We start from the raw sequence: 72,089 nt of genomic DNA on the forward strand, positions 1-72,089 counted from the left end.
GTAATTGGCCGAAGATGTTGAGCCCTTTCTTTTACACATGTTAAGGAGAGAGGTGGCTCCCTCCTGTAAAAGAGTATGATCGGCGGGGCTCACTAGAGTCCGTCGGATCATACTGAGAGGACCCAAGTGTGTAACGCCAGAACGTCCAGGTTATAGAATCTGACAAAAGTGGATGGCGAGGACCAGCCGGCCGCCTTACAGATGTCTTTGATAGAGACACCACTAGACCAGGCCCACGAGGAGGCCATACCTCTAGTGGAGTGGGCTCGTACTCCTATGGGGCAATTGAGGCCCATAGATGAGTAGCATAGAGCAATAGCGTCGACTATCCAAAGCGAGAGTCATTGCTTTGTGACCGGAAGCCCCTTGGTGCGAAGCAGACGAAGAACTGTTCAAACTGCCGAAATGGCTGTGACCGCTCGATGTAGGTCCTCAATGCCCTAACTGGCTATAGTAAATCCAACTCTTGCTCGTCCGCCGAGGGAGGTAGCGCAGAGAGGGAAACGACCTGTGCTCTGAAAGGAGTCAAGAGCACTTTAGGGACATAGCAATGCCTGGGTTTCAGGATGACGTTTGAGTCGTTAGGCATGCTGGGCTCACATAGAAGGCCTGCAGGTAGCCTACACACTTAACTGATGCTAGAGCAAAGGGGGGCCCGAGCTGCACACCAGTCGACGAAGACCAACCATTTCTGGGCATAGAGGCGTCTAGTAGACGGGGCTCTTGCCTGAGAAATGGTATTCAGCACGTCCCCTGGGAGGTTTACAGGCTCCCATCGAGGGACCAAAGGTGCAGAGCCCAGATCTCTGGCCGGGGGTTCCAGATTGTCCTGTTCACCTGAGAGAGGAGGTCCCGTCTCAGAGGGATCGGCCACGGGGCTTTCGTCGAAAGCCTGCCCCACTCTGGAGGACCAAGGTTGGTACCTCCAGAGTGGGGCCACCAGGAGAACTCTGTGATTGTCTTCCCTGATTCGTCTGATGACCTGAGGGATCAGAGCGATCGGGGGAAAAGTATAAAGAATAAGGCTGGTCCAGCTGTGGGCCAGCACATCTCTGTCCTTCGAAAACAAGATTGGGCAATGAGAGTTGTATTCTGAGGCGAAGAGGTCGACCTCTGCCCTCCCGAAGATCTCCCAGATTCTGAGAATCATCTGGGGATGGAGCATCCACTCGTCTGAGGGGACATTTGCAGAAGGCCAAGCTACAAAACCGGGGAGGCGGAAGCAATCAGTCGTAGCATCCTCTGGAAAAACTTCAGAGGGAGACGGGTTCTGATCCTAAATAGAGCCGTGAGCTGCTGAATGGCCAGAGCGCGCTCTCGCGAGACTGTGGCCCTCATAAGGATTGAGTCGAAAACTGCACCCAGGAACGAGATACGTTGGCTGGGGAGCAGTGAGCTCTTGGCAAAATTGACCCTGAGTCCTAGGCACTCCAAGTGGCTGAGGAGCACGGATCTGTGATGTGCTAGCTCGTCCTGTTACTGGGCCAATGTGAGCCAGTCGTCAAGGTAATTCAAGACATGGATTCCCATCTGTCTCAGAGGGAAAAGCACCACGTACATGCACTTCATAAAAGTGTGAGGAGCTAGGGACAGCCCGAAGGGAAGGACTGTATATTGGTAAGCCACTCCCTCGAATGTGAATCTCAAGAATTGTCTGTGATGGGGGGCTATCTGGATATGAAAGTATGTGTCTTTCAGGTCCAGTGAGAAGAACCAGTCCCCAAGGCAAATCTGCAAGAGGATCTGCTTCAATGTTAACATCCTGAACTTTTGTCTCATGAGGAAGTGGTTCAGGAGTCTGAGGTCTAGGATGGGTCTAAGACCGGCATCCTTTTTGGGGACGAGGAAATATCGGCTGTAAAAACCCGATTCGCTCTCTGAGGGGGGAACTATTTCTATGGCTCCTTTTCCTAACAGAGTCGTCCTTTTGGCGTGAAGGACATGAGCATCGGTTTTACCAAAGTGGGAACCACTCCACTGAAGTGCGGGGGTCTTCGGCCAAACTGCAGCGAGTAACCTAGATTTATTATCCCCAACACCCAGCTTGACACTCCGGGGATGGCCTGCCAAGCCTCGGCTCGCATGACAAGGGGTTGGATTAGGTCGGTTGACAGAGTCACTGTGCCGCTGTGTTGGGACCTGTGCACCGACCAATGTGGAAGAGGAAATTTACTCTCTTTTTGAAAATGTATGTTTTTTAATTTTTCGCCATGAGAAATCAATGTGATTTAATGGTGTCTTTCATGCAGGCAGGGGGTAATGTGTTCTAGGGGCAAGTCATCTAGTTTCATAAGGTGATTCTGGTATGTATAAAAATGTCCTTTTTGCACACACATAGTTTATTAAAACATTTCAAGTATTCCAGCTATTTGTAATCCTAATAGAAACTGTTTCGTGCTGAAGTACCAATTAGGTAATACCAATTTTACCAATTAGGTAAAATTGACAATGCCTTTAGCCACATGCATTCTGTTGTTTTAATAATAGCCCATTCTTTACTTGGACAAAAATAAAAAATATATACATTACATAATATATAAATACATCACGCTACAGCAAAATGACATCGAACGGCTTTTGTTAGCTTTGGCTAACAGCCACGTAATGGTTCTGTATAAACTTAGCATTGATGGCTGAACTGGAAGACATATTCACTTATGCGATATATAAAAATATATATTTTAAACATATATATGGTAATATTATGATCCAACACTCATTTTCCCTTTGCTTAACAATGGTTTATTTAAATAAACCAATAAAATAAATAGGTAACAGAGCCTGTTTAGCACGCTACAGCTGCTATGGTATCAACAAGAGAATCCAAACAAGCCCTCTTTTATTAAATAAAAACATTGCATGAACACAATATCGGTCAATAAAGAAAGATAATGATTCAGTAACCATTAAGCACTTGACAGAGATCAATTTGGTATATATACGACACACACAATTTCCTGAGAACGGCTAAAATCAGCATCTGACCTGGCTAACAACATATGGGGACTGAAACTGAATCGCTTATGGTACCATTAAAGGGCTTTTGTCGCATTTATTCCCTTAATTGTGGTTTTGGTGTTTATAGAATGATAAATAAAGAGCTCGTGGGCTGATAAACAGATAAATTAGGTGTATTTTTGGGTTTGTTCTGTCATGACGGCGGGGTCCGTGCTGCCCCATCGCAAGGGTCATTTAAGCACAGGCCACTGCATGTGCACAGCAACATTTACCTGTTTATAAATAACCTCACACGGATGCCACATTATGTCTTTATGATCATGCATTTTTATGTACGTGTATATTATTTTCGGATTGTGTATTTTCATGCACGGACAGTGATTTTGTTTACCTGTTTTTTGAGATTCCTGACTCAGATTGCGCCCACAGAGGAGTAAGAGAGAGCTATAGTGTCAACAATCCATCGTGAAAGACGCTGTTTTGAGACCGGAGACCCTTTGGTGCGGCCACCAAAACAAACGAATAGCTTGAATGGCGATCCGTCAGATAAGCCTGGAAGGCATGGAGGGCTCGTGTCACTGCCAGCATTTCGAGGCAGTTGATGTGTAGGTGGCTTTCCTCGTGTGTCCACGAGCCGAAGACCGGAATGCCCTTGCACAGAGCGCCCCAACCCGAGTTGGACTGTCGAAAGTACCATTCTTCGTGACACCGCCTGTAGGGGTACTCCAAGAGTGAACCAAGTGGGGTTCATCCAGGGTTTCAGGGCTGCCAGACAGGCCTGACTGACCTTGAGACGCAGGCGACCCTGACGCCAAGCGTAGGGAGGGACCCGAACTTTCAACCAATACTGCAGAGGCCGCATGCGAAGCAGGCCAAGCTGGAGAACTGGGAAGGCGGAAGCCATGAGCCCTAGCAACCTCTGGAACAGCTTCAGAGGGAGGTAGGCTTTGTTCTTGACGGAAGCCGCGAGCTGCTGAATGGCCAGAACGCGTTCTGGCGAGACTACTGCCGTCATACGGACAGAGTCGAAGACTGCGCCCAGGAACGAGATACGTTGAGTGGGAAGCAGTGAGCTCTTGGCTGGGTTGACCCTGAGACCCAGGCACTGTAGGTGGCTGAGAAGCACAGATCTGTGGTGCTCTAGTTCTGTACGCGAGCTGGCTAGGATGAGCCAGTCGTCGAGGTAGTTCAAAACGCGTATTCCCATCTGTCTCAGAGGGGAAAGAGCCGCGTTCATGCACTTCGTAAAGGTGCGAGGAGCCAGGGAGAGCCCGAAAGGGAGGACCGTATATTGGTAGGCCACACCCTCGAACGCGAATTTCAAGAATTGCCTGTGATGGGAGGCTATCTGGATGTGAAGTAAGCATCCTTCAGATCCAGCGAACAGAACCAGTCCTCGTGGCAAATCTGCGCGAGGATCTGCTTCAGTGTCAGGACTTTGAACTTTCGCATGAGGGAAAGGTTCAACAACCTGAGGTCCAGAATGGGCCTGAGACCGCTGTCTTTCTTCGGCACCAAGAAGTAGCGGCTGTAGAAGCCCGACTCGCTCTCTGGGAAGGGAACTATTTCTATAGCCCCTTTTCTCAACAGAGTTAAAACCTCGGTTCGGAGGACATGAGCGTCGTCCGCTTGTACCGAAGTCTGAATAACCCCGCCAAACCGCGGAGGTCTTCTGGCAAACTGGAGCGGGTAGCCCTGGCTTATGACCCTTAGAATCCAGTTTGACACGCTGGGGATGGCTTTCCAAGCCTCGGCACGGGTGGCGAGAGGGAGAATAACATCGGATGACGGCCCGCTTAAGAGGGGGTCGGACACCGAGGTGGGTGGAAGAGGAAATTTGCTCTTTTGTGGAGTGTTTAAAAAATGGGTCGCCATGAAAACAGAGGTTGGCAAGGGCTTTTGGGGCGGTCCGGCCGCGGCGAGACATGCCCCAATCCTCTTCCTTCTCAGATCAGGATGACTTTGGAGTCGCCGGGTCCAGCGCAATCCTGGGCCAGGGGGGCCCTGGCATCTGGGGAAGGACGAGCGCTTGGAAGGGCGCGGGCGCTGGCGGTGCTCTTTGGGCGGCGCTGCTTGGGAAGCAGAGGGGGCAGGCTTGGTCTGCTGAGCCGGCGCCGGCCTGGGGCGGCTGGAAGCAGACGCAGAGCTAGAGCGTTTCGGCAGAAAGTGTCTCATCGCCTGAGAAGACTTCTGAGCTGCGGTAAAACGCTCTGTGAAACCCTCCACTGCTGGTCCAAAGAGTTGGTGGCGCTGTGGAGGTCCCTGAAGGCAGGCGCATCAATGCCGGACTCGTCCAGGGAGCGGAGGAGTTTGGCCTGGAACACTTGGAAGATGGCCATAGAATGAAGTGCTGAAGCGGCTTGGCCCACAGAGGTGTAGGCTCTTCCTGCCAGGGCGGAGGTGATCCTGCAGGGTTTGGACAGGAGGGCTCTCTTGGTTTTCCATCCCACAGCCGCAGGAGGGCAGAGATGAGCGGCCACTGCTTCGTCCAGGGGCGGTAGGTGCTCGTAGCCCTTTTCCTCTGAGCCGTCCACAGTGGTGAGGGCTGAGCGGTGGGTAGTGTGCAGGCGGGCAGAGTAGGGGGCGTGCCATGATTTTGTCAGCTCCTCGTGAACTTCTGGGAAGAACTGGGCGGAGCGCTGGTAAGGGGCCTGGCGATGGCCTGGGAGAAACCACTCGTCCAAGCGGCTCCATTATGGCTCCTCTGGTGGGGCCCATTCGAGGTCCAAGTCCTCCACGGCATTGGACAGGACACGGAAGAGCTCGGCGTCCATGCCCGTGCCGTGGTCGATGGGCTCCAGGGAAGGTGGGGGGCGGGGTCGTCCGACTCGCCAACCCACACTTCGGGTTCAGAGGCCGCCATTGACATAGAGTCGAAGAGTGGCTCTTCGTCCAATCCGACAAAGGAGACGAGGTCGCTCGCATCTGCTGAGGGATGCTGGTCCGGGCGGGAGAATGAGACGGGGGATTGCTCTCTGTTGGGAGAGGGCGAGGCACGTGGGCGCTGGGCTGACGTGGGCTCGCCCATCTCCATGCGCTGAACCGTTCTGCCCCGCGGTCTCTTCCTCGCCGGCTCGCGAGGAGAGGGGGACGGGAGGGCGCGAACGGCGGGGTCATTCTCCCTGAAGAAGGCCCGGGAGCGCAGAGACGCCAGACTCGTGCACTCACAGTGCGGGCATGAGCCGCCGGCAAGTGCGTCATCCGCGTGGGACTTGCCCAGGCATCCAACGCACTCGCCGTGCCCGTCTCCTTCGTGCAGAGGGGCTCTGCACGTAGCACAGTGGTGTGGCATTTAAAAATACCGGGCGCCGTGAGAGGCTCTTAAACGGCGAGGGCCGGGCTCGAGGCGGTGAAAACCACTGGAAAGTGCTCTGAGAAAGCGGTTGTAAAACCGGGGGGAGATGCTCTTAGGACACGCCGGATGGCGGCAGGAGACGCGCTGGGTAGCGGCCGGTCGCAGGAAGCGGGAGGCAGCGGCTTGTCGACAGCGCGAAGGTGGCAGTCGGCGAGGGCGCGGGCGCGGGCGCGGGCACTGTCTGGATCCGGCGAGTCAGCTGGGTCCGCTGCAGGGCCTCTTCAACAGCGGCAGAGCATCTTCTTAGGCGGCGAGCTTCTTTCTTGGCGAGCAGGCTTCGGCAAGGATCAGCGAAGAGAAGTAGAGTCGTCGCTGAAGGAGAAAGGACAGATGGCCTATGGCGAAACACTCGCTTATATAGCACATTACCCCGCCCCTTTCGTCTGGAAATTTTGCGTGCTCTGTCGCCATAGGCCGCGCAGCTAAGCCGCGCCGTCATTGGTTCACTCATAGACAAGTTGTTGAACCAATGACGGCGCGGCTTAGCTGAGCGGCTTATGGCGACAGAGCGCGCAAACTTTCCCGATGCAGTTACACTGCGTTTTTGAAAAGGCTTCAGTAGCGGGGAAAAAGGGAGACTTTTCCCCCATACGCAGTACGAGTGAAGTATCGAAAGGGAACAGCCAGTTTCTTTTCCTAAATGCTTTAGAAATGTTGTTGCCATTTTATACGTTATCTACAAAAAATATTCTTGTATTTACAGACATCTCAGATAATAATAAATAATCTCAGATTTTAATCAATAGATTGGCAACCAATATGAAAGGCAAGTACATCATAGTCAAACTGTTAATCATTATTGTGAATCTGTTTGACTGCTGCGTGGTGTAATGACTGAGACAAATCAGACACAATTATTTGTTAGTTCACCAATAGTTTTAAGCTCACTCTGGGATTTGACTGTCCCCATCCCCCGGGAAGTTTTCAGTTACAAGTTTATTGCGCTGAGGAATGTGGTTGCCGCATGGAGAGCAGAGAAGAGACACAGAAAATCTGCATCTTCCCTGCATTTTCCACACAGAACACAGACTCTTTGGCATTTATGTATAGACAGACTGTGCTATAAATGAATCCTTTCCGGGAAATGGTATCCATTATTACTGTTGTTGTATTGTACTCATTGTATTTACATGTTTGATGATTGTTAAATGTTATGACCTGCACGGTAACTTCAATTATGCCATGTTTGGTGTCTATGCATTTGTGTCGAGCAGATTTAAATGTCTGTGTATGCGGTATGTCCATACCTGCACAACACATAAGTGTTATAAGGATCTTTAATAGTACTTCTTCAAAGCTCAACCAGTTTAATCTTGCTCAGTCATAAAAGCCCCACCAAGGGGAGGTGTGTGTCACCCGGAAATACAACGACCTCATTGGCCCCCATCATTCCTAAGAGGTTGGCTTTGACCAGAGGTTAAAAACGATTGAACAGGGCCACTCCTTCTCTTTTTCTCCTTGCTTCTGAACGACCGAATCGATCTCCTTGCGGCCGGCCTAGGCCAGGCCTGCAAGGCCTGTAGGCCTCGGCCTACAAACGAGCCATGTGCTCCTCATCCAACATGGAAAAAACTGGCAATAATTTCGGACTGAATCACCCAAGATCTCTCCTCAGATGGCAGAGCCGATGCTCCTCAGCCTAAGGGCATCTTGCAAGTATCGTACATTTTAACACTAAACAGCGAGTTAGTATTAATTTTTAAGACTTACCTTGCTATTGCTGAAGAAACTGATGATTCCTTTCCAGATTGCCTTTGACATTTCATGTAGCTCTAGTAACAGCATCTCTTCCGGTTCAACACTATCATTACTCATTCTGACTTGCGTGTGTGTGTGTGTGTGTGTGACCCTTTATGTATGTTATGTTATGTGTTTGTTAGTTTAGTTATGTGTTTGTGAGTTAGTTAATAAAGATTGTGCACAATACACGTTTGGTTCTGACTCTGTCTGCTAATGAATTGCCTCTTAAGTGATAGATCCGGACTATGTGCTCTGAGTAGTACAGTACAATAAGAAATATTATTTTTCCATAACTTGGAAATTGACATTTCTTAGAATTAATAAACAATCAACACTGAGCGTTCACTGGACGAACAGGTTAACTGATTGTAATGTTAATTTTAATGTAGCTACGTCCAGTTAATCTGATTAACGGATTTGCATATTCATAATTAATCATAATTAATAATCATAATGAGTTATGAATAATTATTAATATTTCCCCTTTGAGTTAATTTTCACTACAGTGGATAGACAGATGCAAATGCATGGATACATAAATATTTCACTGATGCTTGAACTTCATTCTACAGAATTCTACATTTGACACTTTAAAAAGTATAAATAAAGAGTAAAATAGGTAAAAAAAAAAAAAAAAAAAAGCAAAATAAATATAGAGATCATAAAACTAATCCATATGAATTAAGCAGTTTAAGACATGATCACTTTATATTCACAAACAAACTTTAATCAACACACATTAGGTGTGGTTAATGGAAGCTCAAGCATGTTCACTTGATGTACGAAAATCAACAAGGTTCATTCTTGTGTGTTTCGCAGCAAGTTTGAGCTTCGGCAAGAACCAATGAGGTTTGTTCTTGTGTCAAGCAAGTAGGGTTGAGCTTCGGTTTGTTCACTAATCAATGTTTATATGTGAATAAATGCCTTAATATAATCTTTTCATCATATAAAGTGATTATGTTTCTTCAGAAAAATTGAAGTAAACCATTCAATTCATATGGATTAGTTTTACGATCTCTTTATTAACTTTTTGAAACATCAAAGAGGTAGTTGCGTAGCTGTCAATGAAGGAACAAATTTCTCATATTTAATTTTGAAAGATCTTCATTTGTTTTCCAAAGATAAACGAAAGTCTTATGGGTTTGGAACAACAATGAGGGTGAGTAAATAACAGAATTTTCATTTTTGGGTGAACTAACCCTTTGAGAGTTATGCACAATTTTCTACTGCACATATATTTATTATTACTTCTTATCAAGCCTATGTTGTCATGATTCTGCTTTACTTTATGTCTCTGAAATGTCATTTGATTGTGGAAAGGTTACTACTTAACTAAAATAAATACTGCATTTTTTCCCTTAAAAATAACTAATGTTTGTACAAATAACTGTTTCAACATTGTCAGGAAGCAGCTGAACTGATTTTTGATTTATTCATAATTGATTTAAAAACTCCCACAATATGTATAACACTTGACTGATAACATTAAAAACAGATTTTTTTGCAGTTCTCTTTAATGGCATACAAATTACATGCCTCATTTATGGTTGTTTCTATTTTATGACAAGCATTACATCCAGCTGTCATTTGCATAGTTGTGCATGTGAAGCTATTAAAAACAAAACTATTCCATTATATTTGGATATACATTGAGCTGCGTAATCCCATTGTAATGTTGGATCTAGACTTGAGTTCACTTTATTATAACTAGCAGTTTTTAAATGTGTTTTTGGCTACAATTTGTCGATGTCATGAAAATGTAGAAACCAATGTTCCATTGATCAAACAATGGAATACGGACCCAGATTTTACCTGTTTTTTTACTAAAAATCCCAGATTAAGAGCTATGCTCAAAAAAGTTAAACTATTATGTTCTTCTGTTTAATTGGCAAAGATTTGGGCAACGACTGTAGGAACATTTTACTATTATATCAAGAGGCCCCTGAATACCACCAATATTTATTGCGATTACAAACTACTGTCATTTTATGCATATTTTGCAAACTGCTTAAAATTGTTTTATACCTTTTACGCATGTGTCAAAACTCAGCTAGCAAAAAGCATCCCAAAATCTCTAGCTAGTAAAGAAGGATACTGCATCATTCGATTATGTTAAAGGTTTTTGTGCTACAGTAGTTTAGCATAAAAGTAATACTTAGGCATACAATATAAGTGTATGTTTTTTGTTTTCTTAAGCCTATAAAGGCAAACACAGACCTTTAAAAAGGAAGACAAACAATATGCAAACACTTGTTTTTACTTATTAGCACGCTTGCATTTATGTCTACAACAAGAGAAATTAAGTGTTCTCTTCTGAACAACTAAATAAAGGTATAATCATAAAAAATTAAGAAAGAAAAGAATGAATGAAGTAGAAGAAAATGGTGGCCACAATTCAGATTATGTAGCACCCATACACCATGTAAGCTGATATATGTGTGACTGTGTGTGTGTGTAGATGGAATAAATTCACATGGAGATCAGGTGGATGGTCACTCAGGGTTGCTTTACTGTATCTGTGACGAGAAGACTGGGAAAACAGGACCAAATGGCTTATCAGCAAACAGCATATAGCACATCGATGTCGCATTTAACGTCAGCAGGACGAGCTATGAGATTCTGATTATATACATTTTAACTCAGTGATCGTGAACATATAGTGGGAAAAATTCTAAATAAAGCATACATCCATGAAAATAAAATATAAATCACGAATACAGACAATTCACATTAATACAGTGAAAATATAAACTCAAGTAACCATCATTTTACATATTTTATATAAATGAAAAGAGGAGAGAAGAACGCAGCCCTTAGATGGCGCAGTTACACAGCAAAGAGCACGTGCGAGACGATACAGCACATGTGCTAAAAGCTAACATTCAGCTGGGGCTAATATTTTAACACAACATGACAAAACTCGATTAAAACACATACCTGGGAAAACAGGACCAAATGGCTTATCAGCAAACAGCATATAGCACATCGATGTCGCATTTAACGTCTTAAATGAAATAAACAGTAGTTTGGAGATTACATTCAGGCCAATTAACACACTCTTCATCATATAGTCACAAATAATACATATTTGACTCGATTACACAACCAGGAGTTGAAAGACAAAACAAGTAAACTTTTGTGAGGTTTATAATTCAAACTTGGGCCTGAAAATGATCCAAATGTAATTATTAAGACAGAGCAAACATTTATGCGACTTACCAGCAGGACGAGCTATGAGATTCTGATTATAGAGCTCCGCCCCGCAATATCATGTGCACTAACGCAAGTGACGTCACAGCCAATGGCGAGTTTCCCAATTTATGCTGAATTTAACTAACATTATTTTTAAACACCGTTACATATGTACCACATACTGTGTGAACATATAAGAGCTTCAGAATGAAAAAGACATTTCTCTCTCTCTGTGAGTGTGTGTGTGTGTGTGTGTGTGTGTGTGTGTGTGTGAGAGAGAGAGAGAGAGAGAAACTGGCAAATGAAATTATGTAGAGAATTGGGAATGAGATGTCTAGAAAGATGTCTAGTGCATTGATGAAGATAGTATAACACATTCATAATAGCAGATATTTTGTGCATAAGATTAGGGCGTGTACGTCAGCAACCCACTTACACTGACTGCATAAGAGGAAGTGTTTTGTAGCTCTTTGGAGCACTTTAATCTGAGAGAAGAGCACAGAAACATTGTGACGAGCAGCAGGAAGAGGAAAGCAGTGCTTCAGATCCAAGCCTGAAGATACACCTGATATTTCCTAGAGACGTATACGCAGACAAAGGATAAGGTAAGCTTTCTGTGTTTGTACATTCTGATCCACAGAATTCCCAGATTATTTGCTGTCATAGAGTGGTGTATTTACCTTCTCCTCAGCAAGAAATAAAATGAGAAAGACCCACATGATATTGTTCCAATCTGTTCATTGCTGTTGAGTAAGAAGCTATTAGAGGGTACCAGGGTATGCCAACCATTCACCATAGAGTGGGCTGTGAGGGTGCATAGCAGGCATTGATGTGGTGCACTGAATTTGAGAATAATTCACCCCACCCAGGTAGGCATGGTTATCATCTGGACTATTAAGCCTAGGGAGGTGTGACAGTGACCAGAATAAGTTAGCCTTGAGATAACTTAGCCTAGAGTGGGGATATTAAATGTATATTTGAAGCTCAAAAGAAGGGGAATTACTGCAAGGAGGTGAGTATTCTAGATAGTTACATGTTTGAGGTTGAAAACACCCAGAGGGGTAATGCAGCACACATGACACTTGAAGTTTGATTAAGTAACTTAAAAAAAAATGTGAACATGTATAAATAACATTAATAACATAATCAAGCTCAAATGTTCTACACACAAATATAAAAGGAAAATCCGGAGATGCACATAGACAAAACAAAAGGTCATACTGTGTCTCAGTTAATTTACCTAACAGACCTGAATCCTTTACCTTTGTCTTTGAAGCCTAGTCTTTTGATTTAGATTTTTATCTCTATTTGGCTAGCAGGGCAAATAGAACATCGTTCTCCTTTGCTTTTACTTCATGTGATTTTTACTTTAATTTTCCATGAAATCTTTTAATCCTTGCTTAGCACAGTTTCATTTGATATCGGAATGTTTTATAAACAAGTCCACACCCAAAAGCCAAGTCTGTACATGCAGATCTAACATCAGAACACACCATTTAACAAACAACGGTTAAGCCTAGTCCCATACAAAAATGAGTGTTTGAGCTGTTTTAACCCTTGTAAATGTACAAACAAACAAAAAATGTAAAATTCACTTTAAAAAAGCTCCACATTTCTATGGACAATTTGCCAGTTTAGTGTAGAATTTTTGCCATCTGTTGGAAAAGAGAGCTTTAAAAGTACAAAAGTAGTTTTAAAGTACCCCCAATCCCCCAGTTGGATTCATATCACTTAACAGTGGGGTACATGTGCTTGATCCGAGTGCATGTTTTTTTATCCCTCCAGGACTTTCCATTGATATCACAATGACTAGTCAAGGTAAAAACGTTTCTCAAATAATAATACTAATAAAAAAGATTGTTTGATTTACAATCAGTGATTGAGGAAATATGAGAGAATTCATTTCATTCATAGGTACTAAAAGAAAGCGCGATCACGAATCGTCTGACTTGAGTATAGAGTCACCACTGACTTCAGGCAAGTAAAACATGAATCTGTCTACACTTAATCTGGATCTACTAGAGTAACTAATCATTTGGTTGCCTAGAAGGTCTGCACACATTTCTTTATTTAATGTGTGCTTTAAATAATCCCCATTGTGATTTTCTTCTTCATTGTGCAGATATGGAGATCATGTTGAAGGCAAAGCAAATCATGACAAGAGTCACTGACAACTTAGTTCACACAATCATTATGCACAAAGACATCATTTCAAAGATTAAAGAAATGAATAATGTAAGCAGGAAGAAGGCAACCATTGGGATTTTTTGGAAAATCAGGTGAAGGGAAGAGTTCCCTATTAAGTGCAGTCTTGGGGAAAAAGGATCTTCTGCCGTCTGGTTGTTTTGGTGCCTGTACAGCCGTTGTTACTCAGGTGGAAGCCAATCTGACTGACTCCAACTACATAGCAGAGATTGAATTCTTCTCTAAAGAGGTTTCCTCATTTTTATTCATTTTACTATGCTTTTAGTTCTTTATAAATATGTAAATAAATCAGACTGGAAGGAAATAAAGCCTTGTTTTTTATATTGTACCTTTAAAGGAGTGGGAGAAAGAGATGGAATATCTTTTCAGAGTTTTGTCGAATGAAACTCAGGACAGGGATGATGGAACGGAAATTGCTGTAGAAAAGATCAATGCGCTGTTTGGAGCTGATGCAGATAAGAAAACATTAGAAGAGCTCAAGAAAGATGACAAATTTGCTGAGATTGAAACCCTTTTGTCTAACACTAAGAAAACAATCTCAAACACTGATGTAAGTTAATAGACTAAATATGTTTGCATAAGGAAATATAACTGCATACTCACAACTGCACATTTATTGCCAAGGTTTCACCTTTTGTCAAGGTATAATTCCCTACCTACAAGATGGAGAACAACATACCAATCATCATACACGGGTGAGAGTAATGACATCCAAATCATCACCCAATAATCAGATAATTAACGATTATATACTCTAACAAAAGTCTATATATCTATAGTGAAAATATCTATAGTCTATATGTATCACTCCACATCCACACAAAACCAGACCTTTCCCAATCCTTTTTTCCCCTTGTCTCAAGAGATGTCTGCGTACACACAAAACCACAGAAACTGACTCAAAACAGTATACATGCCAGATCAGTATGTGGAGTAAAAGAATTTGTGAAGCGTCTCTCTCTTAACAGAGCAAGTTGTTTAGAAATAAGAATCTTACTGATATATATATATATATATATATACATTTACATTTACATTTAATTTAGTCATTTACCAGATGCTTTTCTCCAAAGCAACTTACAAATGAGAATAGCAATAGTAAATGCAAGTGCCATGAGAACAACAGTTCCAGTTATGAAGTCCAGTTAAGACAAAGTGCAAAGATTTTTTTTTTTTTTTTTAATATAAATAAATATATAGAGAGAATAGAAATTAAGGTAAATTAAGTAGTATTATTACTGGGTCTTTGAAAAAGACCAAAAAGATGTGTCTTTAGCAGTTTTTTTGAAAATGGCTAAAGACTCAGTTGCTCGGATAGAGCTAGGCAGGTCATTCCACCAGCCAGGAACAGACAAGGAAAAGGTCAGTGAGAGTAATTTTGTGTCTCTTTGGGATGGCACAACAAGGCGCCATTCACTTGCAGAACACAAGCTTCTGGAGGGCGCATATGTCTTGAGTAGTGAGTTTAGGTATAGTGGTGCAGAGCCAGTGGTTGTTCTGTAGGCAAACATCAGAGCCTTGAATTTGATGCGAGCGGCTATTGGCAACAAGTGAAAACTGATGAAGAAAGGTGTGATGTGCGCTCTCTTCGGCTCATTGTTGAAAGACCACTCTTGCTGCTGCATTCTGGATCAGTTGTAGAGGCTTGATAGTGCATGCTGGAGGCCTGCCAAGAGAGCATTACAATAGTCCAGTCTAGATAGAACAAGAGCTTGGACAAGGATTTGTGTGGAATGCTCTGATAGGAAGGGTCTAATCTTCCTGATGTTGGCAAATGCAAGGTTAGGCAAGGTAAATCTACAGGACCGAGCCATTGTAGCAATATGATCTGTGAAGCTTAAACTATCATCCATCACAACTTCAAGGCTCCTGGCTGTCCTGGAAGGAGTTATGGTTGACAAACCTTATCGAATGGATAGGTTGTGATAAAGCATTGGGTTGGCACCGACCACATACAGTGCATCTTTGCAAAGTTGAGTTGGAGGTGGTGGTCCTTCATCCCAACAGAAATGGCTGTCAGGCAGGCTGCGATGTGAGCAGCAACCATCGGATCATCTGTTTGGAATGAGAGGTAGAGTTGTGTGTCATCAGCATAGCAGTGATAGGAAAAATGTTCCTGATGACAGATCCTAGTGATATAGATAGAGAAGAGAAGTGGTCCAAGCACTGAGCCCTGAGGTACCCCAATGGCAAGATGATGCAACTTAGACACCTCACCCCTCCAAGATACCCTGAAGGACCTACCTGAGAGGTAAGACTTGAACCACTGGAGTGCAGTTCCTGAGATTCTCTGCTATTTTACTACTAAGTATAGCTACAAAACAGGCAGAAATCAGAAAGATAATTAACTAATACTCTGGCATATTTTGCAATCCGATGCAATACTTCATTTATCTTATAACATCTCATGTCATTTATCTCATCTGTGGTAAATCATATGTAGAAAAAAACACAAACAAACAAAAAACAAAAACAAAAACAAAAAACATGCATTTTAGAACATTGTAGCACAAAAAGATGCAGAAGTATGAATTACCCTCTTGCGGCACATTTTGCTGCGTTTTACTATTACTTCATTAGCTATGTTATATAAGAATCGAGAGAATACTTTCACCAAGGAGAGGAGGTGATCTAGATCAGGGGTTCTCAACCTTTTGCAAGCTGGGCCCCCCCAAAGCTGGTTCATTGCAGTTGGTTATTATTATTATTATTATTATTATTTATTATTATTATTATTATTATTATTATTATTATCATCAGTAGGCCTATCATTACTAGGCTATTGCTATAATTGGGAATTGGCACCAGACCTCTGATATTAATTTATGCTTTATTATTGTTATTATTACTAGGCCTAATAGTAGGCATCATCTGCATTTTTTACAGAAGCTTGCAGGTAGGTGATGTTAATGTGAGACCTGGGCCTGCTTTGCCTTGCAAAAATCCTCAATTCTTGGCTCAATGTTTGATAAACATAGCCTCAAATCATCCTCGATTTGTGCACGATTGCGGTATTTCGTTTTGAGTGCAGTCATTTTTGAGAATCCTGCCTCACACAAATATGTCGATGCGAAAGGAAGGAGAATCTTCAAGGCAACGTCACAGAGTTGAGGGTATTCCTGCATCAATGCTGCCCAGAATGACGAAAGAGGGCAGGAGCTAAAGAGTTCCTTCAGTCTACTGTCACTCTTCAGCTCAATAAGCTGTTCCTGCATATCAATTGATAGCTCGTTTGCTGTGTGTTACATGTCATGTCTCTGTCTGCCCCTGTGACCTAGTTTCCATGTTCTGTTAATTAGTTCATTTGATTCACCTGTGCCTTGTTAATTATCCTGTCACCTAGTTTAGTTCCTTTGTTAGTCCCTTGTATATATACCCTGTGTTTCTAGTCTTGTGTTGTCTGGTATCGTTTGTGTTCGTACTATGTTGGTGTATGCTCCTGTGGATTCCTGTTTATCTCCTAGTAAAGACTTATTGTGACTCTATCTCCTCGTCGTGTGATTAGTATACCTGCAACCGTAACACTGTGTACACAAACGGATCTCGAACCCACGCAAAAGAGCGATAATCCTCTTTAAAGTATGTCGCAAATTGTTTTCTCATTGGACAGGAGAGGGGCTCACGGCAGCACCCACTGCTCGTTGAGCACAGTAGGCTTAACTGCAGAGTGATTCATGCTTTCGAGTCTCCAAACACCACAAAAGTGGATTTGTCGCTTTTGACAAAAAGTCACCAGGAGGATGATTTGTTTATTACGGAAGAGGATTAGGGCCAAGCAATAATAAAAAAAATAAAACCATCTCGAGATTAAAGTTGTTAAATTTTGAGAAAAAACTTGTTAAATTTCAAGAAAAAAGTCGAGATAAAATGTTGAGAATAAACTCGTTAAATTACGAGAAAAAAACTCATTAAAATTCAAGAAAACAGTCGAGATAAAATGTTGAGAATAAACTCGTTAAATTTCGAGAAAAAAAGTCTAAATAAAATGTTGAGAATAAACTCATTAAATTATGAGAATAAAGTCATTAAATTACGATATATATATATATCAGGGGCGTTTCCTCTGAGTAGGCAAGGGAGGCAGTGCCTCCTCAAAAAAAATAGGATGAGAAAATAATCCATATTACATATAAAACAACACAAATATTACAAATTATGACATTAAAAAGAGCGCAAGTCACGCGTATTTCTTAAGGAACACTGCCCAACAGCGACACCCGTAGGTAAAGTTACACAGAGAAGTCATGCCTCCCTTTCCTCTCATAGGAATCCATAGAAAATCATCAGAACCAGTGGGTTTTGTGGGGGGTAATTGAGAATGAATGGGGGAAAGTCACGTGAGAGGAGGCAATGTCTCCATCGCGCTATGATTGGATGTAATTGGTTATGATTGGATATGATTGGTTTGTGCGATAAATCCCGCCTCTTGTTGACGTGCGCTTTCCGCGCGTAGGTTTGACTGAACAAATAATGGCGTCAATCGGAATACTAACTGAAAAGTAAGTAAACAGATCACCCAGTTAGATATCACCGCTTTATGTCACGTCAAAATCAAACTTGAAATGGACTGAAAGCATGATGACTGCGGGGGTTTTTAGTGCAATCAGCTTGGTGAAATTAAAAATAGAATTCGTGTCTGTGACAGATGGTGTTTACAGAGCATGACTGATCCAAAATATTCTAGGTTGACAATTAAAAAGAAAAACCGTAATAAACAAATAAAATATATTGTTTAAATTATTATTGCCTTTAGTTATTATTTTGGAATGAATAAAGTAATGCTTAAAACACGGTTTTGATCAATAGAACATTACATTGTTAATGTAAAATTACAAAATAGAATTGTATTTGGTTTCTTTTTTTTTTTCTTTTTTTGATATACTGTAAAGTAATGTTCATTTAACAAGGAAGATGTGTCAACTTTAAGAGTAATGCACATGAATTTACAATGATTCATAAAAAAAAGTGCCTCCTCATTTCAGAACACCACTGCATGCCACTGATATATATATATATATATATATATATATATATATATATATATATATATATATATATATATCACGTTTATAACATATAACATTTGAATACAGTTCAGCAACATACATCACACGACCTTGCGATTGAAAATGTGACACTGATATGACAGTTCAACAAACAAGTTAATAATATTAAGTCACTTACATTTTAGACAAATAATGACTGTTTTGGTCTATTTTAGCAGCAAAAATAGATCCGATGAATCCAAACAAAGATCACAACATAGCGCATCTCACAGCAACACTCAATCGTGTTTTGAATGATTCAGTGTTTTGAACAAATCGTTTGAGTCAAAGATTCAATGACCCATTCACAAACATCTGTCTCATTCTTGATGAATCGGCCGTTTGAACGAATCGTGAATGAACGACTCAATGACTCGCTTAAAGGATTAGTCCACTTTTAAATAAACTTTTCCTGATAATTTACTCACCCCCATGTCATCCAAGATGTCCATGTCTTTCTTTCTTCAGTCGAAAAGAAATTAAAGTTTTTGATGAAAACATTCCAGGATTTTTCTCCATATAGTGGACTTCAATGGGCACCAAACAGCTGAAGGTCAAAATTAGTTTCACTGCAGCTTCAAATTGTTCAACATGATCCCAGATGTGAAATAAAGGTCTGCTGGAATTCTAATAGAGGAGAAGAAGAAGAGAGCTAGTTAAAGATGAGCATTTCTGGTTAAAACTTATATAATTTTCAATTTTTTTTCAGAAAATGAGTGATGGTTTCACTAGATAAGTTGAACAATTTGAAGCTGCAGTGAAACTAATTTTGACCTTCAACTGTTTGGTGCCCATTGAAGTCTACTATAAGGAGAATAATCCTGAAATGTTTTCATCAAAAAACTTGAATTTCTTTTCGACTGAAGAAAGAAAGACATGGACATCTTGGATGACATGTGGGTGAGTAAATTATCAGGAAAAGTTTATTTAAAAGTGGACTAATTCTTTAATAAAACCGCTTATCACCTGCATTTGCGCTCACTATCGACAAACCAATCAAATTTGTTCAAAACTTTTTTTTTTAAATCAGTCCAAACACATTTTAATTTTTATTGAGGAGTTATGTATGTACAAAACTATAACTTTTTATGACAGTAGTTTAGTGATTAAAATTCTACTGAAACGGGAGGCCTTTTGGATACATAAATTAACTTCGGTTCCGCATGGTTTAAATGTAGATTTTGATTTAAGTAAATTTTTGGAAATGGGATGACCTAATTTGATATGAATTGGATTTAAACTCTTCTGCCTTTTATATAGACTTCTGTTAGAGTGTATAATCGTTAATTATCTGATTATTGGATGATGATTTAGATGTCATTACTCTCACCATTGTATGATGATCTTTTCTATTTATGTTGTTCTCCATCTTGTGGGGAATTATACCTTGACAAAGGCCACTTGTGCCGAAACATTGACATGGTGTTCCACACACGTAAGACCTTTATTCATCTTCAGAACACAGGTTCTGAAGGTTTTTGACGAAAACATTCCAGGATTATTCTCCTTATAGTGGACTTCAATGGAGCCCAAACGGTTGAAGGTCAAAATGATAGTTTCAGTGAAGCTTCAAAGGTCTTTAAACGATACCAGACGAGGAATAAGTTTCTTATCTAGTGAAACCATTGCTCATTTTCTAAAAAAAAAAAAAAAAAAAAAAAATTGTTTTAACCATAAATGCTCATCTTGAACCAGCTCTCTTCTTCTTCTCTTTTAGAATTCCAGCAGTGTAGACACTGCTAAGTATATTACTGCCCTCTACAGGACAAAGTTTGAACTAATTGTTATGTACTTGCACAAGCATATTGTATATGACAATTTAGTTCAAACTTTGACTAATGGTTCCCTTTTTGATAAAATCAGATGGCTCAGTAAGGCCTGCATTGAGAGCAAGTTAATTTAGTCTTTCAAATGCCCAGAAAGATACTAAGGGCTTGACATTAACACCCGCCAAATGCGGGTAGATTTCAGCTGTGGCGGGTAAGACAGCCACTCCCTCTAGCCACTTTGGCGGGTTGAATATAATTTCAGCCTACAGTCAAATGAAATGTAGCTAAACTCGTCGTAGCACAAAATTACAATCCGATCACAATTCGCTGAATAAGACACAAGACTGTAAAGGACACAACAAAAGCGCTCTCTCGCGTGCGCTCTCTCTCTCTCTCTCTCTCTGTCGCGCGCGCGGTCAGTTCTCCTTGCGCCGGAACAGTCAAATACACGCACACACAGATATCAAAATGTCCATCGTGTGGACATCGATCCATCTCGCGTGGATACAGTTGGTTATGGCTTAAGTGGACGTAAACAGGTGGGTAATAATTAACCCACTGTATCTGAAAAGTTTAGGCTATTTAATTTACTATTGTATTTGTAATTTGCTTCTTTGTTCTTTTTATATAGTCAAAATATAAAACAATATAGCAAAAATAACTTATACAATTATAAAATTTATCATATTATGTTCATATTACTCACCTGTACATACCAGCTGATATACCATGTAGGCATAGTCTTGATTTAGGTGGTCAATCTGAAAGTTTGAAAGGGTTTAAAATCTTCCAAATCAAGTAAAATGACTCAAAATCAAGTAATTTTAGCATGCCAAAGTCAACTTTAATCATATAAATGTAATTTCCCAACAGCAAAATTGTGGCCAGTGAAAATGCTGAGTGGCTAGTAACTTTGGAAAACCACTAGCCACATTGGCTGGTGAGCAAAAAAGTTAATGTCAAGCCCTGCTAAGAACATATTTAAAACAGTTCATGTGACTACCATGGTTCAACCTTGTGTTATGAAGCGACAAGAACACTTTATATAAACAAAATAATGACTTTATTCAACAATATATAGCACTTGTCACTGAACTAAATGCTGCTTCAAGAAGCTTCAAAGCTTTACAAATCTTTTGTTTTGAATCAGTGGTTCGGAGTGTGTATCAAACTATCTCAAACTGCCAAAGCCTTGTGATTTCAGTAAACAAGGCTTCGTTACGTTATAAGTGTTTTGAAATTTCAATGGTTCACTTGACTTTAGCAGTGCTCCGAAAAACAGATTAGAAACAAAAGAATCGTAAAGCTTAGAAGCTTCATAAAGCAGTGTTTAGTTCAGTGATGAATGCTAGATATTGCTGAATAAAGTTATTTAGTTTTTTTGGCACACAAAAAGTATTCTTGTCACTTTAATGTTAATTAAGGTTGATCCATTGTCGTCACATGAACTGTTTTAAATATGTTTTAGTACCTTTCTGGGCATTTGAAAGGCTAAGCTCTCAATGCAGGCCTCACAAGTCATCGGATTTTAACAAAAATATCTTAAATTGTGTTCTGAAGAAGAACGAAGGTCTTATGGTTTGGAATGACATGAGGGTGAGTAATTAAAGACAGAATTTTCATTTCTGGATGAACTAACCCTGTAAGTTTTTCTTTTCTCATAAGGTATATATTTCCTTTGCTGTTCTTTTGAACACTAAATATATTTAACACATGATAGTTCATAACATTAAATGTAAAATTAATTTGTACATGAATATCCTTAACATCCTTATCCTTATTTTCTCAACAGGTCTTACAATTTGCCAATGATGTTGCATCTTATATTCAACACAGTGAGTCCAGTCCTGGTGGCTGGTACTGGCCGCTTGTGAAGAGTGTGACGATCAAGATTCCAGATTGTCATGAACTCCTTGCACACATTGTGCTTGTTGATATTCCTGGAACTGGAGACTGCAACAAGTCAAGAGATGACAAGTGGAAATCTGTACGTATATTACTGCATTCTTTTCCAATTAACCTTTTGCTAAGTGTACATAGAGTATGCAGAAAGTTAAAATGCATAATTGAGCTGTTTTAACTGAAAGCAAATAGCAAAATATTGACTTAAAATATGTCAGTGCCATTGTTTTGTCTCAAGATGCACACCAGTAATGTTTCTTTTATAGGCATATTTATAAAAACTTCTTAAATATCCTAATTGATCTAAGGCCTAATCCTGGCTTAATCTAAGCCCTGTCTGTGAAACCAGCCCATAGGTCTTTGTACCATTAAAACATGTTTGCAAGTTTAATGTCCTCTGCATTATAAACAAAGCATATATTAAATCATCAAATGGCATCATATAGGCTCTGCCTATTGGTGTTCAGTCATTTAACAGCTGACACATGCTTACACCGGATGCGAGCATCACGTCAAAAGCAAATAGAACCCATTATAATCACTGACACCAGTCCTGTCTACATTGGATACAGTATACAGATGCACATTCAGTATACACATGCACTTGAGTCTGTTGACAAAAGGGACAAATGGAAGAGTAAAGTAACCCTCGCTTTGACACGTCCACTTTAAACAGCTCATTTGCATCTCTGTACAGTATTCAGAGGGATCCCAGTGTTGGAAACAAGTGGATGATTTATTTTAATGACATTGCGGTTTGCTTTGGAGTATGTTTGTTCAGAGCATTTTCTTTTGTAAATGAGGCACAGTGTAATTGAGAGTTTGCAAAGAAACTTTTGTTAAAAAGATGAAGCAGCCAACTGTATTGTATCTGACAGCAGCTGCATCACAAACTGCAAGTAAATGATTTCATAATGCTTTGTTATTTTTTTTATGAATGTTCCCAAAACACTTACTCATATGCAATAGCGAGTTGGTGTTGATACCATTTCCTATGCAAAGACTTGGTTAAAGTCTTTTTACATTTTTTTTTCCCTTTAAGGTGTGTTTGTTTACTGACACGCCTTAAAGGAAAAAAAAATGTAACTCAAATATTATTGTGGTAATTTATAAAGTAATGTGTTACTTTACATCAAAAAAGTAATTTAATTATGTAATGCATGTAATGCATTACCCCAACACTATATACATATAAACACAATATATTATACTACTAAAACCATCTAAATATTTCCAATCTTGTAGAAACTAAGAGAGTGCTCTTTTGTGTGGATTGTAAGTGCTATTAATCGAGTAAGCACTGACAAAGACCCCTGGGGGATTTTAAAGCACTGCATCGAAGAACTGGGACCAGGAGGAGAGTGCAAACACATCAACTTCATCTGTACGAAGACGGATGATATCAATCCACGAGCCTACATAAGGTTAGAATTAGAATATCTTTCCCACTGAAGTACCGTGATTATTATTGGCAGAAATGTGTTTAGACAAGTTGAAGCTAAACTCTATATTTTTATATATATTTATATATATATATATATATATATATATATATATATATATATATATATTTTTTTTTTTTTTTTTTTTTTTTTTTTTTTTTTTTAGATCTACTCGGCTTCCTATAGATGAAATGTCAGGAGACAAGGTTTGGAAAATCTTGAACTGTATATCCTTAATATAAGTTTTCCTTGAAAGTTTGAAAGTTTGTATTGAAATATTTTTTATTCAGATTAAGTAAAACAAATACCTTTATAAAGTCATGAAAATAAACTCACTTTACATTGAGTACTTACATACAGCTTGTATAATCAACTATTGAATTAAATTTCACACTGGTATTATATTATACATTACATTAATATACTGATGTTTTTATTCTTATAAGGATCAGAAAAAAGTGTGTATACTTCATAGAAATGAATATGCCAAGACAAGAGTTAAGGAAAAGTTTGAAAATTCCGAAATCAAGGTATTTTCTTACATTTTTGACATATACCATATATACATATATTAGGATTTTCTTATCAAAGCGATAAAAGGTTGTGTTGCAAAAATGAGTACACCCTCCTGAAAGTTACTAAATAGAACTAAATACAATTTTTACTGGTGTAAGTTTAAGGCAATTTTTTGATCAACCAGTCCAACCAAAACATTTAAAGAGAAGTAATTTATGTAAGGGATAATGTACATCCAGTATAAACTCAGACTGGGTGATCATCTGTCACCACTAGTCTGTCTAATGTCATCTTAGGCTACGTCTACACGAAGCCGGAACTTAACATATCCAATCCTCGTCTCAAGAAATATCTGCATCCACATGAAACCACTGAAACGACTCAAAACGATGTAGTATACATGCCAGACCAGTATGTGGTGCTGTAATTCTGCCACAGAGATGCACTTAAAATGAATAAGACTTGGAGCATGTGCATAAACCGTGCGCACTGTATACAAACTATATTAAAGCTTAGAAATAATGCTTTATTTTGGCTCAGTAGCTTCTGCAGCACGAACATAAGCATCTAGAGTCTGCTATTGTTGTTGTTGTTTTGTGCTGTTAGCGGCGTCTGACTAGGGTCGACACGTGGGGTGATTACATCATCATTTCAAAAAATATACGGATAGGCTGTACACACGAAAACGCAAAGACGGTGTTTTCAGATTTATCCACTCTGGGACCCGGTTTCAAAAAATAGCGGTTTCATCTTTCGAAAACGCCGGATCCGTGTGGACAAAACATCTATCTGATACAAAATTTGTGCATATTCACAAAAACGCCTCTCCGTGTGGACGGGGCCTTAGTTTCACTTTCATGGACCTTTAGTTTGTATTTCATTAGTTCCTGTTTTCCTCTGTTCAGTTTTCCTTCTACTTCTTGGTTGTCATGGTCACTAATATGATTTGACATCATGTTTTAGCTGTGTTACCCTCATTATCGTCTGTATATCAGTTCATGTGTTTTCAGTGTTCTTTGTCCGGTCTCGTTTCATGTGACGTGTGTATACCCTGCTGCCTGTTTGGGTTAAGTCTGTTTGGATTATTCTATTTAACTGTGTTTGGAACTTTATTCATCTTCATCCTGATTTACCTACCTACACACACCTGTTACAGAAGACCAGACTGAAAAAAGATTTAGCAGCGCAGCGATTGCCCAGAAGGGTACCATCACCATGGAGTTCTGCCGTCTCGCAGTTCTCTCCTCCTATGACAATGAGACTTTCAGAACACTTTACTGGATCTGGGACAACTTCTACCACCCTGTTCCAGACACCCGAGGACTTTGCTGTAGGGATGCTGTCCTCAAGTGTCTGGAAAGCGTGTACCCCCAGTCCAGTATTCAGCCGGACCCAGAGCCCAGCCCATCACCACCCAGATCGATGTTGCCTGAGCCCCCCGTAGACTGGAAGCTTCCACCTGCCACGACGAGTAAACCTGAACCGGAGGAGGGGAAGACAGAGCACCCTATCACCCCGGAGCCGAAGTGTGATCTGGCAACAGAGTCCATTGCCGTGGGAGTCCTCATCGAGTTGGGGATGGAGGGGATGGAAGTGAGCCCCGCCCAGCCCCCCGCCACTGAGAGTGAGTCCCCGCTGGACCTTATGTACATTTTTGATTTTGTAACGTGTAGAGAGAGAAATTCCCTGTGCCCCTTCATCTCTTCGGAAATTCCATTTTTAGCCTTGTTAACCTCGCCCAGCCTCCCTCTCCCAACACCACTTCAAACTGCCATCAACTATTCTCTGTTTTTTGTGGGATTTTGTTCAGTTCTCCAGGTTCCTCACCAGTCCTCAGTCAGTTTGTCCACCTGGTCATCCTCATTCCCCATCGGTCCCACTGTGCAACTTCTACCTCCTTTCGGTGGCATGGCTACACTGTGGACCATCTGTGAACCTCCTCCGCCTGGGTGTCATGAGCCTGGGGCTTTGCCTTCAGCCTCGGAGTGCGCTGGTCCACCTTGACCAGCTGTCCAGACTCCTATGCCTTTGCTCCTCACCCCCTCAACTCCAGCATGGACCATCGGCCCCTCTGTCTCACCGGGCTACCTTGGCACTTCGGCTCCACCTGGGTCAGTCCACGATACCACGATACCAGATGACACAATTAAATAGCTGTACACAAAATATTGATTTGACTGACTTTTAATGTTTTATTAGCCCACCAAATGCAAAGCTTCCACAAGGAAAAAATGTTCCTAGCAAGCGTAGGAACTACTTCAGTTACCCGGATGAGCCTGTGTTATGTTTTCGGTTGTTCTCAGGGAATAACATACCGCTGGATGGCATGATCAGAATTAAAGGGATATGTGGCAGTGTAAGTAAATTGAGGGAATTCAACTATCTAGATGACCAACTACGCCACCCCGGGGGCCTACTACCGGGGATCGCCCTTCACAGTGAAATACCTTAGACTCACAGGTCCGGTTTGGCTGACTCAGATATCAGATGACAAGGTTTCAAGTTCAACAATGATCTTTATTTGACATAAGAAATTCCACTTTAATTCAATAAAACAGTCACTCTCACACAAGTTACCAGATTCAGAATTGGGGGTTGGCCACGCTAATCCAAGGGAACCAGCAATCACATGTGTACACTCACTCCACAGCACGCCACACCTCACTGTGATTCACTGCGTTCAGGAGAAAAAGACCCACCACCACAGCAACGAGAGACACTGGTCCTCTGCAGCGGACTGCCCCAATTCTGAAGAAAACAAAACACACTAAAACAACCACTGACAAGGTTGATTTAAAAACAATAAAAAAAACAAACATGCATTACAACTTCAACCAATATGCAAGTTCACCAGGTCAATCCTACCAAACTGGTCAAGGGACTGCGTCCAGTCCCTAAGATAACCAAGTGGATATCTGGTTAGAAACAGGTAGCCAACAATATGATCACAAACAAAACAAAGAAAAACACATATACAACTAACTTGCATCAACAAGAACAAAACAAAAATAAATAAATCAATTTAAATCAACCACAAAAGACAAAATATGTATAAATCTCAAACTCAGAAACACATCAGAAGAAAACATAAAACAAAATAACTAAACCAAAAACAATCCACTTAGAAACGAACAAACAAAGAAAAACAGAAAGGCTTGGTGACCGTTAAGTGGCCAGTGACCGGTTTCACACCACTTTAAAACGTTAAATTTCAGTTTGTTACTCACGCAAGTTCAATTGATAAAAGCCAAACCAAACCTCAGTCCATCCGATTCAGCAGGTGTTGAATGCTGCAAATACAAACGATTAATAATAGTCACGATGTAACACGACACGGCGTGAAACTAGTGTACAGCACGGAGAAACCAGTCCAGTTCAATGAGAGAACCATAGGCTGCGATCCAGTCGTCCTTACTTCACGGGAACGAAGCAACGATCGCGGTGACGACAAGGTCCAATTACACAGTATAGTAGAGGCAGAGCGACACAGTCAACACAACAGGAAACCATACAGCAATGGAAACAGATTTAGACGAGACAGAAAGCCCACTGTAATGTCACTTGCATGTTGGTCCGCACCTTAAACGTAAAATACACAACATAAGGGTTAACCAGCAGGCTGCTAATAATCATACTGTTATATGCTCAAAACAAAACATACCTGCAATGCGGCTCACGTGGCACACAACTGTTGCGTGCTAAACGCATTATAGAAACAGACGGCATCCAACAAAGCTCCTCAGTCCACCCTTTAACAGAAAAAAAAAACCTCCCATGAAACCCTGTATAATAAACCCACAAACAGACCGTAATCACTGCCAACAGCTCCTACCTCAAACATCCACACGCCCTGCCGGAAGTAAGATGACTCGCTACCTGAGACAGAGAAGACGCACACACATAGCGCCCCTACGGGGGCATTTATACACCACCAAATGAGTGTAATTAAAGGGGCACACCTCTTATTTGTAGTTTCTGTCAAAAGTAGACAGAACTGCTACAGATAGTTCACCCAAAAATGAAAATTTGATGTTTATCTGCTTACCCCCAGCGCATCCAAGATGTAGGTGTCTTTGTTTCTTCAGTAGAACACAATTGATGATTTTTAACTCCAACCGCTGCCGTCTGTCAGTGGTATAATGCAAATCAGCGGGAACTTGGACTATAAGAGTAAATAAAACTTGCTTAGACAAGTCCAAATTAAACCCTGCGGCTCGTGACGACACATTGATGTCCTTAGACACGAAATGATCGGTTTGTGCGAGAAACCAAACAGTATTTATATCATTTTTTACCTCTAATACACCACTATGTCCAACGGCATTCATCACTCGATTCGTGAGGTCTGATCACGCTCTGATTGAAGTATATGCACGAGACATCACTGCCGTTGTCAGAGCGTGATCAGACCTCACGAATCGAGTGATGAATGCAGTTGGACATAGTGGTTTCGTTTCGTGTCACCCCGGACATCAATGTGTCGTCACGAGCCGCAGGGTTTAATTTGGATTTGTCTGTCGTGTTTTATTTACTCTTAGTCCAAGTTCCCACTGATTTGCATTATACCACTGACAGACGGCAGCGGTTGGAGTTAAAAATCATCAATTGTGTTCTACTGAAGAAACAAAGACACCTACATCTTGGATGCGCTGGGGGTAAGCAGATACACATCAAATTTTCAGTTTTGGGTGAACTATCCCTTTAAGTATTCCTCAGAGCCATGTAATAATGTCTTAGAGCCAGCAAAAGCTATGAAAAGAGTAACTGTTTATCTCACAGAGTAAGATACAGAAGTGACATGCATGGTTGTTGTTCTCACTGGAGCTACCCACTGTAGTCAAAGTACAATAAAGTCAATTAGAATTTTCCAAGGCCCATATTTGCAAAATATAGACTTCTGGGAATCCATACTCTGGTCCAATGAGACCAAGTCAATCATTTTGGATCTAACAGCATCCAAACTGCTCTGGTGTTGCTAGAGGAGGAGGAGTAAAGTGAGAAGTGCCTGATTCCCACATTGAAGTTCAGTAGTAGTAAAGCTTTTTTATAAGGATGTATGAGTGCTGAAAGTGTGAGGAAGTTGTGCTTTATCAATGCTGTCATAAATTCAAACACCACTGTGTGATGTAAAACTTGAAACAGAAGATGCTACCCTTTCCTCATTTTTTCAACATGACAATGATGGAGCATACTCCCAAGGTGAAAAACCTTCTGTGGACAATTATTTCATCCACTCTTAAAGGATTAGTTCACTTTTAAATAAACTTTTGCTGATAAATTACTGCCTAATTTCTTCCTCTGTGTATTCTGGTTCAAAAAAGTAGGGCAGGGCGAAAAATTCCATCTCATCTTCTCCTCGAAGTTCAAAATCATCCGACATTGTATATATGACATTGAATATTACTAATGTCACATACTATTTAGGATGTATAGTATGCACATTGAGACGCAGGCTTAGTATTTGCACGTTCAACTTGTAAACACTGACTCAGTACTTCCACCTACGTCAAGTGTGACCTTCTCAACGTAATTGTGTATTACGTGACGTCATGAACGCGCATCGCAGAACAGAGCAAGGCGAGCATTTGTGCTTATAAAACTTAAAAGTTTTTTTTGTTTTTTTTTTAAATGACCGATCGTTTCGCTAGATAAGACTGTTAGGTATCGTTTAACCCTTTCGCACGTAAGTTTCAAATATTCTGGCTGACCCCCCAGCGTGAGTTTTTTTAAGGTGACCGTTATTTAGAACGTATCACTTTATGGTTTCCATGGTGACGCGTCATTGCTTGTTACGTGACACACTGCAGCGCTGTATGAATGATTTTCTGCTTTCATTTAATTTTTCCTTTTTTATTCAAAATATTCACAAATTTGTTAACTATAGCATGAAATATCTAATATTCCGATTGCCAAATATGTGCAAGTGGATGTGTTTTGCTGTTTAAACACCTACATAACGATCGTGTTAGTTGAGCCATATGAGCGATGGGCGCCGCCATGTTAGTTTGCGCTGCACAGAGAATCGGATCTGTTGGATTTACAACCCGTGAATTTATCCACTTCTCCCCAAAATACATGAAAGTAAGTGTGCCGGGGAACTGGGGAAGAATAGAGTAAGCTTTTAAGTTACTTTCACAATGTGTATATGATATGAATTAAACGTGTTGTCAAGTTATAATGGAAAGGGTTGTTATTTCCGCTACTATATACATCATTGTGTATTTTACAAACTCTAAATATATTGTTTTGTTAGTACTCATGTGTATTTAAATGTCTGAAACCTGAAATGAACATTATTTGGTTGAAAACACTGCATAAATGTGATGTATGAAAAGCGCTTGAACTGAACATTCTAATCACACCGGTGTGATCGTACGCTCCTGGGGCCAGCCAAGACTGATCACACCGGTGTGATCGTACACGTCAAAGGGTTAAAGTCCTTTGAAGCTGCACTGAAACTGTCATTTGGACCTTGAACCGTTTGGTGCCTATTGAAGTCCATTATATGGAGAAAAATCCTGGAATGTTTTCATCAAAAACCTTAATTTCTTTTCGACTGAAGAAAGAAAGACATGAACATCTTGGATCACATGGGGGTGAGTAATTTATCAGCAAAAGTTTATTTAAAAGTGAACTAATCCTTTAATTCTCTTGAGCGCCTGTGGGAGATTCTGCAGAGATGAGCTGAGCAACAAAAAGACCAAGGCATTTAAGGAGCTCATCATCCAGGAGATAACAGGACAGATGTGACAATTTGTCATGAATTTGTACACTCTGTGCCAAGAAGGGTCAGAGCAGTATACTTAAAATTATGGAGGACATACAAAGTACTAGAATATTATACATTTGTTGAATTAAATCTAGGGTGTACTCATTTCTGCAATCATTTATTTAAACAAAATTGGCTAATTTACTTTTTTTTTTATTTTATTTTTTTACGCATATTAATGACATATATTTATCTGTTTTTGTTAAGTGTATGTTTAATACATTTAAATTTTGCCATCTTTCTATGAATTGTTTTAGTGATCATTAAGAAAATATATCTTTTGTATTTGTTCAGAGGTGTGTACTCATTTCTGATGTGCATTGTATATATTATACAGTCGTATTATTATTATTTTAATTTTTATTTTTAGAAAAGATTCAGCACTGATGATAATTTCCTTAATGTCTTCACTGTAAGTTCCAATGCCGCCTTCGACCACAATTTAAATATGGAACCTAGTGAAACAGGTAAACTATACTGTTTACCTAACTACCATATTATTCATTATCCAAAATATCCATACATTAACTGAAATGCAAAAATGTTGTAGGCCTACTCACAACATCTAAAGTTATTTTCCAAGCAATGCAGTCAAAGGACTGACCAAAATCACACCCTTCTGTAGAAATCCCAAAGCTGCAGGATGAACTTAGGATTCTTAACAAGAACATTAACAGTGAACTGACCAGAGATTATGTCAGTGAAGCAAAGGGAGTTTTGTCTTTGATCCAAAGTGTCCAGCTGGATACAGACAAGAAAATGGTATGAGTCTGAATTGCTGATATTTAACATGCATGTCTTCAGAATGCTGCCAATATACATTATCCTGTAATTCACTGCTGTTGTGTGGATGTTTCAGGTTGAGACAAAAGTCAAAGTCTACAGGGAATTAGAGAAGAATCTAATGAAGGCACTGAAGGAATTGGACAGTCGTTTTGACACCATTTATAGTGATCTGGAGCAGCGTCTCTCAAAGGGAGTGGAGGAATCAGTGCAATTATGTGTTGATTCCACAAAAGCAATGATATCCCCTGTAAATGTGATTTTAATGCAGTTTTTTAGTGCAAAATGAATCACAATTTTTTTTTAATGGCATTGGTATTTATGTTTTTTTTCAGAATCTGGATAGAAGAGGATTCCACAAAATCCTTGAAGCTTTGTGCAAGAACAGCGGATACTACTGGTCAAAAAACTGGGATTTAATCCTAGATCTGAACAGGCAGTTGGCCAAACACTTGCTAAAATATATTGATGAATATTTCAATCTGATTTTCCCGTAAGTTCTATTTTATTATTCCATTTAACCTGTCACCCCCCATATTGAGCTTAGATGTGAAAATTTGGAACTTAAATGGATGCAAGTCATGAATACTTTGGGATACAAACCTAAGGTTGCTCTCTCTTAAAGGTGCTAAAGAGGATGTTTTGTTTTATACATTTTTGCAATATTACTTGAAATTGTCTTTACTAACTGATAAAAGACTATTTATTAGGTGCACTGAAAGGAATAATATTAATATACATCATCTGTGCACGAGGTAGGGCCTTAAAAACATCAGCCAATCATTTACGCGATCATCGCGTAAACGATTGGCCCTCTGGCTTGTCAATCACTGCCGTGACGTTCCTTGTGAGAGACGTGTGTGGCTGCACGCTCCAGTAACTTTCCACACTCCACAGGCGCTGCATGCAGTGTTTTTGTCAGGAGACAGGAGTAACAACTGCAGATTATGAGTTACCTGCGGTGAGTCCGACATAATGAATCCACTAACACAACACAGCGAATGCCGGTGGTAAACAAACATTTGTGTTCTAATACTCGTGCACGAGTTTTGGGAGGCGTTCCCTCGAAATGAGCTGTGAAGGAGGGGGGTTGTTCTTATGCATGCGCTCATTTCAAAAACTCACTAACAGTCTTTGGTTTCTCAGTCGACGAAAAGATCCTCTTTAGCACCTTTAAGAAGACACAGATTCAACAGATTATTGGATAAGTGAAGAGCATTGTTTTTCCTGAATATTATCATGATTGCAAATGTGATATTGATTTATACAACACTTAATATTGAGTGAGTTATTGAACACAAAACTGAATAGCAAATATTGTTCTTTTTGTTCTGTTTTGCTAATGAGCCACAGCAGAACAGTGCATCTCAGAGCAACACAGCGATGCTTCTTTACTGAATGAATTTGAATGAATCAGTTGAGGGAATGATTAACTGCTGACATGCTGTCAATTCCAGATTAATATGAGGCCAAAAGCTGTGTTTCACACAGCGTTAGACAGAACCAAATATATAATTGGGTTTATACTGGTTATCTGGTAATTCTTGTATTACATTATATCATTACAACAATATAAACTGTTTTAAATGAATCTCTGTTTTGTTTTCTCTTGGCTTCAGTGTGACTGGAACAACAGGGAAGTCAGTGCAAGAACAGATTGACAAGTTCAGTATCATCCAGAGTGACTCTGCTTACCCTGGATCTCCCATATTACATCACATTCAGAACTTCATCAAAATAGAGGTGAGTTCAGTTGTCCTCTTGTGGGCAATCAGTGGTCTTAAAGGATTAATTCACTTTAAAATTAAAATTACACCAAGCTTTACTCACCCTCAAGCCATCCTAGGTGTATATGACTTCTTTCTGATGAACACAATTAGAGTTATATTAATAAATATCCTGACACATCCAAGCTTTATAATGGCAGTGAGCGATACCAATGAGTATGAAACTGATGAAAGTGCATGCATCCATCATAAATGTACTCCACACAACTCTGGGAGGTTAATAATAGCCTTCTGAAGCCTCATTAAGTGATGCGTTGCTTTTGTGTAAGAAAAATATACATATTTAACAAGGTATAAAGTAAAATATCTAGCTTTCACAAGACCACCTATTCAGCTTATGAAAAAAAGTGTAACTTACGCAAAGTCAAGATATTTATTAATATAACTCTGATTGTGTTCATCAGAAAGAAGAAAGTCATATACACCTAGGATGGCTTGAGGGGGAGTAAAGCTATGAACTAAAAAGTGAACTAATCCTTAAATGCGACCCTGGGTCTCTCTTTGTCTTTACTTCCTCTGAAGTCAATGTCCTTAATCCTCATTACTGACATAAGCAGGGACATTGATTTAAAAAAAAAAAAAAAAAAAAAAAAAAGCCACTCTGTGTTTTGACTCTTTTCTGACTTTGTGTTTTTGCCCTATTTTGAAAGGAAACTAACCTGAAGGCATGGCTCAAAAGAATCGTTGTTGATACAAAGAAGCACATCTACTCATCAATCCAAATAACCATTGAGAAGGAAATGTCTTCTTGCTATGATCGTAAGCTAGTATTGAATGTTACAATTAAATCACTATTTATATTAATAGTCTCCTATATGGGCTTGCAAAACAATTATTTTAATCACTAGCTCATTGTATATAAAGTAAAAGAGAGCAATTTGAAACAATCACTACTATTAAATCACTATTTATATTAATAGTCTCCTATATGGGCTTGCAAAACAATTATTTTAATCACTAGCTCATTGTATATAAAGTAAAAGAGAGCAATTTGAAACAATCACTACTAGAAACAGTAGAAGCCATGATGGAAAAGAGCAACGGAAACAAGCTATGTGAATAGTTGGAGCACATCAACATTTTTACTGTTCTCGTCACAAAAAAATTTCAAATCAAAAATTAGATTTTTTATCACAGTTTTTTAATGTTAAAGGAAAAATATTTCATTGAATGTTTTTTTTTTTTTTTTTTTTTTTAATTAAAAAATAAAAAATTATTGAGTGGTGGAACTATGACACATTTCTATAGGCCAAAACCCAGAAGAGAGTTAGCATTTTAGCACATCCGGCACCATTGTCCCAAAGTCAATGAGTTTTTTGAATAGGTTATTGATTAAGTGGCTGAAATAAGGTCCGTGGTTAACACAGGCTCAATATACTTTCACGTTTTATTCTACAAGATAAAAGACATCGTAATTAACCTACCCATGATTTTTTAAAGATGTTACATGTCCTGGAAAAGATGATTGCTAATAAGTGGCTAAATCGGACTACAGAGGCTGTCAGGGAGATTAAACGTCATCACACCAAACAGGTACAGCGTAGTTATGCTTATTATTGCCGTCTTACAAACAATTCTAGTTCAAACTTTAAGGAAAATGTTTTAGATAAAGAATAAAAGAGTTGTTGGAGGCTTAGTGGTGACGTTGAAATCGTGGGACCTTGGTGAAGTTCGTTTAAAGCCTACCTTTAGTTTTTTGCTTCTGGTGACTGCATTTAGGCTTCAAAAGCCTTAAAGTCTTCATTTCCCCTTAAATTTTTCACTCTTTGTTATATTGCAGCCATTTGCTAAAATCATTTAAGTTAATTTTTTTCCTCATTAATGTACACACAGCACCCCATATTAACAGAAAAACACAGAATTGTTGACATTTTTGCAGATTTATTAAAAAAGAAAAACTGAAATATCACATGGTCCTAAGTATTCAGACCCTTTGCTGTGACACTCATATATTTAACTCAGGTGCTGTCCATTTCATCTGATCATCCTTGAGATGGCTCTACACCTTCATTTGAGTCCAGCTGTGTTTGATTATACTGACTGGACTTGATTAGGAAAGCCACACACCTGTCTATATAAGACCTTACAGCTCACAGTGCATGTCAGAGCAAATGAGAATCATGAGGTCAAAGGAACTGCCTGAAGAGCTCAGAGACAGAATTGTGGCAAGGTACAGATCTGGCCAAGGTTACAAAAAAAATTCTGCTGCACTTAACGTTCCTAAGAGCACAGTGGCCTCCATAATCCTTAAATGGAAGACGTTTGGGACGACCAGAACCCTTCCTAGAGCTGGCCGTCCGACCAAACTGAGCTATCAGGGGAGAAGAGCCTTGGTGAGAGAGGTAAAGTAGAACCCAAAGATCACTGTGGCTGAGCTCCAGAGATGCAGTCGGGAGATGGGAGAAAGTTGTAGAAAGTCAACCATCACTGCAGCCCTCCACCAGTCGGGGCTTTATGGCAGAGTGGCCCAACGGAAGCCTCTCCTCAGTGCAAGACACATGAAAGCCCGCATGGAGTTTGCCAAGATGGTGAGAAATAAGATTCTCTGGAATCTTACAACGAGACACAAACCTTACAACAAGACACAAACCTGGAATCTTACAATGAGAACAACGAGACACAAACCTTTACATTCAATCACATTTTTGCTCCCATTTATTTTCACACATTGATCACACAGTGCATACAAAGTTTAGTCCCAAAGTGCGCACAACTGGAGGAATACACGTTTACCTTAGATTTTTTTAGATAGAAAAGAAGCAGGGCCGTACGCAGGGTTTCATAATTACTGAGGTCACAAAATGTGTTATGCTAGGGGGGTTCGGGGGCATGCTCCCCCGAGAAAATCTTGATTTCCTTGGTGTACATATATGCATTTTAAGACGTTTAAAATCCAACAAATTGGTTAACAATAGCTTTAAAACCATGTCAACAAATACATACATGCACAGTTTTGAGGCAGCTTTAATCACGTTTGGTAATTTCATGACTTCATTTACAACAGAATAACGATGGTGCATGCCCATAGTTTCTTTTGCGCTTTAGTTAAGCTATACTGCCCTACAAAGGCAAAGTGCAGTAACTACGCAAACACTGAAACTGAGAAAAACGCCTTTAAAGTTTTTAGTGGTAACGCATTCATGTAATGCCTTCTTAGGAAGACATTTTTTATAGATAAAAACCATGAACACTGATGTGACCTTTGACCCCCAAAATGTAGATACTGCACTCTGCCTTTGGATGACCTTAAACAACTAAAACACTATTGCAAAAGCAAAGTGCAGTATCTACAAACTAAATGTTTTCATCCAACTTTATTGTTGTGTTTCTTACTACATTTTGATTGTTTTTAATAACTTTAATATTTTGAATGTTGTGAATGTTAAAATTGCTCTGAGGACTGGAGTAATGATGCTGAAAATTCAGCTTTGATCAGAGGAATACATTTTACAATAAATCCACATAGAAAACAGCTATTTGACTGTATTTTCGATCAAATAAATTCCGCCTTCCTCTTTCAAAAACATTAAAGAAGTCTTATTTCAAACTTTTGATCACCAGTGTGTAAAATAATGCATGTGAACTAATTAGAAAATTATACAGTGCCCTCCACAATTATTGGCACCCTTAGTAAATATAAGCAAAAGTGGATGTGAAAATAAATCTGCATTGTTTATCCTTTTGATCTTTCATTTAAAAAATGCACAAAATTCTAACCTTTCATTGAAGGAAAACAGTTGAAAGTGGGGGGAAACTCACATTATGAAATAAATGTTTTTCTCCAATACACATTGGCCACAATTATTGGCACCCCTAGAAATTCTTATGAGTAAAATATCTCTGAAGTATATTCCCATTCATATTTACATTTTTTAGCACACCAGGGTGATCATGAACATGAAATTGTCCATCCATGACTTCCTGTTCCACAGGAGTATAAACATGAGGAAACACAAAGGCCAAATTCCTGTAATCATTCATCACAATGAGTAAAACCAAAGAATATAGTTCTGATGTGCAGCAAAAGATTGTTGAGCTTCACAAAATAGAAAGTGGCTGTAAGAAAATACCTAAAACATTGAAAATCCCCATTTCCACCATCAGGGCAATAATTAAGAAGTTCCAATCAACTAAAGATGTTACAAATCTGCCTGGAAGAGGATGTGTGTCTAAATCGTCTTAATGCACACTGAGGAGGAAAGTTTGAGTGGACAAAGACTCTCCTAGGATCACAGCTGGAGAATTGCAGAGATTAGTTGAGTCTTGAGTCTCAGAAAGCCTAAAAAAAATGATCAAACAGCACCTATATCCCCACAAGTTGTTCGGGAGGGTTTCAAGAAAAAATCTCTGCTCTCATCCAGAAACTTATCTCATCTCCAGCATATTCAGTTGTCAGACACGACTGGAAGTTCAAACAGGACCGGCTTCTATGGTCAGATGAAACTAAAAAAAGAGCTTTTTGGCAGAAAACTCACCAGATGGATTTGGTGCACACATGGATAAAAAGTACCCCATGCCCATGGTTAAATCTACTGCTGGATCTTTAATGTTGTGGGCCTATTTTTGTGCTGGAGGTCCTGGACATCTTGTTCAGATTCATGGTATCATGGATTCTATCAAATACCAACAGATAAAAAATCAAAACCTGACCGCTTCTGCTAGAAATCCAATAATGGGCCATGGTTGGATCTTCCATCTTCACATATATTTACATTGCAACGGGCCGGCCCACATTGTCAAGTGGCCCACCGGGAAAACTCACGGTACTCCCGATGGCCAGTCCGTCCCTGATTACATAGTCAGAGTGTATATAACCATCAATGGAGCAGCGCAGGTAGGCTAAAATATCGGTCTAATTTACTAGCAGCTAGTTACTGTTAATTGATTATAAAGTTGTCATTTGCTTGGCTAGGAGTTAATATTTTGCTATCTTCCTTTCTCGTCTTTGGATATGCTGTTTTTGATATGCGTTTTAACGCGAGTTTAACCATCGTTTAGCCGCAGGGTGTTAAAGCTGGGAAAACAAAGCTAGAACGCAGTAACATCACTTACTGCGGTTTGCCTTGGTATTAGCTTCGATTTTGTAGTTACTGCAATTTTGACACCCTCGTTTCTCAGAAACAGGACCATTTTGAACGAAGATGGAATGCGTGTCTGAAAAGTGTTCCATTTGTTGTGATCGTAAAGAGACATTTCTTTATAAACGCGTTTTACTTGGCGATGTTTTAAAAACTATTTTTATAGTTTTATAGGGGGGGTTTCAGCTGCAGGGACAGGACGACTGGTTGCAATCGAGGGAAAGATGAATGCGGCCAAGTACAGGGATATCCTGGACGAAAACTTTCTCCAGAGTGCTCAGGACCTCAGACTGGGCAGAAGTTTTACCTTCCAACAAGACAATGACCCTAAGCACACAGCTAAAATAACGAAGGAGTGGCTTCACAACAACTCCGTGACTGTTCTTGAATGGCCCAGCCAGAGCCCTGACTTAAACCCAATTGAGCATCTCTGGAGAGACCTAAAAATGGCTGTCCACCAAAGTTTACCATCCAACCTGACAGAACTGGAAAGGATCTGCAAGGAGGAATGGCAGAGGATCCCCAAATCCAGGTGTGAAAAACTTGTTGCATCTTTCCCAAAAAGACTCATGGCTGTATTAGATCAAAAGGGTGCTTCTACTAAATACTGAGCAAAGGGTCTGAATACTTAGGACCATGTGATATTTCAGTTTTTCTTTTTTAATAAATCTGCAAAAATGTCAACAATTCTGTGTTTTTCTGTCAATATAGGGTGCTGTGTGTACATTAATGAGGAAAAAAAATGAACTTAAATGATTTTAGCAAATGGTTGCAATATAACAAAGAGTGAAAAATTTAAGGGGGTCTGAATACTTTCCGTACTCACTGTAAATATTCATTTTCTGTGTATTAATTCAGACTCCTTTGGATTAATGTTTCAGAATTGCATGCTATGGTTAACTAAGATCACATGGGTACTGTAGCATGCTTGGTATCTGTGGACTCCAACTTTTGTTTACTGTTTGTTAATTTACATAACATTTTGTTAACTCTGTGACACATTAGTATTATAAGAAATTTGAAGGTTCTTCTCTTAAACACCCAATCAAATGACATATGTAAATGCCCTGTTAGAAAGACAAAGGATCATAAACTTTCCCTCTGAAAACTTAAGTGATCATTGTGACTATTCAGATACCACTGAGAGACACTCGGTATCAGAGTAATCTTTTCAAATCAGGGATCGGACATGCAGGGACCGGCCCGAATTGACAGAGAGGAAGAGTCGCTAAAGAGTGAAGATAGGGTCGATAGCCCGCGGGATGCCTCTACCTCCCAAATCACCTGTGGTGGTGGGATTAGTAGAGATGCTCCCTGAGAGCCCCGAAGGAAGTTGGGCACACGGTGGCTTAGTGTGCACAGACATCCCTCAGTAGTGGTCCCTCACATGGACCAGGGCAGAGTGGAATCTGTTTTTTCCTTGGCTGCCCTCGAGGAGATAACCTCTATCAAATCCAATTTCCCCCTAGGCAGCCATGATTGAGGGGAACCCCTGGCCTCCTTTTCTTTACGAGGGGGCTTCACTTTTTGTTCCTCTCTCCTAATGCCTGCCCTGGTCGAGCCAGGATCAGTTCCTTGAACACTGCCGACTGACATTTTACCTCCTGATGCCGGTCTTGACTCTCATCGCTCTCGGAAGAGAGCCAAGCAAGATCGGAGCTTATGCTTGTCACGGTAAATCACAGAGACGAACAGACAGATCCAAGTGCAGGGTATTTAATGGGTAATCCAAAGTCGTATCTCCAAAAACAGGCAGGGGTCAACATCCACAAAGCAGTCAAACAAGAAACAAGAAACAAGAAAACAAACAAAGAAACTGGTGACCTGAACTGAAAACTCCATGACTAAAGCAGAAACAAACAGGGTATTAATAGACAGACACTGATGAGGAAACACAAAACAGCTGGTTGTAATGACATGGGATAATTGTCCGGGAAGTGTGTTATGGGTAATGAAGTCCAAGGGGTGAAAACAAGAGTCCGGGATGGAGTGCCCTCTAGTGGCTGATGGGGCACTCTCACTAGTGATCATGACAATGCTAGCTGAACTTTGTAACAAGGTTTGTGTTTAGGGATTTTTTTTACGATGTAAAATCCAGTCCTGAGGCCTGTTGCATGGAGCTAGCTGAACAAACTCTGAGTTTCAGAGTAGATTTAGAGTTAACAAATCCAGATAAATCCAACCTGGTTTAGATCAGGTTCAGCGGTCTGACAACGCTCGGTATAAACGTTCTCTGTCAACTCAGGATTGATCCAGAGTTTGCGATTAACTCTGAAGTGGGTGTACCTGAAAATGTGACATGTGCGGCAAATAGCCAATCACACGGAACATGCAGAGCGTCCGTGTTATTCACTTCTCGTGAGAGAGATGGCACAATTCACTTCTCTGCTGAATATTAAGAGATTGTTATGAAAAATATAATTTGTCAATTAATATAATAATTATATGAATATATTATAAATTATACATAATTATAATTTAAATATAATAAATAATTAGCAGCAAAAGATGAGCAATTTTGTCTCTAAATTTAATTCATTAAACTGCTTTAATTGAGTGAGAGATACAGGGGAGTGGCTTTATTGCATTAGATACATGTCACTTTACTCAAAGCTGATTGGTATAGTTTGGGTCTGCGATCTCTAACCCAGAATAAAACCTGCTCCGGAGCAGGTTAGCCATGTAGCGCAGGTTACCATGGCAATGAAACTGGCTAAAATGGAAATGAAACACTGCTTGCCACAAACTTTTTACAATGAACACATTCAGCCCCTTCGAGGACTGACCTAGCGTGCTTCTCACCTATTCACATCATGCACATCATGCACATCATGCACATCACGCCATAATAGAGTGTGCCAAACATCTCCTGTACTTTGTTTTATTCTAAATCCTGACTAAAGGCTTCAGCACACACACAGAAACAGATATGCACTGAACAAACATGTGACTTCTGAAGACAAAGAAGCTTATGACTCACATTTCACTATTAATGGTCTCAGTGTCGCCATGTTCATATGTTCAGCCAATCAGATTACCATTTAGACATTGGCTAAACTGATTGTTGAGCTCCTCATTTTTGAGCTCTGATTTACTAAATCATTCGATATACTTATTCGTAAGCCACCAATGCAAAATGGTACAATACATAGATACATATTTTCTTGTGTTGTGTCTTCATAAGAAACAAAACAGAGTGTTTCTTATTTTAGAAGCTGCAGCAGTGACTGGAACCGGATCCATGAAGAAAAGGCAAGAACTGCTAATAACCACAGTCGATAAGATAAAACATGACATGTTCAACAAGGCAAAAATGGAAATGCTTAAGAAGTTAAAAAAATTAAAGGTACTGATATCATATTTATTAAGACAATCATGTATTTAGTTGTACAATGACTAAAGTCAAGCAGAATCTTCTCTTGTTTCCTTGTAAAGCTGTACATAAAGGATTCTCTTAAAGTAGGACTACAGAGATCACTGAAACTCTCACTGTCACAAACCAGCAATATCAAATTGATGGGTAAGAGAGAATGTCATCCTATTTTACCACAGAGACAAGAGTTTAAACAAATAATATTTTGATATGTGAAATGTGTAAGTAATATCAATCACTCCCTAATATGTAACATCTGTCTTTAGATGTCTCAAGAGAGATCGAACTGCTGGAGAGACTTTCAGAGCAACTGTCAAACTGAGGCCATCAAGTAATAAAAGGCTCAAGAGAAGAGAATTAACAGATGAACATATGTAACACATTTTTAGTAAATATTTTCATTAGTTTTACATTATATAGATCTTATTGCTTTACTCACATTAATGTGTTGGTATTTTTAGTGTTTTTTAAATGGTTCACTTTCATCAAATTTCTCTGATCCTTGGGTTTTATTTTAGGGTGAAAACTGCATGATACACAAACTGCATATTGATTTATTGCCCTTTTTTTACTACCAAGGTTTTTTTTAGGGGTTCAAGCACAAAGTACTGAAACCCTATTGTAATTGTAAGGATTTTTATTATTTTTCTTATCCCCTAAAACGAATTGTGCAAAACAAACCTTAAGTGCTAGAGACTTGAAACTTGGCCAAACGATAGTCCTTAGTTTGGGGAGAACCTCAGAAGTTATGACCCCAATCGGCCAATAGATGGCGCTACAGCAATCAAAAGTTGATTATCGCTAATAACTCCTAGACCCTTTGTCCTAGAATCAAGTGTCTTATATCATTGTAATCCTTGACATTGACAAAATGTATATCTCCGATTTCATTTCTGCAAGGGAAAAATTCACGCCATTTTGAATTTTGTCCAAAATCTACTTTTGCAAACTAGTCCTAGGGTTTCGCCCGATCAGAACCAAACCAGTGCAGAAATGTTCTCTGGAGTGTGAATCAATAATTATCAAAAAAAAAAAAAAAAAAGTTGAAATTTTGATTCACAGTTGCTAAGGGGTGCCAAAATGTATGATGTGGGCGCAGCCACTTTTACTAAAATGGCTGTAACTCGAGAACGAAATTAGATATTTGCATCAAACTTGGTACACGTTAGTGATGTGACGTTTGACACCGAGGCTTCGAAGCTTGTATCAAAAAAAATGAAACATCTCACATTGAAGCACTGTATCGGAGCTTGATTTGTTTTGCCATAACCACGTGATCGGTGACGTCCGAAGCTTCGTTTTCGCACACAACCACGTGACTGCTTCGTATTCTGATTCACATAACGTGAACCCTTGCGCAGATGTGGTGTCATTTGCTTTTTAGCAAAAAATATGCCACAATACGAATAAATATTTACATTGTTCAGTTTGTATTTATTCCCAGTTCATACTTCATTCTATGACAATCATTTATTTTTATAATATATGCCAAAGCTTGCCTATTTGTCCCCCCAAATTTTATTCAGACTCATTTATTCAAGTTGTGTAAGTGAAATGACACGGGAAAGACTTTTTTTTAATGTATAATAATAATTTACATTGTTTTATATGCTTTTCATAGCACAAATTGATTTATTACATGAAACTCCAAAAATAGCTGCGTCGTCTGGGACGCAAAGGCAGTTTTTTCCACCTTTTGACCACAAGATGTCGTTAGTGTGCACTGTGTTGAAAAGCTTCGAGTAATGAACCTTTTTACGATACACTTGAGAGGAAAGCCTCGGTGCTTCACAAAGCTTCATTTCGCCATCACTAGTACACGTGTATGGGCTCAATCTTTGGTCACAATAAAAAAAAAAAAAATGCATCGATTTGACACTAGGTGGTGCTGTGCAGTGAAAACAGCTGTCACTATGCAACCGTTAGTCTGATTGACTTGAAATTTGGCATGCATTGTATTGGTCCAAGGGGGCATAATAATCTATGAGGACATTGGCGTATCTCAAAAGAAACATGGCCGCCATTGGCCAATGAAGTTTGAGCACCTATTAGACAAGGTTAATGGAGGCCAATCGGAATGAAATTCGGTGAGCATGTTACTAGAGGTCTGTAAGAATTTTGAAAGAAATTGGCCACTAGTTGGCGCTAACGAGATTTTACTCCTTTGTAATCACGTAGTGTTTCGCAGATCCACACAATATGCATATCATTTGATAGATCTCCTCATGCTGAATAACTTTGCCTCAAGAACTAAGGCTGTCAAACAAATCATTCATTAATTATTTGCAAATATGTGAAAAACCTACTTTTGTGAACTAGTCCTAGGTTTTTTGTCCGATCAGAACGAAACCAATGCAGGACAATTCTCTGGATTCTCTAGGTCAATAATTATCAAAAAAGGTTTAACTTTATCCTTTGGGTTGCTATAACAGCATCATTTATAAAATGGGTGTGGCTAAATATACCCAAAAGCCTATAAAGCCTCAATGAAAACTCAGAAATAGGTGAGCACATGCAGCATATTACTCTAAAGAAGCATGTCAATTTTTATGGAGATCGGACCATAGGACCTAGTGGCAGACCATATGTTTTTAATGGATGAAAATGTATATAACTTTGGGTGTGGTCAACTTATTTTCATGGGAGTCACGTCCTTAGACTCCTGAAACCTTGCAGAGTCCAACAATATCAGACTTGCCAGGTTTCAGCTTATGGTTTGTGCAACATTGTGATTTAGCGCTTATAAAACTTTTGCAAATATCTTCGAAACCGTTAGTCCGATCGAGACAAAACCAGCATAGGAAACACGGAACCTAAGTTGGTTAACTATCTTTGATAGCCCAAACGTCAAAATTCTGATAAGAAGTGACAAAAAAATCCAATCAAAGATGTTCTTGGGTCATTTTTATGCTCTCGTATATATAAGTATCTATAACTTCAAAACAAAATGAGATATTTTCACCAAAATTAACACGCATATGTATGGGCTCACTCTGAGGACACCCAATAAAAGTGGTGGAGATCAGTCAATAGGTGGCGCTATAACTGTCAAAAAACCTTTAAAAACCATATTTTTCCTTACTTAATTGCCCGTATTGGCTGTAAAACGTCTTTTCCATCTATGATCTAAGTGTTACATGCTTGTTAAATAAAATATAATATTTAATTTTTTTTACATTGTTAAGTGTAACGAATTTAGTTTTATTCTTATCTCATGTATATCTTTACTTGAAATTTCTTCATCTTATTTAGCATGAAAGTAAATGCATTTCATAAATTTTGAATTCTAAATCTGTGTTATCAAATATTTGTGATGGATTGGAACAACTGTAAGCGATTCCAGTCACCTGAGCGCAAGCAGAAATGCTGAAACACAGCAATCATCGACAGAGATCACCACACACACAGCAACACTCAATTCAAACAGAAAGAGCTGTGGTGACCACGTAACAACAGAAAAAGAAACATCATCTGGAGTTATTTCACTTGAATAAATAAATGTGCCATTTTTTTTCTGTTTTGTATTTGGATTTAAATAATTGCAAATATGTTGTTAAATATATAAACAAGCTATGCAAAGAATGCTACTTGGGTATAAAGTAAAAGCTACTTGTGCTTTTTATGGTTAGGAATGTTCAGTTTAATCTCTGTGCTTTGGAATACTCATCTTGTGTTAAATCATTAACATTTTTTGATTTAATTGAAATTTAGATTTTGATTTAATTGTCAATAAATAATAAAAACAGATATCTACTTTACCGTTTATTTATTTATAATGATTGTTTACAAATATAAATGTGAGATGTCTTTAATCACCAATGTTGTGCTTAGAAAGCACACAAAATGTGCACATGAATATAAAATTGTACATGAATCATTATTGTTATTACAGTGATATTGGCTTTGACACTTAAATCATCTGAAGAGCCAGCTGTGGTGCACTGAACAGAAGACCAACCCACCCCAACCAGGTAGCCTTGGGGGTACGGTAGTGATCAGAGTAGAGCCTGAGATAATATAATCTGAGATAAGTATTCTGTTGCTGATGTTTGTCTCTCTCTCTGTCATTCTCACAGGTTGCCCTGCCTTATGAATGTGCCGGTAGGGTGTGGTGCGGTTGCTTGAGATTGAACTTATCGCATCTAAGATAGAGAGAAGCGGTACTTGCATGAGTTTGCGAGTTTCAAAAAGATACATGTGAAGATTCAGTGCGGCTGCAGTTCATTGGCTTCTTCCGTTTCCGTGGGAAGATTTGAACTGAGGACTTGAAAGTTTGTTTCACCGGAGATAGTCGTACCGAAGAAGAGCAGCGCGTGATGGAAACGCGGTCGTCGAGACGTCTGGGAGAGACGTGCACGAGATGGCGAAGGACAATTAAGAGACAATCGAGATACAAAGGAAAAATGCTTGGGCTAGTCTTTTAAGGAACACGCCTCCTTGGGTGAAACAGCCAATGATAAGGGTGCAATTTTGGCGGGCAAACTTTTTCTTTGTCTTGTCTTGCGGCTCGATTTGCATAATTTATGAAGTGTCAGATCGTAGTGTATTTTCTTCGAAGTACCATTAAAAATAGAACAATGCATTTTACAATAATGTGACATACATTGTTGAATAAGGCATAAAGACAGCTTTACAATGAAACCAAACTTGTCAGGTGCAACAAACATAAAGACACAAAACTATAGTCATAGCTAAGCATATATACTAGGGATACCTACATGCAACTTGAAATACAACGATGGGTACACTTTGGTACAGTCATATTTTGAGGATAACATACATACACTCTCCATGCGTGTTTGTGTGTCTGTCTCTGTGTGTGTGTACATGTATTGGAGTTTGTCATCTGGAATGCAGCCACATGGCTTGCAGTAATTCGATCCAAGTTGACCATGATCGTTTGAAGTCACAAGGGAGGGAATCGGGAATCCGTCGATACGGCCATAAAATGTGTCAAGTGGGCTGTTAATGTCCGCCAGGCCGGAGCCAATGTGAGATTTACAAACAAAAGTTCAAGGAGTTAAAACTTAAACACAGTTTATAGTTGGCCTGCTAATTTTTGATCCTGTGCAGACCTTACAATAAAGACATTTTTATTTTTTTTTTTATGGGAGGCTGAGGAGAGTGTAGTTGGCTGTGATTGTTGTGGCTAAAATAGTAAATTCAGTGTAGTGCTTCTGTAAAATAGTGTTCCCTTTCGAAAGGGAACTTGCACTATGTTGAATGCTATGGGGAATGCCTCCATGTGAACTTGTGTCTGAAATGCTTATCAAATCATGGCAATTGTATTGACTGGCGATAGCCCATGACGTCATCGAGGTGCGACCCAAGAGTATATAAGGGGTGCCTAGAGAACATGTAATCCTCTTTTCATCTTCAAGGACTGTTTGTGTGAATCCTGGGTGCTTGGCAGCCAAGCAATGACTTGACGGGCCTCTCTAGACAGCGACTTCCCAACAGTGTGGATACTTCTCAGCAGCAAGGCTCAGGTAGTTGGCCTTAGCAGGCCTCTCTGAAGGCAAGTCCCTAACGACTTGGTCAGCCCCCAACACATGGGTTTTTAGCAGCCAGCAAGACTTGCTGTCAGGTAGTTGGCCTTATCAGGCCTCCCTGGAGAGTGGATTCCCAATAATTGTTTACTTGGAAGCTAGCGATGACATGCTATCAGATAAGCAGGCCTGAGCAGGCCTCTCTGAGGGCAAGTCCCCGGGGGTGTGGTACCCTTTTCAGCCAGAATGTCTTTCTATCAGTTGGTTGGCCTTAGCAGGCCTCTCGAGGGTCCAAAGCAGTGTGGTATCTGGCAGACAGCACTGGCTTGCTATCAGATGGCTGGCCTTAACAGGCCTTCTTGAGAGTGAGTCCCCAGCACTTGGGTACGTAGCAGCCAGCTAGACTTACGATTAGGTAGTTGGCCTCAGTAGGTCTCCTTGAGACTGAGTCCCCAGCAATTGGCACCGAGTGACAAGCAATCACTTGCTATCAAATAGCTGGCTTTAGCAGGCCTCTCTGAAGGCAAGTCCCCAACAACTTGGGTATGCTCAGCCAACAGACTTGCTATCAGTTGTCTGGCATCAACAGGCCTCTCTGATGGCGAGTCCCTGACAGTATGGGTATTTGTCAGCCAACAAAGACTTGCCATCAGGTTTGCTGACCTTAGCAGACCACCCTGAAGATGAGTCCCCAACAGTATTGTTATTTTTCTGCCAGCAAAGACTTGCTATCAGGTAGCTAGCCTCAGCAGACCTCCCTGAAGCCAGGCCCTCAACAATGTGGGTGTGTGTGAGCCAACAAAATTTTGCTACCAGGTAGTTGGCCTTGGCAGGCCTCCCTGAAGGCGACCTTACAGCATACTGGGTTCTGGCTGTTAATGGATGCTTGCTATCAGGTAGCTCCTTGAGAGCAAGAACACATCCTAGCGTGGCTAAATTGGATTACTTTTTCTGCTGCTGGCTCCTTCTGGGAGCCTCAATAATTCTACCTGGTCTACCTATTAGGTCGAGCTTTGTACTCCCTTCATTTAGAGCAGTGGTTCTCAAACCTGTCCTGGGGACCCCAGTGGTGGGGGGAACCACTGATTTAGAGGGTTGTCTGAGTGAAGCCTCCCTGTTAGATCAGCCCATACGCTGGGAGCACTCCCCCTTACTAGGGTCCCTTTAGAGTGCACAGCCTCTTAGTGCTTTGAAAAATACACACTCTGTAGATCCTAGGATCGAGCAGAATACTCCCTCAGTTGCATGGCTTGGGCTTGGGGGCGGTATGCATGCAGTGTGAGTGCTAAACGCACCAGAGCACAGAACAGCTACTACTTTTGTGTGTGCTACTGTCATCATTACTACGGCAAACATCTTTATTACTACTTGGATACACACATAGTACACTTTTCAATTAATGTAATTAATTCAAGTGGATTAATCGGTGGTCTGAATCTCATGTAGCATCTGGAGAGGATCAAGATCATCAAACCAACTTTGAATTCAAAAGGCCTTTAGCCTTGTTGATGTAAATCTCACATCAGGCTCCGGCGTGGCCGACGTTTATTGCCTACTCGACAGCTTTGTGGCCATGTGTCGATGCTCAACAGGCATCCGCTGACCTCTCCCTTTCTCTTCACAGAGATCTTAATCAACTCAGATCAAATTACCCAAACCAGGCCTGAATTCTTTGGTGGCCAGACGACCCAATACAGAGACACACACATACACGCCTAAAAACTTTATTTACATTTAGCCTCAAAATATGACTATACCAAAATGTACCCCCTATGTATCTGGTGTGTATGCATGTCTCCATATTATATAAGCTTAGTTACGACTGTAGTTGTGTTAGTTTTACCCTAAACTTTTATATTCAAGAGGGGAAACTTTTATATTCAAGTGTTTTCCACACATATACTTCTTAGATTCAAAATGTTTCTCTCCAACTGTCTGAACCAACTATGTTATGTTACTGTAAAATGCTTTATTCCATTTTTAGACTCGTTGTATTTTAGACTCCCGTCTCAAAATCCACGCTATATATATTTGCTGTTAGCAGTCTGCAGCGTGCTTTCAGAAACTTCCTCGTTCCCCAGCTCCACCTGTATAGATCTGCTGCGGGGGTTAATTCATGTATGTTACATGTGCCGCAGCGGCATGTCTTACATGCTCAGAGCAGTGCATATGAATGTATTGGCAGTAGCAAGCCTCGGTACTTGCTCTGCAGCAGTAGCAGCATAGCAGATCTATCCCGCCAAGACCAAATACATTAATATTGCCATAACCATGCCAATCTCAATTATCATACCAATATCCCAAGGGTTGTCAAGACAGAATTTATGTTATTTTCCCTGACACTAGAATGGGGATGTAACACGGTTGGCCCTATCATACACACAGCGCAATGCGGTGTCAGGTACAATGCAAGTGTTTTTTACTAGTTTCAGCCCGGCACATATCATTTTCATGTCCTGCACCACGTTGTTTAAATAGCAAATGCATTTGTGCCCATTTGTGCGCCCCATGGGTGTGCTGGTCTGGAAACGAGGTGTGTTCATGCGCATTGTAGGCGCGTTGCTATTTTGAGACAACTGAAATAGACTGCGCCATTGATTTTAGACCAGGTTTCAGTTGGTCAATGGCGCAGTCTATTTCAGTTGCAATAATTGTTTTGTTATTTAAAGAGCGCGTTAGTAATATGCGCCTATTTGCAGATACACAACGCGCATACATTCTGCTTATTACACACACAGGGAAGCACAGCAGCACACAAACATGCTAATTATTAAAAATAAAAGGATTACAATGTAAAAGATTATTGTTGTGTGCACAAAGATAAAAATGCTTTGGTGGAATCCGGCTTGTCCCGTAGATGGTCTGCTCGTGCTTTAACCTCACGCATGAGCAGATCCGTTTCCTCACTATAGACGTGTTCACTTATTCCGCTTGCAAATTCCACCTTGTAAATAGCGAATACGCCATGGCGCGAGCACAACTGGCTTTTAAAGGGAATGGGAGATAAGACTCTGGTTAGTTTATTGCACGTTAAACCCAAAACACACCCATTACTCATTAAGAGAATAGGCACAACCCTATTAAACAATACGCCGGGCACACCAACCATTTTCCCCATCCTTAAACTATCAAAAGTGGATTCGGACATGCCCTAAGTGCACTTGCGCTGTGCGCTTTAGACCATGTGCTTAGATTGTTAAAACAGGGCACTTTATCTTTACAATAATAAACATCTAATGAAGACATACTGTACAGAAATCCAACTTTGTTTGGATTATTTTCAGTTTGCCTCAAGGCCAACAGATCTAAGAACGCTGTGTTTATTATCTTTCACCTCACGTGCTTTCACTTTAATGTTCCCTGTTACATATAACTATTCTGAAACTATTCTTTTCGTGGTGTAATAGCAGCCTAATTCTAGCACTGAAAAAGACACAATTATTTAGGTATATTTATAAAAATAAACCTATAAATGTCATAAACTATAGACAGCCATTTTTACTTTAGGTTTGAAATGAAAAAAAAAACTTTAATAAAGAGAAAAATTAAAAGAGTGTTGTACAGAAATATTTTAAAGAATGCTGGGGTCCAAACAATGATGACAGAACTTACTTGCATAAACTATCCCTTTAAAACACAGAATGTTCAATTGACACTGCGATTTACCAAGAAATCCACGCCCAAGAGTGAGTCTATAAGCGTCTAACGTCTCTGTTCAACTTGACAGCTGAACTGACAGCAGTGTTTTATCCTGGGAGATACAAGGTAATTCTTTCCTCAAATTATTCTAGTGCTTAGCTAAATTATACAACTTTAACCTTAAAAGTTAAAGTTGTGTTAACCATGTTCTGTCTGAAGTAAAAAAAATGTCTTGAATTAATTTTCTTTCTTTCAAAACAAACCACAAAAGGAAAATCTCTATTTGTCATGGTTTGCCAGTCTGTGTGTTAATCTTGTGTGTCTTTACATGGTTTAAATAGTTCTATTCTAGAATGTGTTACAGTTTGTGGGAGATATAGTTATTAGGACATTTTATGCTTCAGTTATCTGGTTTGTTCTGGCTAATACAATACAATACAGGCTCTTAATGACATAAACGATCTGGTATTATACTTATATGTTCTCAAATTTAATTTAAAGTATTACTTAATTGGCATTTCATACTGCATTTCAATATCTTTTTTCTATTGAATTATGGTTTTCATCCTTGAGCTCATTTCTTGACCAGTTAAAGTTCTGCACAATAAGTCATTTGTTTTGCTTGGTCTATTCAATTGTATTTATTTTATTTTATTCAATTGTCTTTTTTTACTTCATGTCTTTATCTACTGTTTCTTAAAATGCTACAGGACTAAGAAATCTCACTAAGCAAATGGCTATTTTCTTAAATCTCAAACAATTCAAATCTAATTATTATTTGTTGTTTCCTCCAAGAATGTCACTCATTGGTAGAGGATCTAAAAGGGTTAGTTCACCTAAAAAATAAATTTCTATCAGTAAGTCACCCTCATGTCGTTCCATAGCCGTAAGACCTTTGTTCATTTTCAGAACACAAATTAAGATAATTTTGATGAAATCTGAGGGTATCTGAACCACATAGACAGCAATGTCACCTTTTGAGGTCCAGAAAGGTAGTAAGGTGGTTCAACCTTAATGTTATGAAGCATCGAGAATAATTTTTTTTTATTCTCGTCACAGAAAATGGATCAAAGAGGGTGAACAAAACTGCATATTTTTGTGATGCCTCTATCACTTTGAAAGAGATAGAGGAAGTGTCAGTGATCTTTGAGAGAGGACTCAAATGCAGAAAGAGTGTTAACAGGTTTATTCACAAGACAGCAGACACAACAAGAGATTGAGGGAGAGAAGGTGATAACAGTCCAAACAACAGGCAGGTACAAGGTACTACGACAGGTAGGCTGAGAGAGCGGCCGCTGTGCCCATCCCAGGATTACGGTGGGTTAGAGAGCTGCGATGGTAAGGCAGCACAAAACTGGAGGGAAACAGCAAGGATTAGGCAGAATATCAGCTCAAGAGGATAGTCTCTCTGGGCACATTCAGGCACTGCATATGTCTTGCTGCTTGGCAAATACAGTATGAAGCCAGGGAAGTGCAGCCTGCAAAACAAGACTAGAATAGACAAGAGACATAGTCAAGCACAATACAATACAAGACAAGACAAGACAAGACAAGACAGAGACAGATGTAATGCAATAACAAAAGAGCAACTAAAGTGGAAAACTAATTAAGAGAAAACAGAAAACAAATGCTTGTATATACCTAAAGGAACTAGTAAAAGGCAAAAAGCACTACTATAGACTACTATAGAGAAAATAAGGGAAAAGCTACTAAAGTAAACTGAGAACTCAACAAACTAGATAAGAAAACTAAGGGAAAATAATAAACAATAGCAAGGATACTCCAGAACAGAAGGCAGCAACACAACTAGACTAGAACTATTGGCCTGGTTTCACAGACAGGGCTTAGCCTAAGCCAGGATTAGGCCTTAGATCAATTACAGTACTCAAGTAGCTCTTATGAACATTGAAAAAAAAAACATTACTGGTGTACATCTTGAGACAAAACAATGGCACTGACATATTTGAAGATATGTCAGTACAAGTTGCTTTCAGTTAAAACAACTCAAACATGATTTTAGTCTAGGACTAGCTTAAGCCTTGTCTGTGAAACTAGGGGTTTAACTCTTTAAAAGCCAACAAATCTCCTGGAACAGATGGACTCAGCAAATTTGACAAGCTGTTTAGTCATACTTTTGCACCATTCTTGTTAAAGGTTCACAAGAAAAGTATTGAGAAAACATTACTTCCAGCCACATTATGCCAGTGATTAATTACTCTTATCCCAAAATTAAATACATTTCCTCTCTTGATAGACAATTGGCGTCCAATCACACTGTTAAATAATTATTATAAAATAATAGCTTCAGTCCTAGCATAAAGATTAAAACATATTTTGAACTCTATCATTGACAAAACAGTCAGGATTTATGCAGAAAAGACACATTTCCAATAATATGTTAGACTACTCTTTTTAGATTATTACAAAGCTTTTGACACTGTTATCGACAAAATGTTACTTGTTTTATTATTTGTAAAAAAAGGAGGTGTTACAACATATTGCAACACAAATTTTTATTTCAGGCTCTTAAAAAAATTGGCTTTGGTGACTCCTTTTGCAGGATGGTCAAAATGTTATACCTAAACATTAACAGCTCAATCAAACTAAGTAATAGTACTTTACCTATTCTTTTTAAAATGAGGAGTTAGACAAGGGTGTCCAGTTTCCCCTTGCATTTTCTCAATCGCAGCACAGTTCCTTAGCACACATATCAATGGTAGTCATTTAAAGGCTTTCACAGTTGGCAACACTAAAATATAGAGTATGAATTGAGTAAATGTAAGTAAGAAATATAGTCGACTTCAGGATACAATGGGTTGAAGGTCCAAATTGCAGTTTCAATGCAGCTTCTAAGAGCTCTACACAATCCCAGATGAGGAATAAGGGTCTTGTCTAGCAAAACGATTGTTCATTTTCTAAAAAAAAATAAATAAAATATATATATATATATACTTTCACTACGACCCGTTGTACACCACTGAAGTCCACTATATGGAGAAAAATCCTGGAATGTTTTTCTCAAAAACATTAATTTCTTTTCGACTGAAGAAAGAAAGACATGAACATCTTGGATGGCATGTGGGTGAGTAAATTATCAGGAAATTTGAATAATGAAGTGAAATAATCCTTTAAATAACTAAATTTTAAACAAAATTAACTGTTGTATTTTTAGGCATTAATTGGTATGTATGCTCGACTCAATCTATGAAATAAATGATATCATGTGATACCAAGTTAATAAAGTTAATTTTTACTGTAATATTTACAAAGCCACTGAATATTTTTTTATAGTGTGGGAAATAGTTATTGAGACGTTCTATGGTTCAGTTATCTGCTTAGTCTGCCTGTTATAAAACAACATTGGCTGAATCACCTAGCCAAACCTGCTTCTATTTGGAATGTCTGCCCTCAACTTGTTTTTTCATGACTTTGTGGCATTCATTTTCTCTTAATGTGTAATTATGATATATGCAAACTCCCTACTTTCCAACTTGCATCAGCATGTTCTCTTAGCATGGGCTTTAATTAATAAACATAACTTTCACCACAGAGATGTTTTATTGGGAACACCATGTACCCGTTCAGGTACTCTGAGTTTCTCTCCAAATACCAATAACCTCAAAAGAATTTGCTACAGTTAATTGCTGGGAGCTATTCCCTCTGGTTTATGCATAGTTTTACAGCAAATATTCTTTCTCACAAACACAGTGAAAGAAGTTTAATTGAAACTCATACACAGGTTTTACCCTGTTAAGATATTCATGCATTGATATAGAGCTGACATTGATTTAAAGGTGCCCTAGATTCAAAAATTGAATTTACCTCGGCATAGTTAAATAACAAGAGTTCAGTACATGGAAAAGACATACAGTGAGTCTCAAACTCCATTGTTTCCTCCTTCTTATATAAATCTCATTTGTTTAAATGACCTCCGAAGAACAGGCAAATCTCAACATAACACCGACTGTTACATATCAGTCGGGGTGTACGCCCCAATATTTGCATAATGCCAGCCCATGTTCCCAACATTATGAAAGGGATTACACAAGGGTAGCCAGTTAACGTCTGGAGCTGCACACAGCCGAATCATCAGACTAGGTAAGCAAGAACAACTGCGAAAAATGGCAGATGGAGCAATAATAACTGACATAATCCATGATAGCATGATATTTTTACTGATATTTGTAAATTATCTTTCTAAATGTTTCGTTAGCATGTTGCTAATGTACTGTTAAATGAGGTTAAAGTTACCATTGTTTCTTACTGTATTCACGGAGACAAGAGCCGTCGCTATTTTCATTTTTTAAACACTTGCAGTCTGTATAATGCATAAACACAACTTCATTCTTTATAAATCTCTCCAACAGTGTAGCATTAGCCATTAGCCACGGAGGACAGCCTCAAATTCACTCAGAATAAAACTTTAACATCCAAATAAATACTTTACTCACATAATTCGAAGCATGCATACAGCATGCATGGTGAACATCTTGTAAAGATCCACTTGAGGGTTATATTAGCTGTGTGAACTTTGTAAATGCGCTGTAATAGAGAATACGAATATGACGTCACGCCGCGTTGAGTTCTGGGTAACTTCTTTGTTTACATGCCATATTGACAGGATCGCGCAGCCTTTCCGTCATTGAGTTTAGTGCAGTAATTTGTTTTCTGTCATGATTGTGATAAATGTCATCATTGTATGTCATTAATGCTGCATCGATAATGGCGATAGTAACTCTGGTAATCGTTCTGAGAGAAAACTGGACAACGAACAACGTTTTTTGCCTTTTCTACGTGTAAAAACACCAAGGGAAGCAGGTCGAGGAGATGACGAGAAGACGCCAGATGGCAAATCTTTTAGTAATGACACTGATTAAACCCACTGCTTATCACTCAATAAAGGAATCACATTGCTAAGTGGTTTTTTTTTTTTACATTTTTGGTTTAATAATTAACATTACCTTTTGCGAGTCTGACTCTCACTCCGCTCGTGAATTAGTAGAACTTGAACGGGGATATTCAAATGCTTTTAAGAATGAAGAAACGCTTATTGCACTGAGACAAACACAAAATTCTGTACATATCTGTTAAAACACTGTGTGGAGAACGCGCTGCGTACATATTCAGGGCTCGTCTGGACATCTTTTAATATAATGTCATCATAATACACTAAGCCAGCGTTTTTAAAATGTGCCCTTGCAAGAACTCACTACTAAACTGTTGACAAGCTCCTAGGGTTTTGATTTTGTTTGTCATTTGTTGAAATAAATATAAAAATACAGTGTGTTCGTGTCTGTCTGTCCGCTGACTGACCCATAATCTCTGATTCTCTGGGATCGTGGAAAGGAATATTTACAATGACAACAGTTGTAGGCCTACTCTATATGCTCGTTTAAGCATCATTTAAACGTTTCCAACAAATAAATGAATCGACTTTTCTCAGCGTGTTGAACACATATTTTTATTTGGATATTCATACGATGGCTGAAGCAGCAGCGAGCGTCCAGCGTGCGACACGGTAAACAGATGAACATTGTAAACGAAATTCTACAGAACTTCAGTGAAAAAATAAAAATAAATAAAATTATCATGCGATGCTATAAAATAGCTTTTGTTCCCTGCAAACAATACCATTAAAAATGTGAATGTTCCATTTAATGGCAGAAACAAAACAAAAGGTAAGCAAGTATTTGTATTCATTTCAGTGCAAGTAGTAGGGGGCGATCCTGTCAAAAATGGCGGCGCCGCCCCGGCATACAACGCTGCAAGACGTCGGTTCGTATTCTCTATATAGTCGACAGCTCGTGTGGCAGGGAGCACGCGATTTAAGGGGGCGGCGCCGAGTATAAATCACTGCATTGTTAATGATGCCCCAAAATAGGCAGTTAAAAAAATGTATTTAAAAAAATCTATTAGTTTTACGTGGGGAGGTGGAGTAAAGTAATTTTACCTCAGGATGTCTGTAATATTATTTGGCCAATTCGCACGGGACAAGACATCTCAGTAAAACTAGCAGAAGTGGGAGGGGTAACTCGATTTATGCACCGCCGTCACCTCCCTGTCATCATGTGGGTATACGTTGCTTCCTGATACAATGTGTGAAAACACATATAATCTAAATATATAAACTATAAATAACAGTTAGGTCTGATTTATTAATTAAATTCTGGTTGGATTATGATGGTAATAGGCACTTAGCTAAAGATAAAATTAGTTTTGTGCCTCTGACAATTGCTTCGATCTTCTTTTTGCTCTGAATGGTATGTAGAAAATACTTGAGGTTTGCCACAGATTTGTCCCGCCACCTACAACATGAATGTTTCTTCAAGTGCTTCCATGCTTGAAAAATGCGCAGAAAATTACTTTTAAACAGGAAATGATGGAATTTTACCGTACATATTTACAGCGGGTCTATTCGAACTGGATTAGTATTACCTGAGGTAATTTTTCCGGACCTTTTTACAGAAGGTAAAAGTCGCCATAATCTTTACTGACATTGTCCGTAATGATTACCGAGATGGCACATTCGGATGGGACTAAAATCACTGAGAAGCTCACTTTACCCGCACCTCCCCATGTAAAACTAATCCCGTCCGAATAGGGCTTTATTTTGGTAATGTCACTATACTCAGAAGCTTTGGGAATAAGAGGTATTATATTTGGGTATTTTGACTCAGACCCTAAAAAAGAAAATATCTGTTTTGTTATTAATTAATTTTTTTTTTCCTCAGCAAATTTTATATTCACAAATGGAAATTTTCAAACTGTAAACCTGTCTTATTTAAAAAAAAAAAAAAAATTGTCTGCTGTTTCTCTCTGTCCAGTTTGTGTTCCAGTTCTTTGTGCGGTTTATTTTGCTCCCTGCTCTTGTCTGGATTATCTCGGCATCACTTCACTGAATTTCTCTCTGGATTTCCGATCAGCAGATGACGCTCAGCCCACTGCAGTTTTCTTGCTGACAAGACCTTCCATTCACCATCTTCTACCACGATTCTGGCCCGGTTCTACGGGGGAGTACACATTCATGTTAGCAGTCTGGATAATGTCAAATGTATCTATTTAAAATGTGTTTTTGCAGCAGTGATCAATGTAGCCAATCACAGACATAGCTGTTAATCTCTTGAATGCAGTGGCCAATCAGAGGTGTTTAAGTTAGTCAGAATTCACTCACTGCAGAGATTTTATTTAGTGCTGAGTTGTGCAGGCTTGTGAAAACTCTCATTAACAAAGTGTAGACACAATGTAAGTAAGACATGTATTGTTCATTGATTATAAATGAACTTTGTGAGAACTGACAAAGAACTGACTAAGCGACAGCGTTTTAGTGATTGTAAAGAGAGTGGTCTTGGCTTGCTTTCGAGGCTATAGCCTATATAATCCAATTAATAAAACACTTGTTTTCATGCTGCTAAGTGGGCCAACAGCCAATTGCATGCTGCAAAGTTTCGGAAGTGACCTCTACTGGATTCACTCTGCATGAGACGGAAATACGACATGTTAAAATAGTGACACATTAAAGCAATTAATTAATCTAATTGATTAATAGAAAAGTATTTGTAGCACAATATTTTTGGAATTCTATTCAAATAATTGGTAAAAATGATGACTTCAAATAATCTTAAATGTCGCACTGTACACTGATAAGGTGGAACAATTGCTTAGCCCACATCTGCACTTTACTAGAGCACCCTCAGTGATCTGATTCTGGAAATGGGTCTGATTCTCTCCATCGTGTTTGACTATTTTTTTAACATTAACGATCTGACCAAAATGGATCCAGTGAAGTGATGCAGAGATAATCCAAACAGGAGCAGGGAGCAAAACAAACGGCACAAAGAACTTGAACAAAAACTGAATGGAAAGAAACAACAGACATGAGCACCAAAACAATCTGATGAAAGACGAGAGCAAACACACCACAAAGGTAAACTTCATGTGCGCTGAGCTAAATAGCTCATCAGCTGAGAATCGTTGCCCAGCAATGCGAGCCACCGCCCGGTGACAAACACAAGAAGACAAGCAAGATGAACACTGATCTGCAGACCATGACACTATTAATATACATTAATGTCTAGAACATTTGACTTCAACACTGGTAATTCAGCCCTACCTTCCTAAAAATGTTGAGTAAATATTTTTTTTAAAGTGTAAAATAACTTTTTTTGCTATAATGTTACACATATGCATATACTAAACATACAATAATAATAATAAAAAGAATATCAGGAAAGCATAGTTATACACTAAATACACTAAAGAAAGTCAAGCAAGAACAAAGGGAGGGAGGTGAAAAATACTTCTGTACTGTCCACCACTGATCAGTGCCTGCCATTAAAAACTCCTTCCCTGCGTACCACCAGAGCTGAAGTGTTAGCATTAGCCGTTATGTATTTTTGGCTAAAGGTTGCTGGCTTACCTTCCAGTGGCTTTGGCTTAATGATACCACATGTGCCTGGCTTGTTAATGTGTCTGTGGGTATATAAAAGACCTGCGTTTGTTTGTATCTTTGCTCAGTCTTGAAGTTCTTTTGTTCAGACAGATCTTCTGGCCCATGTTTGGATTGCTTTGAGAGACTTTTTACTCAGATCTTTGACCTGCTTGTTTGGAAACTTTGCTTTATGTTATTGGACATTTTGGCTTGCATGAAGTACTTGTGGATCTGTACCTTCTTCAGCCCTGCTTTTGATGCTTGATCTTTGCTAATTTTTTTGTTTATTCAAGAAGGACATTAACTAAAGACTGTTTGTTTTTCTTCAATCCTGCCTCTTGTGATTCTCTGCAAACTAGGTCTACACTGCTCCTTGGTGTAGTGGTTAGATCTCAGGGCTACCAACAACACACCAGTTGTGACAGTGAAAAATCTTAGAAATAGCCTCTTTCCAGGATGTATGGTCCATTGTCTTTTTCAAGTTTTTAGGTGGCAAAGTTAGAAACCTGCTTGAATAAAATTACGTATCTGAAGTAATCTAAATAAATGGGAGCTGGGTAGGTCAAATGTTTCTTAAAGTTGAGTGAAGGATGCAAAATTGTTTATGTATAGTTGTCCATCTGTAGCTACTGTAGCTACTTTGCATGTGTGGATGATACCACAAAAGACAATTTTGCAAAAATAAACAAACAAACAAATAAACCTCACGAGGAAGCATGCCAAGGGGCCGCAATGTTTAGAACTGTAAGGATAGATGAAACCAACAAACAAAAACCAAAATGCCGCATAATAATTGTAGCCAAGATCATGAGGTCCTATAGGGAATGCATGACCTGATAAAATGTAAACCTTGAATGCAAAGCTTTGGAATCAGTTTGGATAAAAATGTCTATGATGAAAGTCTTAGTAATTCACTCAGAATGCAAAACAAAATGTTCCTACCCTCCATCACTTTTTGTTTTGACAGGGAACTTACTAAGCTGAGGATCTTTGGCCTGTGAGAGCAGATCTGTCAATGGCTTCACAGACCATAAACTTCGTCACTTGGAATGTTAATGGACTGAAGCAACACAGAGATCAGAAATTTCAAGAACTACAAAATGCTGATGTTATTTTCTTTCAAGAGACACACATTAGAGTAGGAGATGAAAATATTATAGAAGACTATAAAGATAAGTGGTATATTTTCTACACAAAGTATACCTCCTTCAGCAAGGGATCAGCCATACTAGTGAGGAAAACACTAGATTTTGAATACATAAGTGATGAAAAAGATAACAGGGGAGCTTACGTTGTGTTGAAATGTAAACTGGAAGGTCAGCCGTACACTCTTGTTAGTGTTTATAATCATCACACAGACAAAAAAACCCTTGAAAAACTTTCAAGGTACCTTCAGTCCATGACCACAGGGCTGCTGGTGATTGGTGGAGATTTCAACACGGTTCTCAATAGATTTATTGACAAAAAATGGAACAATTTGACAAAAAACAGCACTCATAGTAAATTGTTGTTATTTGTGGAGAATTTCATGAAATCTCTTCAGCTGGTTGATGTCTGGAGAAGAAAGAACCCCATAAAACAGGATTATACGTTCTACATAAAAGATTGTCCTGTGTCCAGGCTGGATTACTTCTTTGTTCCAGAAGAATGTATGTGGCGTGTCAGAAGTTGTGAAATAAGAGACTCAAAGATAAATGAAAACAAAGATCATCGGCCTGTGTCTTTAGAGATCAACGTCCCTGTGATGCCTATTCCGAATGTTACCCAGATACAAACAATCTTCCAATGGTGGAATCTAAAAAAGGATCTTTTGACAGATGAGACGGATTCATCACTGGGTGAAGAAAGCTCAAATGCGGTCAGTGAGGTTGACATTGTGTCAGCTGTACATTCTCTTCAAGTGTCAGACACACCGAGACCAGATGGCATTCCAGCATCCTCCTATAAAGACAAAATTCAGGATCTAATTTTATACATAAAGATGCTTTATGGCAGAATCCACAGAGGTGGATTCAACTGCTCTGAGAAACACTTTAATGAAACTGTGAAAAGTCCACATGATGATAGTCAACACTTTTTTAATGTTGACTACCTCATCATTGCAACTGTTCTGGCAAGACATCTAGATGATGTCATTGAGTCCCTTCCAAAAGGGCAGATAGCAAAAGAGTCGGCTACTGTCATGATCACTCCCAAAACACATTATGCTTTAATAAGTTTGAGTCATATCAAGGATGAGCTAGAACAGCAAAAGCGGTCAAACCCGACTCTGAGACAAGATCTTCTCATTATAGAAAATCTCCTCAGTGATGCAAAAGACTATTTTTCAGTTGAGAAATACAAACTGCTACATCAGGGCTGCCCTTTGACCCCAGGACTCATAACGTTGGCTCTAAAAAGCTACACCTCACAGTTATTTGGACATTTAGAAAACTCTGGGGTTTTTATTTTCAAGCAAAGTGTGATAGTTTGCTTTCAGCCTGAGGACCTAGAAAAGGTCAAAGCTACTGTGGAGGACAATACTAATGAAGTATGTGAAATAGAGATATTATCCAGAGGAAATGGTGAACTGCTACAATTAAACTGCATAGGAAATGATTGTAAGGATGAGGACTGGGAAAATAGTAATGCAGACATATTTGGGAATAGTGATGAAGAATCGGAAGAAAATTGCTCTAAAGCAGATGAAAGGGATGATGGGAGTAAGGTGTATGAAGAGATTGAAAATCTAAAGTCTAAAATCTATACGGAAGATGAATCAATGGAAGTCGACGTAAGGTGAGGATAATGAATGAAAGGACATGGGCATTTGGATAGAGAAACCTGGGGCCTCATTTATAAAACATGTATGCACAGATTTGATCTTGGAGTAAGTGCATCTGCTAATATCCATGCCAACATTAATATTTATAAAAACAGTCTTTGACGTGGAAAAGTGCTTAGCACAACGTCAGGGTCTGAGCAAATGTACACTAAGCAATTCTTGCCCCTTTCCTTTCTTAAGTAAAGGATTTGGACATTGACTAGTGCTCTTTCATACATTAATGACATTAATTAGGCGCCGTTTACAAAGCGGAGATCTGAAACCATTCCACTGTGCACATTTTGAAGATCATTTGCCAGATCAAATTTCACTTCTGGAAGAGAGATGTACCCACATTTTTTGTAAGTGCATTCATTCTCTGAATCACACATACGCAGATTTGAGAGATTATTGTAAGATCAAATGTAGGATAGTTTCTATGCAATATTTTACAAATGAGGTCTCTGAAGTACTCTGAGCATATAGGTTAAAATCCATGCTATAGATTCTGACTTTTCCCATATGCATAATATGCTTTAAACAAATATTGATGCAGAATAGGAAATACTGTCATTCATACAAGTACAAGTCACTCACAGTTTTAGAGCAAAAGTGGGGAGATGAAGCAGATAAATGTTCCCTAAATCCCTTATTATAGAGGCTCATTCATAGCACCATAAAACATTTAGGCTATAAATTAAATCACTCAGTTATTTAATTTAAAAAAATATAAAAAAAAAACGTTTGTAGCATTATGAGATAAAATGTGATGGAGTGTACATAATTTATTCTGCTATTTTCCTGTTGATCTCTGTGAAGCTGCTTTGACAAAGTCTGTATTGTATAAAAGCACTATAAATAAATGTGACAACTTGTTACTAATTTGTATTTACATAGGCCTATGGAAGTACCATATGTGTTGATTTGGGACAGTAGCTCTGTGCATATTTTGAGGACATCATAATTAGTGAAACATGCATTGTATAATTCATTCTTTAATTTACATTTTTAATGTTTTTAATAGATCAGCCATTTCTGGAGCACCAAAAGAAGAGATGGAAGCATTTCATGGGATGAAGAGGAATACACCTCCACTTCTTCCTGTACCATCACAATCCTCCTCATCCTCTTATGGTGAGCCACTTAATTATATCAATTATAATTAATGATTAATTATAACTAATAAAATAATTATTAATTATAATAAGAAATAAAAAGGCAAAAAAAAAAAAAATCTTAAAAGATTGGTAAGAAAAAAAAAAAAAGATCATCATTAAGAATGCATGTTTTTCCTCTCCAGGATGTTCCATCCATCCCACAATGACTAGACAAGGTATGCAAATTAAAGATCATTGTACAGTTTGTGATTGAGGAAAAATAATGAGTGGAATGAATTCTCTGATAGGTACTAAAAGAAAGCGTGAATCACCTGACTGGACAATAAACTCACCGCTGACAATGGGCAAGTAAAATATGAATCTGTCCACCTCTTATCTGTTACTTGTAACGAATCACTTGGTTGCCTATATATGGTCAGCAGAATTTAGACGCACACACCATATTAAAAAGGTCATACAAGTATAACATTCATCCATCATTCATCCAAACTGCTTGTCTTATGTATGGAAAAATAATGAGTGGAATGAATTCTCTGATAGGTACTAAAAGAAAGCGTGAATCGCCTGACTGGACAATGAACTCACCGCTAACAATGGGCAACTAAAATCTGAATCTGAGCACCTCTCATCTGTTATTTGTAACTAATCACTTGGCCTATATATGGTCAGCAGAATTTAGACACACACAACATCTTATAAGGGTCATACAGGTATTACATTTATCCATCATTCATCCAAACTGCTTGTCTTACGTGGCATCATGGGGATGCTGGAGCCCAATGTTCCCTCTAAGCTGCGCGCGCGCGCGCGGCCGCACAGAAAGAATAATTGCCACGCAGAGGATATCAGACATGAAATCATGTGCGGGCAAATCCATTTGATTTTAGTTTAAATGAGAAATAATTGCAGTGCTCTGGTCAACCGCTATAGAGTTATTATCGCTATAGAGTTAGAACCGGTTAATGCGGTTTACAGGTTTCATAGAAAGAACTCTGAGACAATAGGTGTGTTCGACATCGGCTGCGGCTGGATGCAACCGATCGGCGAGATTAGCCGCGTGCAGGCGGGGAGGAGCTGAAAACGGAGACGTGAAGTCGGACACTTTCTGCTTCTCGTAGTGACGCTCGCGCTGCGTTTGCATCGGTTTGCATACTTTATCACAGCTGAAGTGAAATAAATGCAATATTTGACTAATACACTGATGTTTCAGAGACCTTTTCATTCAAAACATTATGTACTGCTTACAGCGTCTGTTTTTACAAGAATAAAGTTCAACATAAGCGTATGTTATTTAAATAACAATGTAGTGGGGTCTTTGTTTTTTATCCGTTTTATTTTGATAAACATGACACAATACAACATCGCGACTACATGAAAAGAGCTTTAACTGTTATAAAAACACAGATTTTTGAGCATTAGTGGAGCTGAAGGCATGACAATAAACACGAAACACACATGATCGTTGTCATGCGGTGAATCCGGCCAATCATGAAACAGCTGTGTCGTCATCAGCGCTCGTGCAGCTCCTCTTGAGAAACTGCGCTGGCTAACTCAGGCGGCTGATCTCGAATCGCTCTCGCGGTACTTTAAAGCCACACGTCACAGTCACATGATGTCAGCGCTGTCTCAAGTCGGACAACATTTCTTACCGGCATGCACTGCTTCAAGTCAGCCGCCGATCGGTCTTTGCGGCGCTGCATCAAGTCGAACAAGCCTAACAGCTGTGTCCCAATTCAGGGTCCGCGCACTTCGAAGTGCATGAAAGGGGTGGGGTTTTGGAGTGGAGGGTTGCCAGGTCTGCGCAACAAAACCATCCCAAAAGTAGTGTAATCACAGCACAAGTGTAAAAGTATCCCAATCCCAGACTTGGCAACAATGAGCCGAGCGTCGTTAACTGGCTATCGGCTGTGTGACAGACAGCTGACAGTTGACGTTTATGTGTGCATTTTAAAGTTTATGACTTTCATTGGGTTTTGACATGCTTCACTGCCCGCGACGACGGGACACTGGACCAAAATATGTATGGTTAAACTATGTAATGTTAGTTTTATATCATTCGCAACTAGTTAACCTTGTTTGCTTTTTATGTTAAATTATGTTAAATTTATGTTAACTGTGAAAATATATACATTCATATTTATACATTTACTCTGTATTTAAGTCTGAATTTAAAGTACAGTACTTTAGAATTTTATTCAACTGCACTCCATCTCAGTCGTTGTTTATGATGTTCAACCTAAGTTCTGTTGTAAACAGTTGTAAAGGTACTTTATGTAATGTATAGAACGATGTAGCCTATTTTAATGTAAAAATATTTAATTTACATGATGAAAAAATGATTGTATATGTTGTATATGTAAAATGTTTCATGTAAAATTATAAGTTGCATAAAAGAAATAAACAATGAACAGAACAATTCTTTTATTTACAGACGTGAACATGCGTAAAAAAATGATCGAACAGAAATTATAGTAATTAGAAATTACTCTGGCTCATTTACAAATAAATTACTTTACAAACATAATGTATAACTTATGCATTTCATTTTTAACTTACATCACAAAAATAAGCTGTACAGAAATTAGGCTGTTTCATTGACAAAGTGACATTTAAATAATATTTATATCAACACATTTTATGCACTGTATTCTGTTCTTGAGAAAAGTGGGGGGAAAGCGGACTTTGAAGTGCGATTCACCGCGGCGCGAGGAGGGATGACGTAATTCGAGAGCGACTTCAAGTGCACCCTCTCCGTTTCGCAGTGGAATGAAGCGCCGATTTCAAGACACTTCGCGGTCTACATTATCCCACAGTTCATTGCGCGCCAGTGACGACAGGAGTTCTGTGTGAATTCACATAAATGTAAGCAATGCCCCGTGTTCACCAATATCTAAATCAAACTGTAATATCTGGTTTTCATAAATACAGTATTTGTCTCTGAGATGGAGTGCAGTTGAATAAAATCCTAAAGTACTTTCAGACTTAAATACAGAATAAATGTAGAAATATGAATGTATATATTTTCACAGTTAACATAAATTTAACATAATTTAATATAAAAAAACAAGGTTAACTATTGCGAATGATATAAAACTAACATTACATAGTTTAACCATACATATTTTGGTCCAGTGTCCCGTCATCGCGGGCAGTGAAGCATGTCAAAACCCAATGAAAGTCATAAACTTTAAAATGCACACATAAACGTCAACTGTCAGCTGTCTGTCACACAGCCGATAGCCATGTAACGACGCTCGGCTCATTGTTGCCATGTCTGGGATTGGGATACTTATACACTTGTGCTGTGATTACACTACATTTGGGATGGTTTTGTTGCGCAGACCTGGCAACCCTCCACTCCAAAACCCCACCCCTTTCATGCACTTCGAAGTGCGCGGACCCTGAATTGGGACACAGCTATTGACACCACACTACAGGTGTGGCTTGCAAACTCAAAATACATCAGTTAGCATATATCTCAGTTTAAATAGATTGTTGTGTGTGGTGGCGGTGTGGAATGTTTAGATAACTATAAAAGAGTTAACATGTTCACTTTTCTATTAATATTTAGCTGTCAGATCTGTTTAAATGCTTCAGTTTGTTTTCATATTATAATATATTAAAACAAACTGAAGCATTTAAACTGATAAAATACTGTATATCAGTTTAAATCCTTCAGGATTATATTATATTTTATTATATTATATTATAATGTAAGCCTAATAAAAAAAATTGAGCTCAAGGGGATTGTTTATGGCTCCTTGCCACTAAAAATCTTGAAACTTCCTGGTATAGAAAATCTGGGAAATTCATAAGCAATAAACATGTAATTTTGATGGTTTAACACTGTCTGTTGCTAATAATTTACGGTACAAAAACACATTATGGTTGTCTTAAACCATCAGTGTAACTGCTCATATTATTATAAAGAATAACTGAATAACTGTCCTGCTGGAGATTTTTAAATTATTTTTAATAGAATTTCTTGGTAAAGACTGGTACTGTAACGAAGGCGGGACTCAGGTAGGGATCCAAATGCAAAGCTTTATTTACAGTGAGCGTTGTCATACAGGCAGGGTCAAACGGGAGCAAACGGGAACAACAAGGAACAGGCAGAATCGTAGTCAGGGTGCAGGCGATGGTCAGGACAGGCAGCAACGGGTCAACAAACAGGAAACAGGCAGGAACGGTAACACAGGACAGGCAGACAGGATATAACGCTTGGTAATGCAACACAGGGAAAACAAGACCTAGCAGTGAGGTGGTGTGTGTATGAGTCTTTTATAGTCCGTGTAATGAGCTGCAGCTGGGTGTGGTGATTAGTGATTAGTGTGAAGTGTGTGCAGGTGAGTGGCAGAGAGGATGATGGGAGATGTAGTCCGGGAACTGACAGGAACAGACGGTGATCATGACAGGTACAGTTTACACAACAATGTGAAAAAATCTCAAGAAACCTAAAATGTGCTTAATTTAGTGACTGAACTGCTTGTTTTCAAAAAATATGATTTAATATATCACTAAGTTACATCAAGGGTCAAATAAAATAGAAATGGCACATTAAAGTTAAAAGTTACAGTTGCATGATAAAAATTTTTTTTTTTTTTTTTTTTTTTTTGCGTGTTTACGTACACTGTACAGGTCTGATAGAGTGTTTTTGCTCAGGTGGCCAAAATGTGCGCTCAACAGAGAAAAATTTTGCTCAGCAAGAAAAAAAATTAGAGGGAACATTGCTGGAGCCTATCCCAGCATCTCAGGCCATAGACGAAAAAACACCCTGGACAGACTGCCAATCCATCACAGGGCTAACACACATAGACATACACCTTCACACAATTTAGTCTCCAGTTCACCTGTCCTGCAAGTCCTTAATTTAAACCGGAGTGCCCGGGAGAAACCCACACCAACACAGAACAGGGAAACTCCATATTTACCATCTCACCATCTTGAGTCAACCTGTGCGATAAATGCCACATGATTGAAACTATATATTAATTACTTACTATGCACTAGTAAAACATTATACTATAATATAATTAAACATCTGCCATTTATGTTGCTTACAAAAATGTTATTTAATCAGAAACATGGCTCTTCTTTGTTGCACACAGATGAGATCATGGAGAGGGTGGGACAAATTATGAAAAGATTCCCCAAAAACTCAGATCAAATAGATAAAGACAGCAGAAAGAAGGCAACCATTGGGATTTTTGGAACATCAGGAGAAGGGAAGAGCTCCCTATTAAGTGCAATATTGGGGAAAAAGTATCTACTGCCATCTGGTTGTTTTGGTGCCTGTACAGCCGTTGTTACTCAGGTGGAAGCCAATCTGACTGACTCCAACTACACTGCAGAGATTGAACTCTTCTCTAAAGAGGTTTCCTCATTTGTATTCATTTGAATATGCTTTTAATGAGAGTTCTAAAATATTATAAATATGTAAATAAATCAGACTGTAGGGAATAAAACCATACAAAGCCATATTTTTTCTTTATATTGTGTTTTGTGTGCCTCTGCAGGAGTGGGAAAAAGAGCTCAAAGATCTTTTCAGAGTTTTGTCGGATGAAAGTGAGGACAGGGATGATGACTTGTATGAAATTGCTGTAGAAAAGATCAATGCACTGTATGGAAATGATGCAGATGAGAAAACATTAGAAGAGCTCAAAAAAGATGATAAATTTGCTGAGATTGAAACTTTTTTGTCCACTAATGAGAAAAACAGTTTCTCAAAAAGTGATGTAAGTTTTAGACTGTTTACTATTTAACATATTATAAATTATACATTATTTGTGTTATATATAATGCATTCTTAAATTGCTTTTCAGCTAAGTAAATTAATTTTTTTTAACAGGTCAATGAATTTATCAACGATGTTGCAAGTTACATACAACACAGTGAGTCAAGTTCTGGTAACTGGTACTGGCCGCTTGTGAAAAGTGTGACGATCAAGATTCCAGATTGTCGTGAACTCCTGGAGCACATTGTGCTTGTTGATATTCCTGGATCTGGAGACTGCAATAAGATTAGAGATGATCTGTGGAAATCTGTAAATATATTACTACGATCCTTTCTAATGAACAGTTTGCCAGATTAACCACACAATAAATATATTATGCCATTAAGAACATGTCCCCTAACTCAGTGTTATACTTAAAATCCTATAGAAACTGAGAGAGTGCTCTTCTGTGTGGATTATTAGTTCTATCAATCGAGCAGTCACTGACAGTGGCCCTTGGGGGATTTTAAAGCACTGCACTGAAGAATTGGGACCAGGAGGAGAATGCAAAAGCATCAACTTTATCTGTACAAAGACTGATGAAATCGATCCAGGAGCCTATATTAGGTATTTTGTTAATATTACATAAAGGAAGTAAATCGCTGGGAAGTGGTATAATTTTAAGTCTAATTCTAATAATCTTGTATCTTTTGTGTAAAACAAATCAATACATGTTGTACCTTTTTAATATTCCTTTTTAGAGGTGCACGGATTCCTAAAAATCAAATCCCAGAAGACAAGGTTTGTTAAATTTATAGAAGAACTGTTCTAGCTCTATTTATGTAGTATTGCTCCTTTGTTTTCATAGACTAATATTAATTCTAGCTATCAGTTTCCCCTGTAAGTTTGTACTGCTGGTTCACTGAACTAATATTACTGTGACTACAATTTAACGGATGTAATAATTTACTGAGAGTAAAAAGATCAACCTCTGAATTAGATTTTACTATAAACCTATGTACAGCTTATGTGTGTGTGTTTTGTTTTTAATTATTCAGGATAAAAAAAAAAATTGCATAAGTCATAGAAATGAACATGCCAAGATGAAGGTCAAAGAAAAGTTTGAAAAATCTAAACTTAAGGTACTACTTTTTACCTAATTTTCTTATCATTACTTTTTCAAAAACTATATACGATGCAACTATATATAGAATATGATATATGGTTTTCTTCTAATTTTATTAATATTACTGTACTTTTTTCTTTTTAGAAAATATTCAGTTCTGACAATCAGTTTCAAGTTTTTACTGTAAGTTCCAATGCATTCTTTGACCATGATTTAAATCTGGATTCTAGTGAAACAGGTAAACTTTATTCTGTCTATTGCTTTCATTTGACCACTTTATTCATTTTAATTAATCTAAAGTTAAAATATTTTATAAAATGAGATAAAGCACTGACCAAATTATATTTATATCTAGAAATCCCTAAGCTGCAGGATGAACTGAGGACCCTTAACAAGAGCAGGAATCGAGAACTGGTCAGAGATTATGTCAATGAATCAAAGGCAACTTTGCTCTTAATCCACAGTGGTCAGCTGGACAAGAAAATGGTATTTAGATTTTAGTCAGATTTAAGAATTCCTAGAATTAGAGTGTATTTAGAATGCTGCCAATATGTATTATTCTGTAAATGACTGCTCAATGTCCTTTCATTCATAATTCTTGTATGGATGTTTTTTCAGATGGAAATGGAAGTCAAGGAATTAGAGAAGAACCTAGAGACGTCACTAAATGAACTGGACAAATATTTTGACAGCATTTATAGTGATCTGGAGCAGTGTCTCTCAAAGGGAGTGGACGATTCAGTGAAATCATGTGTTGATTCCACAACGGAATTGATAACTGTGAGTGTGATTAAAATGTTTTGCATAATGACCATTTTCTTGTCATTTTAACATGTTTTTTATTTTTTTTTTATTTATTTTTTTTGTCACTCAGAAAAAAGATGGAAGGGGGTTCCATAAACGCCTTGGAGCTTTGTGCAAGAACTACGGATGCTATTGGTCGAAAAATTGGGCCGATATTTTAGACCTGAACAAGACATTGGCCAAACATTTGCATGAATGCATTGATGATGATTTCAGTAAGATTTTTCCGTAAGTTTGGTTTTATCATTCCATTTCCACTCTTAGATTAAAATGAAATGAAAACTATTTACATTGCTTGTTGTTGTTTTTAGGGCATTAGCATGATCAAGTTAATTTTATATATTTAAGTATATTGTTGGCATTTTGTTTACAAATCATTAATATTATATTGAAGCATAAATTGGAGCAAAGCTTGTAAATGTGGGCCAACAGTAGATTGCATGTAAACCAGCAAATGAGAATGATGCCCAGAAGATACAGTTTGGGTTTAGTTTTGTTTGTGACAGATAATTTGTGCTAGATTAATTTGAGACCAAACGTTTTTTTTTTTTTTTTTTTTTTTTTAAGGGAACAACATGTTTGTTTCATGACATCTGTGTAGCACCCCAGATATGATTGGGTTTGTACTGGTACTCCTTCTAGTGATAGGTCACAAGTCCCCACTGAATCTTTTGTTCATGAGAGCCACATAGTTCTAAACTATAGCAATCAATGTAAAGGAAACATTGCATGGTTGGGGATTTGGCCATTCCCATCACTATTTCCTTCCAGAAATTCTTGTATCAGATTATCAAGGATTACAACAATGTTATGTCAAATGTTTTACAAATGGTTTTCTTTTTGGCTCTAGTGTGACTGAAACAACAGGGAAGTCAGTGCAGGAACAGATTGATAAGTTTAGTATCATCCACAGTCACTCTGCTAACCCCTCATCTCCCATGCAACACTTTGAAGACTTCATTAAAATTAAGGTGAGTTCAGTTGTCTTCTTGGGGACACTAATGGTTGTACGCCGGCCCTGGTCCTCCATGACTTTCTTTACTTCTGTTTAAATC

General features: G+C 38.9%; 2 protein-coding genes, 1 long non-coding RNA gene and 1 pseudogene across 4 annotated transcripts in view; all 4 read left to right on the plus strand.

The window, feature by feature from the left end:
- Positions 1–11,736: 11,736 nt before the first annotated feature.
- Positions 11,737–13,222, plus strand: LOC125275741. Its single transcript, XR_007186497.1, has 3 exons — positions 11,737–11,850; positions 13,031–13,063; positions 13,160–13,222. It is a non-coding gene; the product is annotated as an uncharacterized LOC125275741 (long non-coding RNA).
- Positions 13,223–13,369: 147 nt separating this feature from the next.
- LOC125276255 lies at positions 13,370–45,632 on the plus strand (annotated as a pseudogene).
- Positions 45,633–60,444: 14,812 nt separating this feature from the next.
- Positions 60,445–64,064, plus strand: LOC125274608. Of its 2 annotated transcripts, XM_048200980.1 has the most exons (4): positions 60,445–62,248; positions 63,298–63,407; positions 63,574–63,606; positions 63,679–64,064. In XM_048200980.1, exons 1-4 carry the CDS (start codon positions 60,486–60,488, stop codon positions 63,741–63,743), a joined length of 1,971 nt encoding a protein of 656 aa, XP_048056937.1. In that variant the 5' UTR covers positions 60,445–60,485; the 3' UTR covers positions 63,744–64,064. The 2 variants fall into 2 exon arrangements, with proteins under 2 accessions (XP_048056937.1, XP_048056938.1); XM_048200981.1 differs by lacking the exon at positions 63,574–63,606.
- A 4,420-nt stretch (positions 64,065–68,484) lies between these two features.
- The window catches only part of LOC125274610 (nuclear GTPase SLIP-GC-like), a 7,297-nt gene continuing 3,692 nt past the window's right edge, over positions 68,485–72,089 (plus strand). Inside the window, exons 1-11 of the mRNA XM_048200982.1 lie at positions 68,485–68,765; positions 68,908–69,126; positions 69,240–69,434; positions 69,553–69,731; positions 69,866–69,905; positions 70,163–70,246; positions 70,375–70,468; positions 70,586–70,716; positions 70,849–71,010; positions 71,105–71,262; positions 71,885–72,005. Coding sequence (XP_048056939.1) covers positions 68,508–68,765; positions 68,908–69,126; positions 69,240–69,434; positions 69,553–69,731; positions 69,866–69,905; positions 70,163–70,246; positions 70,375–70,468; positions 70,586–70,716; positions 70,849–71,010; positions 71,105–71,262; positions 71,885–72,005 — 1,641 coding nt within the window. The 5' untranslated portion in view covers positions 68,485–68,507. The remainder of the gene's footprint in view (positions 68,766–68,907; positions 69,127–69,239; positions 69,435–69,552; positions 69,732–69,865; positions 69,906–70,162; positions 70,247–70,374; positions 70,469–70,585; positions 70,717–70,848; positions 71,011–71,104; positions 71,263–71,884; positions 72,006–72,089) is intronic.

Source organism: Megalobrama amblycephala, linkage group LG9 (assembly GCF_018812025.1).
Source record: "Megalobrama amblycephala isolate DHTTF-2021 linkage group LG9, ASM1881202v1, whole genome shotgun sequence".
Classification (NCBI taxonomy): domain Eukaryota; kingdom Metazoa; phylum Chordata; class Actinopteri; order Cypriniformes; family Xenocyprididae; genus Megalobrama; species Megalobrama amblycephala.

Coding starts and splice junctions, on each gene's coding strand:
- LOC125274608 (XM_048200980.1), top strand. CDS start 60,486: ATGGCTTCACAGACCATAAACTTCGTCACTTGGAATGTTAATGGACTG. Junction 62,249..63,297: donor TCAATGGAAGTCGACGTAAG/GTGAGGATAATG, acceptor TGTTTTTAATAG/ATCAGCCATTTCTGGAGCAC. Junction 63,408..63,573: donor ATCCTCCTCATCCTCTTATG/GTGAGCCACTTA, acceptor TTTCCTCTCCAG/GATGTTCCATCCATCCCACA.